At 36.3% G+C, this 72,089-nt stretch overlaps 1 protein-coding gene and 1 pseudogene across 1 annotated transcript; one reads left to right on the top strand and one right to left on the bottom strand.

Moving 5' to 3' along the window:
* Window positions 1-23,692: 23,692 nt before the first annotated feature.
* LOC143635581 (heat shock cognate 70 kDa protein-like) lies at window positions 23,693-28,164 on the bottom strand (annotated as a pseudogene).
* A 2,778-nt stretch (window positions 28,165-30,942) lies between these two features.
* LOC143635580 (uncharacterized) lies at window positions 30,943-31,404 on the top strand. The gene has a single exon (XM_077103375.1). The coding sequence runs from the start codon at window positions 30,943-30,945 to the stop codon at window positions 31,402-31,404; it is 462 nt and encodes a 153-aa protein (XP_076959490.1).
* The last annotated feature ends 40,685 nt before the right edge of the window (window positions 31,405-72,089 follow it).

The following is a 72,089-nucleotide window of genomic DNA, read 5'->3' as shown; positions in this document are numbered from 1 at the left end:
ATAAATAAAATATTGTTTAGACCAATTCAGTATTAATTATACACAAAGAAATCGGTTTTATAATGTAATTCACATTCAACATTTTAATATGAAAATATTTGAGTTTTGAATGTTCATTCATGCTAGTGTAGCATTTTTTTTGTAGGCCACGACGTGATATGACCATAATTTAAGTAGTGGTCCAATAAACAAAAGAAAAGTCCATTGATATGACTAAACAAGCCCATGGACCATGAGAACATTCCTGGAACCGACAACAACATTTATATCAAGGGTTTATGAATTAATTAAAGAGGGGAGCCGGAAAAAAAGAAGAAAGAGACATCAAGGAGCAGATTGTAACGGAAGTCAGAGGGGCCCGCCCCCTTTGATTTGGCTACTATTAAGTTTGAAAGGAGAAAGCTAGCAATTGAAGCAGGTCAACTATTTTATTTTTTTATGATGAACCACAATAATTATTTTACCCTTGTTTCATCAATTATTATGGTTGGCTAAAGTTTTATACTGTCTTGGTTTGGATGAATACTTTTAGACTCGTTTTATTTTTGGTTTTGGATTAGTTATTGATTGGTTCATGCTTTAGTAAAGTTTTTATTCTATTTGGTTGTGATGCATATGCGTATTTGGTATTAATTTATTATCAATTTATAGTTCCATATGTGTCTTTGTGAATGTCTTTCATGTATGGATGCATATTAGGTTGTTTACTACGTGTTTACAACTAGTTTATGGTTTATTGTTAACGTATTCCATAGGAACGATAATTGAGAGTTTAGAGATTCCTTGTATTATGCCACTTGAGAGACTGGGAGGTAATTAAGTGTCGTCTGTTTTGGTCTTTTGCGGGTTTGGGTAGTTACCCTAGATTCCCTTAGATTCTTACAGATCCAAATTATAACCGAATTAAATAAGAATACCCCTTTATGTCTTAGGGTGTTTTGTGATTAGAGAGACCGGGAGGTAATTTAAACTTTTGGTACCTTAGCATAGTTAGGTAAGGTGAGACCGGGAGGTGATCCGAACCATTAAACCGCTGAGTTAACATGATATTTAGGGTTCTTAGGTATTGTTGGTGAGACTGGGAGGAGATCTAGCATACTTTAGTTATTCCTTAAGTGTCATATTTTTAGAATACGGTACCAATCATAAATCAAATTCTGAGATTTTACGAGTTGAATAGTATGATTCCTTGCCTAGGTAGTTGTTTCACCCTATTTGAGTTCAAAACCGATTTGTCCGTGTCTAGTTTTCGGGTCAGTTTTAGTTTTAAGTATTATTTAATTTACAGTTAATAACTAAAAAAACACAAAAATCAATTAAATTTTATTTATTTAAGTTATTAGTCAGAGTCTAATTTAGGTGTCACTAGTGTCATGTGGGTTTGATATCCGGACTTTATTAGGCTTTACTACAGTCGATAGGTACACTTTCCTGTCTAGTGGTCTAGCATTAGGAGATTCTAGGTTTATAAATTTAAAACTATAGTGTCTAGGTTAGGTTAATATTTTTTTAATAGACCGTTTTGCACATCAAGTTTTTGGCGCCGGCTAACTAAATCAACTAGACCAAAGAGATAAACCAACTCCTAATGTCTTGGTCCAACTAAAAGGAGATGAACTATTGAGATAAACAACTCTAACCAATCAAACCCTACGGTGACGTCTACCGCAAACAACCAAAAACACCAAGTAATTAGTCTAACATGCAAACCTAAACCAAACACGAAACTAATTCATGTAAAAATAAAATCACATGTGGTTTAATTAATATAATATTGAACAAACTTAATAGAAATCATAAAATAAAATCATAATAATATGAACTTGACACTAGAAAATCAATTATATGTTCGTTAATCAACCCGAAACAATTGTCAACACATCGTTAATCAACCAAACCTATGTAGTTTTAAAAAGTTTAGCTACTCATATTAATAATAATCTTATATTAATAATAATCTTGAAAACCAAATAAAATATGGCAGCCAACATGAACCAAACAAAAAGTGAAACAAAAGATTAAAATACCAAATTATTGTATTGTCCCTTCGAACAGTGACTCATAAAGAATGAATGAGATATATCTTCTTTTTATCCTTGATGTATGCGCTACTGTGTACTCTATACCTCCCCTAGAGTATTTTTTATGTATTATTATTATTATTATTATTGTTATTGTCAAACCCTTCGTTTTTCTTGATTTTGCGGCTGCTGTGCACACCTCTCTTTGTGACCTTTGACCAAGTAATCAAAGTTCTTTCTTGTCTCCTGATTGCAGACAACAATTGAACCAAAAGAACCGAAAAGTAGTTTTTTTTATGTTTTTTCTTTTTCCTTTTTGATTATGTCCCACACGGCTACAATTATTAGAGATTAGGGTTTTTTTTTGCTATAATATATATAAAACAAGTAAGGCTTTTTCTTAGTGGGCTTGGGTTGGGCTTCAACTTGGTTCTTCAAAATTTAATCAAAAAGGCCCTTTTAGTCTTGCGAAAACTCGGTTCTTTTTCTCTTTAAAACCCGCAACCTACGAAAGATAATAAACTTTGTAAGATCATGTTAAAACAAGCCAAAACAATTATTTATTAGATAGTTAAGTAATAAAAAGATGATAAAATAGTGCGGAAAACGAGTGTGTTTTACAACACATCAGTTGCAGTTATCTAAAAATCCAATGTTCTATAAAAGGACAAAACACATAAATGCTAAGTTGATTTTATAAGAGTGGTAATCAATGCGAGGGAAATGAGGCTGAACATGTTAGCACTGCATGGAATGCATCTGATATGTTAACTAAAGTGGCTTTAAGTTCAAAATTTGATTTGTGTTTGAAGCTGCTAAATATTGGTGATTAACAGCTTGTTTGCTTTATCATGACATAAAGGTGGAGATTGTTGGAGGTGTCATGTGATTGTCAACTCAAGTCATCCGTTGCTAGTTAATACTGCTACATTAAGTTTAGGGGTGTATTCTGTTAACATGTGGATGATAATCAAAGATGGAAAATTTTGTTTACGGCTCTGAAGTGTTTTTGATAACCTGAAATTAGTTCTTCAGGTTCATTTCTTTTCTATTCAATAAACCCTAATCATTTGAAGGTGGTGAAGAAAAACGGAATTGATCCCGGTTGGATCCAAGTCGATGTTTCCCGGTATTTGATATGAACGAACCTACGCCTTCATCTTCTTTATACATCCTTCGGGTTGAGTTACATAGACATCTTCCTTTAACTCGCCATGTAAGATGGCTGATTTTATATCTAGGTGATGTACATGCCATTTTCCTTGTGCTGTCAAGGCTAACACTAGTCGAATTGTTTCCATCCTTGCTAAGGGAGCGAATACTTCATTATAATCTATTCCTTGTTGTACATAATCTTTTTGCAATAAGTCTCACTTTATATTTAGTGATTTTATCCATTTGCGTCTCTTTTAACATTGAATACCCATTTCAAACCTATTTCTTTTTGGTTTGATGGTAGAGAGGTCAGTGTCCATGTCTTGTTTTTCTCTATCAAGTCTATTTCATTCTTCATTGCCTCTTCCCATTGTTCATGTCAAGTAGTTTCTTTGTAATTACTAGGTTCTTCGTCATAGGCTAGTAACAAGTTTTCTTAAAGTAGGATTTCATGAATGTTGAGGTCATTTAAGGATCTAAAACCTCGAACACGTGTGTGATCAAATTTTGCTGATGGTTCTTCAATAGAAGAGTTACTTACTCGAGAAGGCACTTCTACATTTGTTTGATCTATTTTGAAGGTTGAATCATGATTTGCTTCGGAATTATCACGTTCGTTTTCTCATATATGATAAAATATGTCCAAACTGGTCCTTTATCACTTACCTTTTCTAGGTTTGGTTCCCAATTCCAAGATTCATTTTCAACAAACTTCGCATCTCTACTAACAGATATTCTATTTTCGATCAAACAATCTATAAGCTTTTGATATGGGTTTGGTTCCTAGATATACCCTTTTCTTGCTTCCGTCATCAAGTTTCTTGAGATGTGGAATAGGCACCTTCATGTAGTCAATACATCTATAGGTCTTCCTTTCAAGGATTCATATGGTGTTAAGGTTTCCAAAAATATTGTCGGAACACAGTTTAATATATAAAATGCGTTTCGTGCTCCCTCATCCCATAGGTCTTGTGATAACTTCATAGCCTTTAACATGCTTCTTGTCATACTTATAATAGAACGAATTCTCCTTTCTACGATACCATTTTGTTGGGGTGTGTGTTGGGGAATTTGTGCAAATGATTATCTTTGGAATTCTGAGAGTCATGTAAACACTATCAGATCAAAATTATTTGCTGTTACCAAATATTTTGATCGGATGAAACTCAGAATTATGAGAAAGAATCAAGTATGGGTTTGTGTATGTTACGACGAACCAGAGAAGTTACGTATGATCAAGATGGATAACATATTAGGGCTGGGTCAGTTATAACTGCTTAGCAATTATCACAACATCATGTTAGTTACGAAATTTAATATAACTGCTAAATTTCTAATATGATATTAGTGAAGAAACAAATGTTTGAAATAAATAATTTTAGCTCGACCCCACCTAGGGGTGCTGCCCCTTGGACCCCGCCAGGGGCTACCGACCATTGAACCTGCTACCAGGGGCGCTTCCCCCGGACCCCCGCCAAGGGGGCGTAGCCCCATTGGAACCACCATGACTTAGGGACTTTGCCCCTAAGTTCCAATTATAATAAGATCAAATAAGTGTGCACCCTGCACCCCACTTATTTAGATTCATATTAAAACTAACCTGATCAACAAGTTAATCTCCGATTACACTAAAATCACTAACAGTGTATAGGGTGTTGTGAGTTGTCTAAGGATTCCTTCCTCCACACAATATGATGTAAGGGCGTTTGAAGTAATTCACCACCTCGGTCAGTTCTGAATTTCTTAAGTTTATTTCTTGTATTTGTTTCTACTTCTTTTCTGAATTTCTTGAAATATTCATATCCTTGGTCCTTCGTCTTTAGCAAGTATATCCACATATATCTTGAATGATCATCGACCAACAAGAAGGAATACTTGTTACCAGCTAGAGTAGTTGGTGATATTGGTCAACACAAGTCAGCATATACCAATTCTAAGGATTCGCTTGTTTTGGAAGTGGGGATATACTTTGTTTTCCTACAAGGCATGAGTCACATACTTGTGTGGGATGGGTGATTGATGGTAGCCCTCGTGCCATTCCTTTGGTTCTTAGTTTTTTTAATGAGTCAAAGTTAAGGTGACCTAAACGTGCATGCCATAACCATGCTTATGTATTTATTTGAGTTTGTAGACATACAGGAGTTGATATATGTAGCTTGATTTTGTACAATATATTCTTTGATATTTTTACTTTCAATATAAGTTTCTCATTGGAGTTATACATCCAGAGATGCTCATTTTTCATTATGATTTTAAATCTATTTTCAGTTACTTGTCCAAGGCTTAATATGCTACTTTGTACATGTGGGATAAAGTACATGTCAGTTAATTATTTTTTTGTTCGCCATTCTTACATTGAAGTAATACGGCTCCAAATTACTTTACCGCGATTAGCAGTGACCAGTGAATAAGTTTCTTCAGCTTGAGTTGGGTTAAAAGCACAAAATGTATTTGCGACATCACCATCTTCAAATAAAGTATTTTCTATTGTAGCACCATGAATAGCGCATAGCAAAGCAGCGCCCAATACATCGAAAACTCCCATAATATGAAATGGGTTTAATGTCTAGTTATGAAATCCTTGAAAAAAGAGGATAAATCTAAATATAGCTACTACATCAAAACTAGGCGCAAAGAACCAACCAGGCTGACCTAGTGGATAAATCAGGAATACAGAAACAAAAATGACAATTGGACCAGAGAATGCGATTGCATTATAAGGTCGCAGTTGAACAGATCGAGCAAGTTCAAATTGACGTAACATGAAACCTATTTGTCCGAAAGCTTGGTGGAGAGCAACAAAAGTCAATAGACCACCTAATTGACACTAACGAGTAAAATCTCCTTGTGCTTCAGGACCCCATAGTAATAACAAAGAATGTGCTAAACTATTAGCTGGAGTAGAAACTGCGGCAGTTAAGAAATTGCAGCCTTCCAAATAGGAACTAACCATGGGTATACCATGAAGTTACAAAGGTTGTACCCGTGAACCAACCCCCTATGGCGAAATAGGCACAAGGAAAGAGCAATAGGCCAGACCAGCCTACAAAAACGAAACGGTCCCTACGTAACCAGTCATCCATAATATCAAACAAATCCCTTTCGTCTTTGGTCAATTTACCAAGGGCTATAGTCATCATAATCCTCCTATTCAACTACTTCGACCATTTCCGAACACCTCATAGTATTTTCGGGGCGACCAAAGAGTCGATCATTTCTGCATGATTGTTTTCTCGTGCACTACCCCTTACGATGGGTTTCGAAGATAAAAATCTTTTATTGGGCCATAGCTTGTGTAACATCCCGAAATTTCGAGATAATATTAATTATATTACTTAACAATAGAGGGAAAGATTACTCGGGTTATCAGGAAATAAATAATAGAATAGGAGTTGGTATGGGTCGGGCTAGTGTTGGGAAATGTATGTGGGTCTTGGACTTAGATTGCGTAAGATGGGTTAAATGAGAATGGGCCTTGGGTCCGTGGGCTTGAGAGAGATAAATACCCATCCCAAGCCCAAAATATCATTTATTTCCATCTTTCTCCTTACACCCTCAAAACACACACATTCTAACCGATCAAGATTCGGAGCCGAGACCCGAGGTTTTGTTGATAGATCTGCGTTGGTAAGTTAGCCGAGCTCAGTTAAAGAAGGGATTTACAGCTCTCAGAAAAAGAAGCAGTATTCAGGTGAGTTTCTAGCCCCATTTATGTGTTATGTTTTCGGGGCTGTGTGCATACTCGATATGTTTGTTAATACGCTTATCCTAAGAGATAAGTGTATGCCTTATGTGAATGATATGATATATAGGAATGATTGCTTGATGGTACGTGAACGATCTTCGGATATTGCACGTACTGTCAGGTTGTAACACTATGTGTAAGGTAAGTATGATATGTATGTTTATGTGTATGAACATGATAGAGATAATAGAAGAAAGAAATGATAATGTATGGTTACGAAAAGGGTACCGAGCCCTACTAATACTCGAGGTATGATGTATGGTTGTATGGTGACGAAGAGGGAATCGAACCCTTCTAATATTCGAAAACAAGGGACCAGACCCTTATAATATCTGTGATGTTAGGGACCAGACCCTTATAATATCTGTGATGTTAGGGACCAGACCCTTATAATATCTGTGATGTTAGGGACCAGACCCTTATAATATCTGTGATGTTAGGGACCGGACCCTTATAATATCTGTGATGTTAGGGACCGGACCCTTATAATATCTGTGATGTTAGGGACCAGACCCTTATAATATCTGTGATGTTAGGGACCAGACCCTTATAATATCTGTGATGTTAGGGACCAGACCCTTATAATATCTGTGATGTTAGGGACCAGACCCTTATAATATCTGTGATGTTAGGGACCAGACCCTTATAATATCTGTGATGTTAGGGACCAGACCCTTATAATATCTGTGATGTTAGGGACCAGACCCTTATAATATCTGTGATGTTAGGGACCAGACCCTTATAATATCTGTGAGGTTATAGGGCGAAAGGCTCTTTAAAACGTATGAATATATGAATGTATAGAAGTATGAAAGAATAAAAGTATGAATACATGAATGTATAGAAGTATGAAAGAATAAAAGCATGAATACATGAATGTATAGAAGTATGAATGAATAAAAGTATGAATATATGAATGTATAAAAGTATGAAGGTAAGAAAGTATGAAATGCAAGAATGTATTGTATGATTATGTGATTAACTAGAACTCACTCAGCGTAGCTGACTTTTAGTATGCACGCAGGTGAGCTGATTATAGAGTTAGCATGAGGATGGCACATGACATGGATTGAACGGCTGGCATCTGAAGAGAGAAGTAAAGATGTTTTAAATATAAAGTTTTGGTGTTATGGTATCAAGGAAAAGATTTAATGTTTTGTAACAAATGATTGACGTTTTATATTCCGCGAAAAGTTTTAATAAACTCTGATTTGAAGAACTGTGTTTATGAGTAAATCCGACGCTAAAGTAGGGTCACCGGGTTCGGGGCCTTACAAGTTGGTATCAGAGCCAGGTTCGAGAGATTTAAGCATCCTACATGCTTAGACTCGAACAGAAAATGGGATTTAAGTAAGAAAAGAAAGAAGATGCCAGTTCAAGAATGCCATGTGTCGCTCAAGCAAAATCAGTAAAGGTAAGGTGTATGATTAAATGATATATGTTAATGAGAAGGAAAAAGATACGTGAACGATAAGGATAGAAGTAATTGATTGATTGATTTGACTAACTGTTTAAGTAGAACCAGCACAAATAGACTCATAAAGGGAAGTGTATAGGACACGGAAAGCAACGTGATCAGCTAGTCACAGCTGGCCACTGTTATTACCTGTTAGCCTTGCTATCCTTGTACTAAATAGTTCCTTGAGTGATGATGTTTGTGTTTTCCATTTAAGAATACTAATGGCTGGAGCAAGAAGGTTTGTTGGAAAGGGAGGTCACACTGGACGTCCTCTTGGATTACGCGTTGTCCGAAAACCTTCTGAAGAACTAGTTACTACCTCGAGAAAGGAGAAAAGTGAAACTTTGCAAGGACCAAGCAGCGATGAAGGATATCAGCTGGATCCTGCTGTTCGATTTGCCATTTCCTACGCTGTAGCTGCTACAGAGAAGAAATTTCGTACTGACAGGTCTGCTGAAAACCATGCAAGGGCCACTTTGAAGGCAGGAAAGGACAGTGAGAGTGGTGATGATGAAAAGGGAGGAGCGAAAGGAACCAAAAGATCTGTAGATGTCGTGGAGTATGCTGGGAAAAAGATACCAAGGGTCGCGGGAAGGGAAACGTGCAAAGTGTGCGGGAAGATGCACCTAGGTGAATGCAAGGCTGGTCCAAATCAGTGCTACCGATGTGGGAAGAAGGGACACATAACTCGTGATTGCACCGAGGACCAGAAATGTTATAAGTGTGGTAAGTCGGGTCACTTTGCTAGGGATTGTGGGGAAACAAGAACGGTGGGGGGAGAGAAGGAAAAGAAATGGGCTACCTCTACTAAGCGGTCTGGCGTGATGGTGACAACAACTGATGAGAGGAAGGCCAAGGGTGGGAACAAGGATACATGTGAGACATGTGGGCGAGTGCACCAGGGAGAATGCAAGACTGGGACAGACAGGTGCTATCGGTGTGGAAAGAGTGGGCATTATTCTCGAGAATGCCCTGATCGTCCAAAGTGCTTCAAATGCGGGGAAGCTGACCACATGGCTAGGGATTGCAAGGAATCAGGGGCGGGAGAGTGCAGAAAGGGATTAGGTGTTTGTTACAGGTGTGGAAGAGCAGGACATTCCTCTTGGGAATGTAATGATTACCATAGGTGTCACAACTGTGGAGGACGTGGGCACCTAGCAAGGGATTGCAAGACGCCAAAGGGAGAACAGGAAGGAGGAAAGAGTGCCTGAGGTTTAACAGATTCCTCCGCATGCTTGGAAAAGATCATTCAAGAAGGCTAGCTACTAGCCATGACTTTATTTTATGTTATGTTTGACTTATTAATGACTATGCGTGTTATTTTATGTTGAAGTTTAGACTGGTGTTTATTAATTATGATACGAATTGTCTAAATGCATGTTAGTCTTGATAAATTATTGTGTTGTGATAGAGTGTTGACTTAGGTTTTAGCAATAGTATGATATAAGACATAGCATCTTGAAGATCAAAACGAGACTTGGTACATCGAGGGCTTCATGGACAAGCTACCTTAAATAGCTAAAACACATGACCACCATTCGATGGCTGTAAAGTCGGAAGTAGGAAGGGTAACTCAGAAAGCGAAAGCAATTCTATAAAACGTGTATATGTAAGAAGCTTTCCTTTTATAGGGAATAAGTTAGGTTTCGGGGACGAAACCTCTTTAAGGAGGGAAGACTTGTAACATCCCGAAATTTCGAGATAATATTAATTATATTACTTAACAATAGAGGGAAAGATTACTCGGGTTATCAGGAAATAAATAATAGAATAGGAGTTGGTATGGGTCGGGCTAGTGTTGGGAAATGTATGTGGGTCTTGGACTTAGATTGCGTAAGATGGGTTAAATGAGAATGGGCCTTGGGTCCGTGGGCTTGAGAGAGATAAATACCCATCCCAAGCCCAAAATATCATTTATTTCCATCTTTCTCCTTACACCCTCAAAACACACACATTCTAACCGATCAAGATTCGGAGCCGAGACCCGAGGTTTTGTTGATAGATCTGCGTTGGTAAGTTAGCCGAGCTCAGTTAAAGAAGGGATTTACAGCTCTCAGAAAAAGAAGCAGTATTCAGGTGAGTTTCTAGCCCCATTTATGTGTTATGTTTTCGGGGCTGTGTGCATACTCGATATGTTTGTTAATACGCTTATCCTAAGAGATAAGTGTATGCCTTATGTGAATGATATGATATATAGGAATGATTGCTTGATGGTACGTGAACGATCTTCGGATATTGCACGTACTGTCAGGTTGTAACACTATGTGTAAGGTAAGTATGATATGTATGTTTATGTGTATGAACATGATAGAGATAATAGAAGAAAGAAATGATAATGTATGGTTACGAAAAGGGTACCGAGCCCTACTAATACTCGAGGTATGATGTATGGTTGTATGGTGACGAAGAGGGAATCGAACCCTTCTAATATTCGAAAACAAGGGACCAGACCCTTATAATATCTGTGATGTTAGGGACCAGACCCTTATAATATCTGTGATGTTAGGGACCAGACCCTTATAATATCTGTGATGTTAGGGACCAGACCCTTATAATATCTGTGATGTTAGGGACCAGACCCTTATAATATCTGTGATGTTAGGGACCAGACCCTTATAATATCTGTGATGTTAGGGACCAGACCCTTATAATATCTGTGATGTTAGGGACCAGACCCTTATAATATATGTGATGTTAGGGACCAGACCCTTATAATATCTGTGATGTTAGGGACCAGACCCTTATAATATCTGTGATGTTAGGGACCAGACCCTTATAATATCTGTGATGTTAGGGACCAGACCCTTATAATATCTGTGATGTTAGGGACCAGACCCTTATAATATCTGTGATGTTAGGGACCAGACCCTTATAATATCTGTGATGTTAGGGACCAGACCCTTATAATATCTGTGATGTTAGGGACCAGACCCTTATAATATCTGTGATGTTAGGGACCAGACCCTTATAATATCTGTGAGGTTATAGGGCGAAAGGCTCTTTAAAACGTATGAATATATGAATGTATAGAAGTATGAAAGAATAAAAGTATGAATACATGAATGTATAGAAGTATGAAAGAATAAAAGCATGAATACATGAATGTATAGAAGTATGAATGAATAAAAGTATGAATATATGAATGTATAAAAGTATGAAGGTAAGAAAGTATGAAATGCAAGAATGTATTGTATGATTATGTGATTAACTAGAACTCACTCAGCGTAGCTGACTTTTAGTATGCACGCAGGTGAGCTGATTATAGAGTTAGCATGAGGATGGCACATGGCATGGATTGAACGGCTGGCATCTGAAGAGAGAAGTAAAGATGTTTTAAATATAAAGTTTTGGTGTTATGGTATCAAGGAAAAGATTTAATGTTTTGTAACAAATGATTGACGTTTTATATTCCGCGAAAAGTTTTAATAAACTCTGATTTGAAGAACTGTGTTTATGAGTAAATCCAACGCTAAAGTAGGGTCACCGGGTTCGGGGCCTTACAGCTTGACCGCCCAATGAATTCAATTTGATTATTCCTTCTTCTTCTTATTAAGCATCTGAATCATGACTTGTATTCTTATGACTCATGAATCAGATATATTCGTTTTTTGAAAGAACTGTTTAAGGAAAAAAGCAATCCCCTCGTGCACTACCGGTTGATCCTTAGACCCGCCCCCATCTTATTCCATAAAATAAATGGATTCTTAGATTTTGCTCATGAGATTAAGAAAAAGAACTCTCTTTCTATTCTAATTTCTAATTTTTATGTATACTAAGATTACTAAGCTTTTTCTATTTCTTGGTTAGAAAAGAGATAGTTTCCAATTTTTTACTTCACTTCAATACTCAATACAATAATAAGAATAATATGAGACTCGAAACGAGAGTATTTATCCCGCATCCGTATCCATTGTTCATATCTTCATATGCTTGAAACAAAAATATTGGATGCAACGAAATGGAAATTTTTGGTACAACAACCCGCGATCTGATAGCTATAAATTTAAATAGAAATATTATATAGATATAAATGAATCTCGATCTTGTAATCAAAGAAAGATAGTGAAAATTTTCCTTATCTTGTGACTTAGAAGAAATGGTTCTTTGTGATTGAATTGGAAATATTGACAAATTCTTGCGGAGTCCAAAGAAATGAAAAGAAAAAAAAGGGGTCAACTTGTTCCAATTTCATCTCTATTGAATTTGAATATCAGAATAGCGGATATGGTCATAATTCAATGGGTCAGGTCCACCACTTATTTTTCCTTTATTGATTTCTAATCTTTACAATGGATTTCATTGGCCTAATTGAAAATATGAATTTTTGATGATTAAACGGATGACTTATCATGTTTCGTGATAGCTAATATACTATAACTCATTAGATGAGAATATTATACATTATAAAGTAGGCTACTTTTTTATTCATATTAAGAATATCGCTATTCTTCATATGAATACTACGAATGAAAAAACTAAAATAAAGCCCCTTGTCGGGTTTGAACCAAGGGCTTACGCGTTACCATGGGATTACTCTACCACTGAGTTAAAAAAAGGGCTTGGTTCATTAAATTCCTAAGTGGGTCTATACTATTTAACTAAAATATATCTTCTTATATAAGAAGCCCAATTTCACATACAAAAGTGCCTCGACAAAGGTCCATTTATTTATAATAATTGCATTGTAGCGGGTATAGTTTAGTGGTAAAAGTGTGATTCGTTCTATTAACCCCCATAATAGTTAAGGGGTCTTTTGGTTTGATTCATATTCCGATAAAAAACTTTATTTCTTTTAAAGGATTAAATCCTTTACCTTTCAATGAAACATTCAAGAAAAATAGAAATTTTCGGGATTTTTATCCAAGGTTAATTAAAAACTGAAAACTCAGATCATGATATTGCGAAACAAAATGAGAAAATTGGATCAATATGTCCAATTGAATGAATATGAATAAAGAATCCATGGATGAAGATAGACAAGTAGATTTCTAATTTCTAATCGTAACTAAATCTTCAATTTTTGTTTTGATTTGTAGCGAATAAATTGAAGCAAAATAGCTATTAAATAATGTCTTTAGTTTACTACAGACATCGACATCTTTTTTTAGCTTGGTGGAAAGAAAACCCTTTTCTTTAGGACCCTCTCAAATAGAAATAGAGAACGAAGTAACTAGAAAGGTTGTTATAATTGCCTTCTTCTAGAGGGATCATCTAGAAAGCGAGTCGTTTTGATTTAATGAATATATTCAAAGAAAACCTGACATAGATATTATGGGTATCCTTTTTTTTTGTTTGTAAGATGGGTATCGTTTTTTGTAAGTTGGTTCACATCTTAAATATAGCAATTTATCCATTTTCCATAAAGGAGCCGAATGAAACCAACGTTTCATGTTCGGTTTTGAATTAGAGACATTCAAAATGATGAGTCGACGTCGACTATAACCTCTAGCTTTCCAAGCTAACGACGTGGGTTCGATGCCCGCTACCCGCTCTATCTCCTTTTTATATTTAGTCTATATCTTACTATATTTATCTTAAATACTCTAACTCTAATTAATACGTCATTCATGATTAAATATACAATTCAAAAAAATTTATTACAAAAATCCTACTATATTCTTTGCTATATTCATTTTTTCCAAATCAAAGATTAAAAGATCAAAAAAATACCCAAAAATAACAATGAAAGCGTCCATTGTCTAATGGATAGGACAGAGGTCTTCTAAACCTTTAGTATAGGTTCAAATCCTATTGGACGCAATTTTTTTCCAGATCTTTTTTAGATTTCGAGATCAAAAAATCATTTTTGCATGATTTGAATCTGAAACGTTTTACTGAAAAAATGTTTGAAAGGGTAGATCAATTTGTTTAGGTTGCTTGTTTCTAAAGTATAAAACGCTCCCTCTGTTCCAGAATAGCTTCTTTTTAAATGGCTTCCGCTTCCTCGGTAAATGTCTTGGTAATCCTTTCATTGGTTTCAGTAAAGTAGGATAGGTCATGTAATTACTAGCTCCATTATCTAAATACCGCTTCATCTAAGGACATTGTGTCTGAAAAAAGTATTTATTTAAAACTTGTGATGTCTATGTGTAAGTTTTCAAAAAAAATACTATAAATAAAAAGGTGTTTCAGAAACAAAACAACGGGTTTCAGGAGTTCCAATTTTCGGGTTAAATCTTCAAGATGAAAGTCTAGGGTTCTACCGAAGCAAAGGTTCGTAATTTCGCTCTGATTATCTCTGTTTCTGTCATTCGATTCTTGTTCAAAGATTTCTAGATTTTTAAAAATTGATTCAAGTTTTGATGTCAAATCGATCAAGGAACAAATTATAGTTAGTTCAATTCTACAATTAACGATTGAAACAGGGGTTCAATTCTACAATTAACGATGATGTTAATGTGGCTCTGATGCCAATCTAATCTAATAGCAAAGGGTTTAAGATTAATAGAGAATTTTATGTCATGATCAAAAATAAATCATGAATTACAAATTAGGTTTACAAGGCTATTTATAGCCATTGTCTTGGACTGTCAAATGCAGTTAACAACTAATAACTACACAAACATAGGTTAAGGGCCAATAACACAATATATTTACATATTTAAATTAAACTTATCTTAAAACAAAATTATTTCCTCTAATAGAAATATGGTGGGCATTATTTAGTATAGACCCGCCCAAAGTTAGTGGTTGAACTACTTCAAACCGGGATTGAACCACGCACGATCATTGGTATCATATTATATTTGACTGATATTCTGTTATCAATTTGGTCTTGAGCTAGAAAACGACAAAAAGGAACTACCCATTAAAAAACCATGTTAAAAATCTAAATCCTAAGGGTTGGATTTTTAATCAATCACGTAAAACATAATAGATTGTTGTTTCTTCTGTTGATCAGTTCTTCATGTAAGTAATATAAAACATGATAAATATTAAACCTATGAACCTGTTACAGCATGGAGAATAGTAATCGCAACAAAGTATGAGATAGTCGACATGTTTGTCATATTGGTCGAGTTCCCCTTTAGGATGTATAGTTAAGGATGGTGTTAGGGTTCTTGAGAGGAACCCGGTTTTATGAGAGAGGAGGCACAAAAAATTGTTATGTGTGTGTGATTAGGTTATGATGTTAATATTGATCTCTCTATATATACACCCAAGGGGAAACCCTTTATTAGTTAATTATAGGTAATATGGCCATCAACAATTACCAAACTAATATATAATAAGGTATATTTAATATTTTGATCTATTATAATACAAATGATTATAATGGCCATATATAAATATATATTATTATATATTATTCTTACATTCTCCCACTTGGTCGAGTAATCATTTATTATGAGTATTAGATAACCCTGATCAGGAGTTAACACTCATTTTAGCTTTAAATTTAAACTGGAGCAGAGAAATACAGTCATTGAATTGAACATCAGCTCAAGACCCCTATTAATCATACTGCAGTCCATATTTAAAACCTAAGTAGTTATGATCAAAATTTTCAAGTAATCCCGTCAAACGTTTGATTTGTATAATAATTTGTCTATATGTCATTATGCATGCAGAACATATTAAGAGACAAACAAATCAAAACTGATGAGGAAATTTAATAGTTAATCATTCATAGCATGATATGCAGTTGCGCATAGTCATAAATAACCCGTCATTATTATAAGCACTTTCATAATATTTATGGGTGAGACTTTTATTTATCGGATCTTTAAGCATATCATGAATGTATTCGATACGAAAATTTAGATTCCTCAATTCGTTCCTAAACGAATAATTAATTTCATATCAAGATTTAATGCAACACCTCTCAAACTGTTACTGTTTGAGAAAACATGGTAGCTGACTTTATCACAATAAGTCTTCAATATATAATTTATATGAAGTTTAATAAACTTATGAGTCCACTAATAAATGTTCAACAACATTTATTGACAACAATGTTGTAATTAATCAACATATTATGTCGTTATGACTTAGGTTGTTGTTATCAGTTCATTATGACTCCTCCATGAGATAGATTTGTCTACTGACATAAGAATATATCCCGAAAATTACATTTTCTTATCTTTGAATATGATAAAGTTTAGAGTAATCTACCGGTTTGAATTCTCACTTCTTCTTTTAAATTAAGTCTTTCGTTTCTTTTAAAGATATCTTAGTACTCTTTTAGATGCTTCACATTCTAGACATATCTAGTGTGTTGAAATTTTGAGTAATATCTAAACGAGTATAGACTTGAATTTATATAAGGCTTCTACTTAAGGAAGCATAAGGAAATAATCCATGTGTTCCTATTATCCTCTAAAGTAGAGCAATACTGTTTATTACATGTGTAAGGAATATCTCTGAGATCTATAATATCAAAGTATGTGTGAAAATGCTTTGACTCATGTAACATATACTTGTCAGAAGAATACCATCTATATAAGGACAAGTTTGTTTTTAGTTGCTCCCACTCATCTTGAGGTAGATATATTAATCCACTTGTTTTTGATGAAAATACTTGTATAAATATTTCATCATATTTTGATGTTTGCATTAACCCATATAAGGATTTTATTGACTTATAAACTAAATGTTCTTTGACCTTCAGTTTATAACTTTTAGGTTGTTTTATGAACATATAAATATGTAAGCCGGTTGTTAGGGAAAATTGTTTTAATGTTCATCTAATGTAGCTCTTAACTATTGTAAGCTACTAGAACAATAATGATCCTTAAAGAACTCTTTTCTAATATAGGTTAAAATATTCTTTGATAATCCTTGAATATAACCTTTAATAATCAATCGTGCTTCTTATTGTCTCAACGTTTCGTATTGGGATTTAGTTTAGTTATGAACACTCTAAGATGATTCAACCATGTCTCAAAACGTTATCCTGACTTATGGAGTCAATTATGATTAATGCTAATAGTTTAATTATGAGAGGTAGGATCATTAAACTTTCCAACGTCCATTTCAACTTTAGTTAGGGAGCTTGCATAATCATCAAAGTTAGTAGGTTTAAAAACCTAGATGACCTCCTGAGTTGATTATTGGGTTTATTTGAAGTTTCAGTTTTATGAATTAGCTCTTGGTTACGTTGCTATCATTTTCAGGATTCTAAGTGTGTAAGAGTTGGTACATTATGGTGTACAAGAGGTGTAATTGGAGTTAAATTTGGAGTAAAATTTAATAACTCTCTTCCCCCCGCCTCTTGTACTTTTAACAAGTCATTATAAAGACTTTTACTGCTCCCACTGACCTTAGAAACCTTTAGGAAATTTACATGATTATGGTCAATATTTAAAGACCAATAGATTCTAATAGAGAAACAAGTTAATAATATAAATTGTAGTTTCTCTTTGCGAGGATTAATTTATTACGAAATCTAAATATGCCCACCTTTAAGCAAAAATAAAACTTTTGTAAGAGTAGTAGTAGTAAATTCTAAAGAGATAAGTTTTGATAAAATAGTGTTGTGATGGAGCAATGTCTTGTACAAGAGGTGCAATTGAGATAATATCAAGTTTTCACTCCCCCACCTCTTGCAAATCTTGTAAGTTATGATTGAGACAACTTAGGGACATATTTAGAAGAAATCATATTAACTATATATGAATGGATCTCTTTAAGACCATGAATGATAGAAGACAGACTAGATACAAGTAAATAGCTTTTTAAATGATAAAATAATTATGTCTGAATATTCTGTATGAATAAGTTCCACTAATGTAAGTGAAATATAACTTCTGGTGGACCCATACTTATTTCTTAAGCCAAACAATGTTTTGGGCATCTAACACATGATTCAAAATAACTGATAATGAGATTATATGAAAAATCACCCTCATTAACCATGTCATGATTTCTCATGAAATTTGGTTTTAATGGATGAATTTTATATGTCTCATTTTTCTTTTGTTACATTTTTATTTGCATGATAACAAAAGTTGTGAAAATATATAGTATCATCTAGTTGTAGTTTATAAATGTTTCAATCCAAATATTGATAACAAATCATATGAGTGTTTAAGGTAATAATGACTTTATGTTGGCTATGCAAACCTTATAACTGTCATAATGTAGCTTAAGTATTGATACTAAATTCTGATTAATCTCCAGAATATTTAAGGTATCATAAAGCGTAATTTGAAGATAATTTATCATGGTTCTAATAACCTTAACATTTAAATTTGTCATTAACCCTCATGTTAGTTATTTGTTGATTTTTAGGTAAACATATAGAACTAGACTCAACCAATCATGTGTTAATGAGAATATTAGGTTAGCAGAATTAAATATCATTAATATATAACTATCAATTTTAGCCAATTGTTATTTTGAATTACGGATAATCTTGTAATGCATATGCCTAATCTAATGGTATATTTTTGCAATGAGACTTCTCCTTAGAGAACTTAAAGCTGGAAGTAATACTTGTTTTTGTCTATGAACCTTAGAATAATCCTCTTTTAGGTTTTAGTGGTAGTGCGTTGAATAACATCTTATTTTCCAGTACTGGATGCTTCTTTTCTTGTACATATGTTGCTGATCAACACACTTATTTTCCTTTGGTACTTCTAAGTTTATAGTTGATTTTTAAGGCACCAAATTGTACTATTGAAAATTTGAGTATGCAATGTACTAGAATATTGTACTTAATATCATGTGTGAGCCCTTAATTTTATGGGTCATGATTGTACGTTATGATATATTCAATAATACCATCTAACTTTATAGTTAGAATTCTTAAGGAGTGCATGAATCTTGGGAGTTATTTTGATTAGTCTTAGGAAAAACTAAATCTATAATAACTCTAGTGATAACATTTATTTATATAGGTTCTTGATTATCATTATCGTAATAGACATTATGATTGACTCATTCCATTTGTTAGGCTTTAATTTTTCATGGAATAATTGTTATTAGAAAGAGCAGTAGGATAGTCATATAATGTCTTAATGGATAATTAAATTGAGAAGAGCTAAATGTTATTAAAACTCTTTATTAGCCAAAAATCAATTATGTTTTGAGATTAGAGTGGATGATTTGGATGAGATAGCTATTTATAGAAGAAAATTATAGTGAGTAATGTTATGGGATATTAAGATAATACATATTAGAATTTATGATCATTAGATTAATGAAGGATCATTAATGTGAGGATCATTATATTTTATTGAAGATGTGATATGTATATTATTAACATCAAACTAATAGACTATAATTAAAAGTTCTACTTAAACAAAAAATAAATCACCTTTAGGCAGAATTAAATTTTATTTAAGTATATGTGCAAAATAATTGTAACACATCATCTTTGGGCAGAAGTGAGACAATTATTTTAATTATGCACATGCTAGTTTTGCTGAATAAAAATGCAACACAACACCTTTGGGCAGAAGTGAGATATTTATATTATGTTAGGCAAAAACTAACAAAAGCTTTCAGTTAGACTTAAATGATATGGTAAATGTAACTCATCACCTTTGGGCAGAAGTGATACATCAAAAAGTTCATTCAAGTTAAGCCTTTATGTTTTGTAAAATTTTATAATATTTAAGTATCTACAAAACATTTTAATTAGTTAATAGTAAAAACTTTCTAAGTAAATGTCACACCTCAACCTAAGGCGGAAATGTTGGGGCATGATCTGATTGTCACAGCTCACATGGTCGCTATCATGCAACATTATAAGTTTCAATATCTATTTAATTATTTCAAATAAACAATTATTCATTACAATATCTCAAAACAAACACAAATCAAAATCATAAAATTAATTGTCTCATTGAATTTCTTCTAGCATAAGTCCTTAAACGATCTTCTAATTTCAACTACATCATTCGATGACCTGCATATGCGTTGAAAATAAAATAGTTTTGTCAACACGAGGTTGAGTGAGTAAAACACCAGATTTTCATGATTATATAATAATAATAAATAAGAGAGCAGTCTGTGTCAAGTGATAAGCAATTTAACCAAGCATATAAATAAAGCAATCAAACCATAAAGAAAGGGCTAAACCGTTGCCATGCGAATGGGCATTGGTTACCAAAAAAATGAGGTGTCGGTGAAACCATTGTCAATGCGTCGGACGCCAGCCACTACGACGGTCGTATGATCATACTAGACTGAGATTATGTTGGACCTCTCCGAATGCGGAAGCATATAAAGCAAGTAAGCAGATAAACAAGTAAGGTATAAATTGTTAAGCACAAGTGACAACATTTGCAAGTTGAGTAATATATAGTATTAAAATAAGTAGAACGCATATATCCCCAAAACAGTTAAAAATGATTTAAAAGGGGGGAGTGATATACTCACCTGATCGGATGAACAAAAATATAAATGATGGTGATGATGATGTGAGAAAGTAAATCCCTTTGGGATATACCGTCAAGGATTTCCTAGTTAAACAATATTATTTCAAGCGTTAATTATAAATGGTATAACATGATTTAATGAATTAAGATTTCGGTGTGATTTGAGTTATGATTGGGATTACAATATTATAGATTTGAACGATTGATCTCTACGGATTATTTATTATTGTGAAACCATTATTATTAGTTTAATTAAATTAAATATGAGTAGAATAATAATATGATTATTTAAATAATATTTAATTAAATATAATGCAATTATAAATGCGTACATATATAAATATAACTTGTAATATATTAACTAATTTAAGACAACCGTAAAATTATATATATATCTTGGACTATTTAACGAAAATCTAATTTTACAAATACAATTAATACGTTTAAAATACAATTGTTATAATTTTTAAAGAACGATAAAATAAATATAAACAAGTTTATAAGGATGTTCAATGACAAGAAAACACCAATAATGGTGTCGGGTTCAAATAAGATAACGATGATTTATTATTATAAAAATAAACTTAAAATACATACATACATATATATATATATACGTAAACGGAAGATTTTAACGGGATTTGACAAAAAGATATACTCTAAGATGTCGGTATAGTAAAAATAGAGTTTATTTAATAATTTATATTAATTTATCATTTATTAATATTAATTAGAATAATTAACAAAAACTAATAAGAAAAATAAAAACCCTAAAACAACGGGTGGCCGGGTTCGAACCCGCGACCACCATAATCACAACAAACAGAACAACCATCCGTTCTAGCTTGACAGATTGTTATAAACTGGAAACAAAGAAATAAGTATGATAACTAATTTTTAACCCAATTAGATTATAAACCCTAGAATCACAATCGCGTAAACCATTAAACATTAATCAAAATTTGTTTGGGGTTTTTGTTATACACATAAAACCGATCACTAATCCTATAAAATTACATGTAATGATGTTTAATTGATGGAGAACGACCACGGGATACGGCCGGCAAGAAAAGACAGGTTTGAACCCTCTACAGGCTGAAATAACGTAATTGTTTATATGGGTTTGAACGGCGCTGGTTAAGGGATGATATCTGGAAGTATAATTGCATTAATACGAACGATTATATGTATATTGATTTAGGGTTTAGGGCGGTTTAGGTATAATAAGAAATTCGTATAATATTTGATTGTTATTCCTAATTATTTGAGGGAAAATGACGGTGAAATAGGTATAAACGATATTCACGAATCTAATTTTATTTTTAAACGAAGATTAGGGTGCAAGATAACATAAACGGGTAACCGGTTTACGAATTTGGTTCATGGATATGGGTAGGGTTTGGATATTATAACATACTTGCAGTTTAGTCCCTGAGAATTGAAGGTGGATACATAATTGGGTAAAGGTTTAGTTTAGGGTCACATTTGTCATAAATTGAAAGTTATAAATATGTTTTAAATATATAATCAAATATGATATTATAACAATTAATTTAGCTCGATAATTACGATATTTTACTTGATAGAATAACCCAAACATAAAAGCGGGTCAGGTAATATCAACTGGAAAAACCCGAGTTGTTACAGTAAAATTAAGGATTTTGAGAAATAACGTTTTCGGGTAAAATATAGTTTTCGGATGACATGAGTTCTTGTTTAATAAGTTTTCGAGTATTATGGGTTTTTGGGTAAAGTAATGAGTTTTCGGAAAATTAGCGTGTTTGCGGGAAGAAGATTGGAAAACCATTCCAAAAAAAACCCGTATAAGGCGATATAATTTAAAATCCGAGAACTCTAAAATCCAAAAATTAATATTATCCTAATTAAACTGAAAACACAAAAAAAATAATAAAACCAATACAAATAATTCCGTAAACTAGTTGATCCCTAAATAGATTTCGAAAACTACAAGGATAATAACAAGATTTGGTTCAAATCTTTTAAGGATTAACAATTATATCTATTTCCTATTTTAATGAGATTCAAATCTTTTAAGAAAATACCAAAACTTTTAATTAATTCAAGATTTGAAAAATTATATGCCTAAATTAACTTTAACAGATTTTAATTCAGATTTGAACCAAAATATGTTATAATTTAAAAAAAATAATTATGATGAACACAAAGAACATCGTTGAAAATTTTAATTATTAAACATATACAAAAATTGGAATCGAAATCTTTAAACATGATTTTAACATATTTCGAAAATATTAGGGTTTATTAAATATGAATTTTAGCGATTTTAAAAAGTTTCATTTATTGTTTTCGTAATAGATTATGAAAAAGAATCCGAAAAAATTAGGGTTTATCAAGTTTTATTCCATGTATTCTGATTCAATTCCAGATGTAGGGAAAATATGAAAAACTGATTAATCAACATCACTCTGATGCCACATGTTGATCAGTTCTTCATGTAAGTAATATAAAACATGATAAATATTAAACCTAAGAACCTGTTACAGCATGGAGAATAGTAATCGCAGCAGAGTATGAGATAGTCAACATGTTTGTCATCTTGGTCGAGTTCCCCTTTAGGATGTATAGTTAAGGATAGTGTTAGAGTTCTTGAGAGGAACCCGGTTTTATGAGAGAGGAGGCACACAAAATTGTTATGCGTGTGTGATTAGGTTATGATGTTAATATTTATCTCTCTATATATACACCCAAGGGGAAACCCTTTATTAGTTAATTAATGGTAATATGGCTCATTAACAATTACCAAAATAATATATAATAAGGTAAATTTAATATTTTGATCTATTATAATATAAATGATTATAATGACCATATATAAATATATATTATTATATATTATTCATACATCTTCGCCCTTGCTGCATGTTACGACCCATGTAAAATGCAATAGAACCTAACTACCAATGATTTGAAGTCCATATCAATCGATTTTTTAGGTTGTAAAAGAAACACCATTAATTATCTTTTCATTGCTTAATCCTTTTCACCATCTTCTTGATGTCATCCTTAGACGAATGTCCACTCTTAGCTATTGTGATACTTCGTTTGCTACCGGTGGATATCACCTCAGCTGAAACATTGAGAATACCATTAGTATCCATGTCAAAGTGAACCTTAAGCTTTTCTACACCTTTAGGAGTTGCTGGGATGCCATGAAGAGTAAACGTGTCAAGAAAAATGTTTTCTTTGACATATTTTCCTTCACCCTGATACACATCAAATTTTGCAGATACTTGGTAGTCTCTGTGAGTGGTATAAATACGCTCCTTGATGGTGGGTATGGGTGTGTTCCTGGGGATCACATTACTCATTATATGATCTTTCTCATTATCCACTTCAACATTGACTCCGAGAGAAAGAGGAGTCACATCTAATAGCAACAAATCCTGCACCATTTTGTTCCTGTAACCGCTTAAGTTTGCAGCCAACACTGTAGCACCATAAGCCACAGCTTCATCTGCATGAATGTTCTTGCAAAGTGGTTTCCCATCAAAAATTTCATCAGCATTTGTTGAACCTTGGGAGTCCTTGTCGACCCACCAAAAACAACCACTTCATCTGTAACATTCGTCAATTTTCGGACACGAAAACCCGAACCGTTTATCTGTATGCTCTTTATTAAGATCTTTGTCATTAAATAAAAATGATAATATATCATTATTTTATAAACTTTATGAATTTTCTGATTTAAGAATTTTGATTATTTCTTGTAAATTGTTATGTTGGATTAAGTTAACATTGAAGTTGTTATTATTATTATTTTTTTACAGTACTCTTATTTTCTTCAAGGAGTAAATAAAATATAAAAGTTTAAGGGCTAATTTGTAAATCCAAGGGAAGTAGTAAAAGAAAAAAAAGAATAAAACGTTTTAAAAACATATCAGGAAACATCTTCGTTCCACTTTTGCAGCGTCAACCTCGTGTCTTCCGGCGACCTTTTGGCAAGTAATTTAAGTCCGAAATAACAAATTGATTTCACGCGTTGACTCGAAACGATTATCCGATCATTTCGCCCGTATTTTGGAAGTTTCCATTTGTGTCTTCAAACGTCATTTATCGTCGGCGAAAATCACGGTGTTGACAAATATAGAGTACACGTGTTAAAGATGTATATATACCAGCCCTCACACTCGTTTCTAACCACACCATACACGGCATCATTTTTCCCTCGCTGAATCAATCTTTTTGTTACCATATTTATGCGCCGCCACATTAACTTTTCCGATCAATCTTCGCCGCCGACAACATAGGCACTTCGAGGTAAGTAATTAAAGTAATCATCTCGTTTCTTGAATCCAAACAGAAGCCCTATGTTTTTATTTACAATCTGTATCTAACATGAACGAATTTTGAGCATGAAAATAGGTCAGTTCTAGGTTCTTGTACGGATAACCCAAAGTGTTAAAAATGATTAGTTTTGTTCAAAGAAATCAGGAATTCAAGTTCACGTACGGGTTAATCTTCACGTTTTATTAATATATATATATATATATATATATATATATGTGTGTTTTGGAAATCATACGTTGGTGTTCACATTAATTTAAACATTTAAAGTTGATTATTTAATTATTATTTATTCAGTGTTTATAAAATAATAAAGGTTTATATGTGTGATTTTGGGTCCACATATGTTTTACTTAATTAGCCATTTATTTTCTTAAATTGTTGCGTTTTAAGTTAACAAATTTACAACTGTTTATATGAATTACCAACAATTACTAAATGGATTTTATAATTACTTATTTAAATTTGAACTTATTGTTTATATTTATTTTTATATTAATAACCCAACGTCGATTTAGAACTCATAAACCCTCTTTTTATCTTATAACATTAAACATTCTACATAATCTTTTGGGAATTTTCGCCATATTCCATCAACTACATCATTTGCGACCTAGTAATCTATTTTACCAGGTGAGTAATCACATCCCCTTTTTCTTGTTTTTGTTTTGAGGGTACTATGCGTATTAAGCTATTTACTATTATTATATTATCTCATTTAAACACAATTCCCTTATTTGCGTGGTGGTGATATTGCTCGATTAATTATTGATTGTTATATGAGTTATGTGTTTACTGCTTTTATGGTTGGTTGGTATCTCATCATCCTCATCCTCATCCTCATCCTCATCCTCATCCTCATAGTATGATCATACGCCGTCCGAGTAGACATGTCCGTATTCTAGTGGCATGATCGAAAAGACAAATTTAGTTGTTTATATTCATTGTGCTATTCACAAACGCAATGAATTGTTTATTTCTCAATATAATTATTATATTTACACCAAACTGTGAATTACTCTCTCAACATGTGTTGTTGACAAATTATTTTTACGCTTATTGCAGGATGTTATAAGAAGTTATTTAAAGTGAAGACATAGATTTGGACTTTAGGTTAAAAACTATAAAGTTTAAATGTTGTTGTAATTTCTTTTGTTTAAAATGTTTTGTGTACTTTGATATGAATGAAATAAATTAGATATTGACACTTATAATTAATTTAGTGTCTTTGAGCTATGATACAAATTATGTCACGCCCCGGCATGTTCCGCCGTTAGGTTGGGGTGTGACCTGGATCTTGTGCATATTTCCATCTCTCAAACAGTTCTCGACATGCTTAATGCACATGTTGAAGAAGCCAACATTTATCTCCTCGAATTTCGCCCTACTAAATTTCATAGTTAAATCAATTCCCTCGCACAAGCAATCGATTTCAATCGGTGTTTGTACTGTTGATGACAAATCCCTCTTTGCTTTCTCACAAGCAATTTTCAACCTCATCTTTGCTGTTGTACTCTCACTCACGTCCTTCTTTTCTTTCTTTTTAAAGATATCAACACGATGATTCACCATCAACTTGTCAAAATTTTCTCCACCCAGATGAGTATTGCCACCCATAGAGTTAACAATGATGGTACCGGCCTTGCTGATCTAGAGAAGAGACACATCAAAGGTTCCTCCACCCAAATCAAATATCAACACATTCTTCTCATTAGGACTGTTAATTTCAGCACTCTTACCTAGACCATAGGCAATTGCAGCTGATGTCGGCTCATTAGTCAAGCGCATTACATTAAGCCCCGCCAACACACCAACATCCATAGTCGCCTGGTGTTTCTTGTCACTAAAATATGCAGGAACGCTATTGACTACATCAGTAACCGTTGTTCCAAGGAATGCTTCAGCAGCCTCTTTCAAGTTTTTTAGAAGCATGGATGATATGTCTTCTGGTGAAAACTTCTTTTCTACCAACTCGTGTTCAAATACAATGATTGTCTTCTCCGCTGGCCCTTCAATTACCTTAAAACAGGGTCGGCTCAATGTTTTTGGAAGCCTAAAGCCAACTACAATGTTGCGGCCTTATATATTCAAAAACATGTTTGATATATATATATATAAACCCTTTACCTTTACCCGGCTTAGGAACAACAACAAACTAAAATTTTATAGTGTATGAGTTATTTTTAAAGATATATTAATGTTGTGTGTAAAACTATATTTAAAAAAAATAATAATATATTTCTTGCTTTATATGATGCAAATTGTTTAATTAACATTCATAATATAATATCAGTTCAATTTTTTTTTTCGTTTGTGAAGCCAACGTCGTTGTTGCTCCCCTCACCGCCTCCAAACCATACATATATTATTGATTATTTTTTATATTTAGTTAACCTAATGTTGATATATATAATTTTTTTTTTATAAAAATGAAGGCCCTATTTTTAGGGAGACCTCAATCCCTAGCTTGGGTTCTTTATACTATGAAGACGTCCCTGCCTTAAAAGGTCTAGTTTCAATGTCTTTCTTCACTATACCATCACTGAATCTGGTTCCCATTAAACGTTTAACATCTGCACATTATTTGAAAAAAAAACTTGTAAATGTAATACAAATATAAGATTGGCATACGGTGAAAAGTCATTATAGAAGGAACACATGAAGATTCTGTTACCTTGTTGGTTAGGAATGATGATAATAACTGATTCGAGATGGTTAATCTCCCTAGCCTTTTGTAGTAGGTAAACACTTCCAAGAATTAGATGAGAAAGATAGAGACCCTCTTTTGGAGCACCATTTCTAATATTTCATTTATGCTAAAAACAAATACAAAGTAACTATAAATAGCCATACAAACCACTTACCCACTACTTTGCTAATATGACTCTAAATAAACTAACCACCATGAAATATTATACTACCCACTACTAACTCATAGACCAATTACTAATTAACTTAAATAAAGTAATAAACAAATACTAATAATTATATTAATACATACACATGCACGTATCAATACTCCCACCCTCAAAAACGTCCTTGTCCTCAAGGACGATACCAATATGCTTGTCCCATGGCGGGCGCCACTCGACTCTCCCAACGGAATTCGGTGCAGTATCAATACGTCGCCATGGTGGCCTCCATGCATGTCTTCCGGTTGCATTCGGTTCTTTGTTGAATAATGGCAAGGCCCAATTGGTGTGTTGTAAGAGTTGGTGGTTGGTGTGGTTGCGGGTTTAGGTTTAGCCTTCGGTTTCGGTTTAGTGTTGGTAGTAGTGGAAGAGAGTTGTTTTGGTGTCGGTTTGGTGTTTGGTTTGTGGTGCCGATAGGTCCTTTTTTTGGTTTTTGATGGGTGAATTTGGTGTAGGAAGGGTTTTGGAGAAAACGGTTCCGATGGTCGTGTAGGAGGTGGTAGTGGCGGTTCATGGTGTAATAGTGGTGGGCGAGCAATTAGTGGTGGTGGAGGCTCTAAACCTAATTGGCGGTTAAGAAGCATGACTTGTTGTTGGTTCTTCTCGAGAATGGTTCACAAGTTGTCGAGCAAGGACGTGATGTGAGAGTCCATGGTGGAAGGTGAGTAAGCCAATGAAAGCACCAAATGATAGTAACCATTCGAGATGGTTAATCTCCCTAGCCTTTTGTAGTAGGCAAACACTCCAACGAATTAAATGAGAAAGATAGAGACACTCTTTTGGAGCGCCATTTTCAATATTTCATTCATGCTAAAAACAAACACAAAGTAACTAAAAATAGCCATACAAACTACTCACCCACTACTTTGCTAATATCACTCTAAATAAACTAACCACCATGAATATTAAACTACCCACTACTAACTCATAGACCAATTACTAATTAACTTAAATAAAATAATAAACAAATACTAATAATTATATTAATACATGCACATGCACATATCAAATGATCTCCACACGGTTGTGCTTATCAAACCAGGCTGCCACACAAGAATATGTTGTACCAAGATCAATTCTAATTGCTGTTCCTTCAACTCTCTTACCCATCTTCAAAGAACATGTATTTGATGAATGTGTGGATAGAAAAATATGTATATATAAAACTAATATTAAAATATCAAGCTCCCTTCAAATTTCATATTACAATTCTTTTAATTTCTTTTGAAATATTGTAAACTAGAGTTTTGCCTGGCGCGTTGCGCCGGGACAGGTTGATAAAACCCGGGCAATGGTAAAACCCAAGCATTATCGGTTGCAAGGGTTGAGGTGATAAGTCAACGCAAAATTAGTCAGTTTTAGTCATGTGTGTTATTGTACCGGAACTAAAGCCAAAATAAAAACAAAAACATAATAAAATTTGAGGCGGACGAAGTGGCATCAATCGGTAAAACTCGGTCGTTGGTAAAACCCTACTGTTACCAATCTCGGGAGTTGAGGCGGTGATTCTACGCAAATTCGATTGGTTTCTATCACATTCATTACGGTATCGGAACTAAAACAAAAAACAAAATCGGGCATTTGTTCGGTTTTAGCTATGTTTTTACAGTACTGAAACTAAAACAAAACAAAATTGACATTTGGTCGGTTTTCGTTACGTTTGTTACGGAAAAAACTAAAACAAACCAAAATGAACCAATTAGTGTTCGACCGTTTTTCGTTACGTTTGTTACGGAACAAAACTAAAACAAACTTGAAAGGACCAATCGGGTGCCGCAAAGTTGCCCGGTCGAGACTTTTCGACACCAAACTTTACAATTATATTATATAATAATCTTGAGGTTTGCATTTTTAGTTATTATTCCTTTCATTATTCTACTTATTATTGTTCCACTTATAAGTAATTAACACAATATCTTTAGATCTAGAAGAGTTCGGTTACTAGAACCTAGGAGTTGTAGTCTTATGTTTGAGTCATGATTCTTAGAAAACTAATAAGACCACTAGCAACGGTTCATTAACCAACTATCATAATCGAATGTCACGTAGATAATTAAAAAATATATATAATATTATTTGAATTTTCAAATAATCGTGTTTGTTTGATTCTTATTCTGAATCATAGATTGAGTCAGTCAAACTAAAAAACCTAATTTATGTTAGGGACCAAAACCATTATAACGTCCGGGACTTATTCTATATGTTTGTTTGGACAATTGATTTGGGGTTTATCAGTCAAATGACACCAATTGAACTATATTTTTGATTGGGATCTTCTGTTTGACACGTAACAATTTAGAATTCGAATAAGGACCCTGATTTGAATTTGTGAATTAACTTTTGTTATATAAGAGGAAAGAGAGAAAGATAATAATTAAAAGCACCAAACTACCCCTCACGTGCAACATCTACACCAAAGTTGGTAGTTAGAGACGTTATTGTTAGAAAATAAAAATATTTTGGTGGAAAATAATTGGATCAATATCACATCATTTTCTATATTAAGAAGATTGTGGCAACCTTACACTTGATCTTGAAGTCTTAGAGATATTTCCAGCCATGAACAATTGATTGCATTACCTTGTTTAAGTCTCACATACTTTTCCTATTTATTGTATTCTTTTGTCTACTTTGTAAAGAAATAAAAAATAATAAAACAATTCTTCTTCTCTCTAGTTTGCAATTCTTGGTATTTCAATTACAAACATGGTATCAAAGCATGGTATATGATCTTAGGATTAACCTGTTTAAAACCAGTCAACATCTACCCCTCTCAAAACTTATATCAGTCTTGTCAAAACCCTGTTTCAAAATATTTTTTCTAAACCTGTGAGTAATCATCATGATCGAAAACAACAGTGATGAGCTCGCGTTACAAATAACAAACCTTCTCAAGAGCAGCCTCAATGACCAAAATCAAACCTTAAAACTAAATCTCCCCGGTAGCTTAAAAATTAGCCTCAAGCCAAAAAGTCAAAATTACGGCCTATGGGCTTGAATGATTAGAGTAGCCATCGGTGGAAAATCAAAATCTTTGTTGGGTCACTTATCGGTAAACCCGCCACCACCAGACCCAACCGATGAAACATATGAACAATGGGAACAAGACAACTTAATCGTTTTCTATTGGTTAATACAAAATATCGAACCCGCTCTTGCAAGCAACTTAACTGAGTTTCCCACAGCCAAAACCTTATGGGATTCTTTGGTGGTTACCTACAGTAGAAAGAAATATAAATTGCAAACCTTTGATCTTCATGTTAAGGCGAATGGAATCAAGCAGAATGGGTCACCACTAGAGGATTTTTTGATCGTTATGCAGGGTGTTTGGGGTGAAATTGAAAGGCGAGATCTGAAGCCTATGACCTGCACAATTGACATTGCAACCTACAACAAGATCTGGTCAGAACAAAAAATCTTTCAGTTCCTCAATGGCCTTGCCGACAATATGATGCCATAAAAAGGGAAATCCTTCGATGGGACTCGTTACCCTTGGCCAAGGACGCTTACACAGCCGTTCGAAAAGAGATGGCACATCAAGGAATACTAGGAAACCTCACAGATAGCTCATCGTCTCAAAATGGGGTGGTGGCGGTCAACAAGGCTCACGATTCGGAAGGGCAAGGTTTAGGGTTCTTGTCAAAAGGACGGTCGGGTTATATGAGTACTAGTAGTTCATCATCTCGGATTGAAGAAGAACAATAAAGAAGGGGAAAATCTGCTTCTGCAGTAGACAAACCTAAAACCACCGGTAGCAGCACTGCCAACCACCACGCTGCCGAAGGGAGGAATAGTGGATTCGGTGGGATGGTGTCTGCTGGAGATGGAAGCGACGCTGATGTGGTTTGTGAAATGGATGGAGGTAACGGGTTTGAGAACTGATGTGATTTATCTCAAACCCTTCTTTTTCGAAACCTATTTTTTTTAAACCCTGCAATATTAAGGGGGTGTTTGGGATTCCTTATTTTCCCCTCCTTATAACTTATGAAGGATGATTAAATCCTTTTTATGTTTATATAGTGTTTGAGAATCAATAAGTCCTTTTAACTTTCTCCTTATTCATAAGGCTAAAAAATGGGTTTTCCATAAGTAAGGATATGGTAACTTATCTCCTCATAGGTTTAGAATACCCATTCCACCCTTCCATTCCACCCAAACACTTTTTAAAAACAACTTATTCACATATACAATATGTCTCTTTTGGCCATTTTACATCAATAAGTTAAACAAAACATTTTTTAATAAACAACTTATTGACTTATGTTAATCTAAACACTTTTTTGAAAACTCCTTATTAAAAACTCATAAGACCTTTTCAACTTATTACAAAATAGTTTTTTCATAACAAATAAGGAATCCCAAACACAACTTAAAAATGTTAAGTGACCCTAACAGAAATGTTAGATATGATACTGATATATCTAATAACTCAAAATGTATTGAGTTAAATAACTCAAAAAGTAAGTTTTGAAAAGTGGCGAACATAAAAGTGATGAAAAACATATATTTAATAACTCAAAACCTAATATAGTTTTACAAAATAAAACTTCTCGAGACTATAACCAAAAGACTTTATAATGAATCCATAGAAACAAATTTTTTTTTCAAAATTCTATTTTTCTACAAAACAGGCCAATTTTATTTTAATGAACCCATCATAGAAGAAAGCAATCCTTTTAGTCAAGCTAGTATGGTCAAAACTTGTGAACCAATTAGATAAATCATGGATATTTGATTGCGTTGCTATCGAAATCATGACTTTTGAATTATCAACTATGATTTCAAAATCCATACCGAAAATTGACCACATTAAAACCACAAATGTGGAATAGTTCACGTAAAAGGTGGAAGAACTATTGAAATCTCCCCGACTTTAAAACTCTCAAATTGTCTTTATGTTCATTCTTTGTCACACAAATTTTTATCTATAAGTCATGTAACAAATCTTTATGCACCATATATTTTATTTTGTATATTACATGACATCAGGACGAGAACGATTATTGGGCGTGACACTAAACGTCAAGGATCATATTATGTGGGAAGTGACTCAACACGGTACCGTGATGCTTGCTCATGGAACTACATACAGAGAAGCTTGGTTATGGCAGAAGATTGAGACATCCATTTATCTGTTTATATATCTTTTGTTTTCAAAACTATTTCCTTTAAACACAACGTAAAATTGTGAAGCTTGTTTTTTTGGCTAAAAGTCATAGACATACATATATTTCAAATAACACAAAAATTATTTTTCATTTATTCATTCAGATGTATGGGTCCAGCTGAAGTAACTTACTGGGGAGGAAATTTTTTGTTTTTTCTTTCTTTTTGTTGAATGATTGTAATCGTATGACATAGATTTATTTTCTAAAACATAGATCTAAAGTTTTTGATAAATTTATTATTTTTTATGCCATGATACATACACAATTTAAAACCAATATCCATGTTCATCGATCCGATAATAGGGGAGAATTCGTTAACACCTCAATGACACAATTTTGTCAAGAAAAAGGAATAATTCACCAAACGTCATTGTTTTGGTCAAAAATCTACTAAGGATAATGTAGCCAAATTCGTTTGGTGAGGATTAGTGCTAACTTGATAAGAACAGTAATGAATCGAATGCAAACACAAACACAAGGATTTGTTACGGGGAAAAGTCCTTGATCTTTAGAGGATCCCCGGCATAAAAACCTCGGGTGATGAAAATTGTCTATCACCTCTTTATTAATCACAAAATCGGGTTACAAAGGTGGAGATTACGATCAGTATTACAATATTTCTACGTGTGAGTGCTGTGCTAGAGGGAGTTTTCAGAGATGCTAAAGTGTGCGAGAATACAAGTGTCCCTAACTGATCAATAATCTCGTTATAAATAAAAATAATAATTAACAACTAGTCTTTCAAATCCGCCACTCTTACACTAACTCCTTCAACGTTCTTTGACCACGTGCTGGGAGTCTCCAATAGCGAAATATGAGGTGGGCTCATTCATAGAGTCGTTATACCTATCAAACACATCACCATTCAAACACAAATATTAGTAAACATATATTACCGAGGATTCCTGATCCTTCACAACTTGGAACATATCTCAAGGATAATTGATCCATAAGTCACTTAAGAATAATGGATCCTCAGCATAAATTCTATGCCCTAACAATTGCCCCCAAAATGACGGGTGTTTATGCGGTACAGCTGGCATTTTGAAATTTGAAATCCCTGCAAAAGATAGAACGATTAGATTGTCGTCAAGTATCATTATTATTGTTAACCCTTGTGATTAACTTTAGCCGCCTATATATGTGATCATACCAATTCTTTTATAACCACACAAACCAATAGCCAAATAGGTATCCTCTTTCCTTCATCTTTCAATTTCTAGGAATAATATTTACTCTAAAATTATGTCTACTACTTCTTCTTCGTCTTCTTCCTCCGACCACTCCGATCAATCCGAGTTATCGAAAATGCAATCACAACGGCTTATTGCAAATCTGTCACACCCCGGTCGTAATGGCGGAAAACCGAGGCGTGGCGACTAGGTCGTGATTGATTGAGCACAATAGTATAAAAGTCTAAATGCATAAACATAACCAAACTGTCAAATATTACATCATCCAGGTAACATGAAACAAATTGTTTTAATACAAAATATCAAGTTTCCAAACAACTCCTAGCCTAGCCTTCATCTCTCTAAGGCCTCTATCAGCTATTAGCTACTTCCTGCTTCATTTCCTGAAAACATGTAATAAAACGTCAACTACAAAAAGTAGATGAGTGAATTCATAGGTTAACTAATACTGTAGTGATAAGCCCTACACAAGCATACTAGGCTAAGTTGTAGGGGTTTATATATAGGGTGTACCATCGGCTAACCCACCACTCCTACAACTTATCCTACTATGCTTGGTATGCTTATCATCTCAACTGAATCTGCAAGAGTTTCGTATAAAGATTCCAATTATTGTTTCCATGCATGCAGGAGGAAAGGTATCAAGGATATATGTATAAGATACCCAAGAATCATATGTAACCATGCCATGATGAAAAATGATAATGATGCATAATGATCACACAAGACCTGACATCGACCCCACACAAGACCACACTATGCTACTTGATTTCCTTGATGGTAACCCAAATCGATCACTTTGGGTACCATGAGAGAATTCTAAAGCGTACTTTAGTATCTCTTGGATTCCTAATCGATCACTTAGGAGATCCTTTGGATCCTTAATCGAACACTTAAGAGATCCTTCGGATTCTTAATCGAACACTTAAGAACCCCATAGGTCACGTGTATTCTAAATCGATCACTTTAGAATCCCACATCTAGTGACGGCCTGTCTACCAATCGACCACTTGGAGATCAAACCTATGCACTATTGTGACCTATATTGCCACTGTTCACACGATCACAAGACTGACCAATGAATAATGTGTTTTCATGATAAAGTATAACGGGTACATGACTTTGATTTCCAAACGTCCAATGTTCCCTAAACGCTGAGTGATTCCCATATTTACTCCTGAATATTTGATTATGCATACACAACTTCCGAGAAAGTTAAGGTACGCGTAACCTGCCATGATTACTTGTTTTCCCAATGTTCATTGTTTGCAAAAGATTTGTCAAGTGTTTATGATAAGTAATGTTTGAATAAATGTGTTTTGTCAAAACGTGTACATTTACCATGTTTTCACCCCCAATGATTTGAAAGGCTTTAAAAGAAAAATGGGGGCTATGAACTCACCTTGTTGACTAGGTGTGGTTGCTAGGGCGGTCGGGTGCTGTCAAACGTCGATCCTCTAAGTCTAGACAAGGACATAATAAGTTAACAACACAGTTTAAGTCTAAGAGTGTAAGCCTTACACGATCTCGAGCAAAAACTAGGTTTTAAAGACGAAACAGCTTGGTTCTGACCTGATTCGATCGAATAGGAACACATTCGATCGAATCGAAACACATTCGATCGAATAGACACACATTCGATCGAATAAACACACATTCGATCGAATAGAAACACATTCGATCGAATAGACACACATTCGATCGAATAGAAACACATTCGATCGAATAGACACTCATTCGATCGAATAGACAGACGTTCGATCGAATACGAAGCTCATTCGGTCGAATGAGTTGGAGACCATTCGGTTGCTTTCCTATTCGGTCGATTGGACTGGTTCGATCGACTGGTTCGATCGAATGAACTGATTCGATCGACTGGTTCGATCGAATGAGTCTGATTCGACTCCTTCAAGCTGGGCGACGGAGATACCCACGGGTTTTCCAGATTTTCCAGATTTTTGACCCAAAATCGAAGTTTTTGACATGGAAATGCTCGGGATTGAAAGGGGTATCGATTCCTAGTACTTTTAAACACAAAAGCTTGCATTTTGACACCAAAAATGACGGTTTTTGACCAAGAACACACTTGACACAAAAGTCGGAGTTTTTGCTCGATTCGGGGCGGGTTTTGGTTGTAAAAACGTATGATTTTCAAGAAGATCTTACCGACAACAACGATAAACAGATTGGTGGACTCGAATCTTAGATTGGATGACTTTCTCTCACTACTCTCTCTCTAGAAGTGGGAGTGTTTGGGTGGGAAGTGTTGGTGGAAATGAAAGAGATGGTGTAAGAATACTTGATTTTCCGCTTAAATACTCGGGTGACTCGGGTTCGGGTTTAGGCTACTGACGGGTCAAGACTAGTCGAGTTCATAAGTTTTTAAACAAACTAAAACTTTTTCAGCAAAACTTTTATAAACCATTTTCCGAATAATTATTTAAAATCTTTTTTTTTTTTTTAAATAAGAACATTTTATTTTTCAAAAGCATAAAAATTAATATTTTCCAGGCGTAAATGTCGTTTTATAAAATAAACATTTCAAATGATAAAAGCAGATTTCTCCAATGATATGGGTTCCGAACTTATCGTCCAGAACCCCAAAGTGTATAGTTTCCGATGATTCCTTGATTTTTGTCTACCAGTCAAATTCCAGGGCGTTACATCCTCCCCAACTTAGGGGAATTTCGTCCCGAAATTTAGCTTTTTAGTATACTTGATGCATCGATGATTAAGATTACATGATCCCATGATGACCACTATGCGCCACCACTTCTAATATTCGTCTCAGGCACCACCCAAATCAAGCCGAAGGGGCTTATATATAGGGTGTACCAGCGGCTAACCCACCACTCCTTCAACCTTACTTGGGTGTTTCCTTCGACTCCTATTAGATCAATGACACACAGGACGACACACTATTTTCCACTACGAGGCATCATCCTCAAGCTTTACATCAGACATATTCATTTCGGATTGAAGGGGTTTATATATAGGGTGTACCAGCGGCTAACCCACCACTCCTTCAATCTTCCGCGAATATTACCCTCGGTAATTCTTGAATTCAATGTCTCACAGCTGCCACGCTAACTATAAGTCCCTAATTCCAGGTTTCGCTTCAGACATATTCAACTCGTGCCGAAGAGGTTTATATATAGGGTGTACCAGCGGCTAACCCACCACTTCTTCAACCTTTGTCGAATATTTCTCTACACGAACCTTGAGTTCACGACTTCTAGTTACACAATAGCATATTGCTTATACACGTATACACCTGTGACCTTGATGTAATTATATTCCGGACTATAATTACGAGCTCACCTTGTATCAATGTATAAGCTCTATTGTGTGCGGCTAGAAAATTTGACACGACACCACACACATACACCCAACCATGCTCCATGAATGCAAGAATGAATGACAAATTTTTGGCTTAAATAATGTATAAATTTCCCCAAAATTCATATGATTGAGTAGATATGACTTGTGCTCCCAGCATGAGCCCTGAGTAGCCAAATTTGTGGATGCAAATAAAAGAATACTTATAAGCATAATAAGGCAACACGATATTCATTGAATAACACAATTATTTGATACATGCTGCAAATGTTATATTGACTTCTAGACAATAGATTACAAGAATAGAGACTAAGAGAACAGATGAGGGTATTTCTCCTTCATTTGATCTTCGCGTTCCCATGTAAACTCGGGTCCGCGTTTGTTATTCCATCGAACATTCACAAGCGGTATGCGGCTACGCTTGGTCTTCTTGACCTCGCGATCCAAGATTTCGACGGGTTCTTCAACAAAAAGCAGATTGTCGTTAATTCGAACCTCGTCGACGGGAATGAGAAGGGCCTCGTCAACAAGACACTTCTTTAACTGCGAAACATGAAAAACATTGTGAACTCTACCGAGTTCCGGCGGCAGCTCAAGACGATAGGCAACTGGTCCGATCCTTTCAAGGATTTTGAATGGTCCAACATACCTAGGAGCGAACTTTCCCTTCTTCCCGAAACGGACTACGCCCTTCCAGGGGGAAACTTTCAGCAGAACACGGTCACCAACTTGAAACTCGAGTGGCTTGCGTCGTTTGTCTGCGTAGTACTTATGCCGACAACGGGCGTCTTTGAGTCGCTGTTGAATGATAGCGATTTGATCGGTTGTTTCCTGTATTAGTTCCGGGCCGATGATCTGTGAATCCCCGGTCTCGGACCAACACAAGGGTGAGCGACACTTGCGACCGTAAAGAGCTTCAAACGGCGCGCATTTAATAGAAGAGTGGTAACTATTGTTGTAAGAAAATTCTGCCAGCGGCAGATGAGCTTCCCAACTATTACCGAATTCAAGGATACAAGCTCTCAACATGTCCTCTAGGGTTTGTATGGTCCTCTCGCTCTGCCCATCAGTTTCTGGATGATAGGAAGAGCTAAGCTTCACACTTGTCCCAAAGGCCTTTTGCAAAGATTTCCAGAACCTGGAAGAAAAACTGCTGTCGCGATCAGACGTAATGCCCTTAGGCACACCATGACGGGAAACGATCTCACGAATGTATATCCGCGCCAACTTTTCCGTAGTGTAGTCCTCACGAACCGGGATAAAGTGAGCGGATTTAGTTAGAATGTCCACAATAACCCAAATTGAGTCATGACCGCTAGGCGTCCGCGGTAGCTTGGTGATGAAATCCATAGCTAACTCTTCCCACTTCCACTGAGGAATAATAGGTTGCTGAAGCAGCCCAGACGGCCTTCGATGCTCTGTCTTGACTCGCGAACAAGTCAAACATCTCATCACGTATAAAGCGATGTCTTTCTTCATCCCGGGCCACCAATAATGAGGTTTAAGATCTTGATACATTTTGCTGCTGCCGGGATGAATCGAGTATCTGGACTTGTGGGCTTCACTTAGAATAAGCGTTCGAAGAGGCTCAGAGTTTGGGATCCATGCTCGATCAAGAAAATAGAGGATGCCGTCCAACTTGGTTTCGAATTTCTGTTCGGCTCCACACGACAAAACGCCCTTGAGATCTCCATTCACAAGCGCCTGATTCTGAGCTTCGCGAATTAAGGAGGGAAGATTGGATTGAATTCGAATAGAGTGCAGCTGGGTCCTTTCTTTACGACTCAATGCGTCAGCCACCACATTAGCCTTTCCCGGGTGGTAGCGGATTTCACAATCGTAATCGCTGAGAAGTTCGACCCAGCGTCGCTGCCTCATGTTCAACTCTTTCTGATGGAGGATGTGCTGTAAGCTCTTGTGGTCGGTATAGATGACACACTTCGTGCCGTACAGGTAGTGTCTCCAGATTTTTAAGGCAAACACCACAGCACCCAACTCGAGGTCATGCGTGGCGTAGTTCTTTTCGTGCACCTTGAGTTGTCGAGAAGCGTAAGCGATGACCTTCCCTCGTTGCATTAAAACGCAACCGAGGCCTTGATTTGAAGCATCGCAATAAACGGTAAAGTCATCGTCACCTTCCGGAAGCGATAGAATCGGTGCACGGCAAAGTTTATTCTTCAGAGTTTGGAAGGCTTCCTCTTGATCTCGTCCCCACACGAAGGGTTCTCCCTTCTGAGTCAGAGTGGTCAAAGGCAAGGCAATCCTGGAGAAGTTTGAGATAAATCGGCGGTAGTAACCAGCCAATCCAAGAAATGAACGGATTTCGGTAGGTGTTTTAGGCGCTACCCAATTTCTGATGGCTTCTACCTTGGCAGGGTCGACGTGTATGCCGTCGACATTGATAACATGTCCCAAGAATTGAACTTCCTTTAGCCAAAATTCGCACTTGGAGAACTTGGCATATAGTTGTTCCTTCCTGAGAAGCTCCAAAATAAGCCTGAGATGAAGCTCATGATCGGTCCTCGAACGAGAATAAATGAGAATATCGTCTATGAAAACAATGACAAACTGGTCGAGATATGGACGGCAAACGCGATTCATCAGATCCATGAAAATGGCGGGGGCATTGGTCATTCCAAAAGGCATAACCATGAACTCGTAATGACCGTAACGAGTTCGGAACGCAGTTTTCGGGATATCCTCTTCCAGAACACGCAATTGATGGTAACCAGAACGCAGATCGATCTTAGAGAAAAACGTAGCACCCTGAAGCTGATCAAAGAGATCATCAATTCTCGGTAACGGGTACCGGTTTTTGATGGTCAGTTTATTAAGCTCCCGATAGTCAATGCACATACGGAAAGTCCCATCCTTCTTTTTGACGAAGAGTACTGGGGCTCCCCATGGAGACGAGCTAGGGCGAATGAATCCCTTGCCAAGAAGTTCTTGAAGCTGATTCGATAATTCTTGAAGTTCCAGCGGAGCTAGACGATAAGGAGACTTAGCAACAGGGAGAGCACCAGGAATAAGATCGATACGAAATTCCACCTGCCTGCTAGGAGGAAGTCCAGGCAGCTCATCGGGAAAAACATCAGAAAATTCACGCACGACAGGGAAGTCCTGCAGTCTCTTGACTTTGGATTCCTTGAGAGTAACACGGGCTAGAAATGCGGGATACTTCTTTTGAAGGTACCGACTGGCTTTTAAGCAAGAAACGATTCTTAGGCATCCACCCGACCTATCCCCTTGAATGGTTAGAATTTCACCAGAAGACAGAGGGATACGAATAAGTTTCTCGGCGCAGATTACTTCCGCGCGATTGCTAGACAGCCAGTCCATTCCCACAACTAGATCGAAGCTTCCAAGACGAAAAGGTATAAGGTCAATACTGAACGATGTGGTGACAAGAGTAAGGGTGCAATATCGAATGACAGACCTCACTTGTGTGGACTCTCCACTAGCAAGTTCAACAACCAAGGCAGGTTCCAACTCGGAAATTTTTAATTTCAGCAAAGGAACCAATTCGCAAGAGACAAAACTCCTATCAGCTCCTGTATCAAATAGGACAGACACCCAATTGTTGTTAAGAGTAAACGTACCAGTAATAACATCGGGGTTTTGGCGTGCTTCGGCAGCTCCAATGGTGAAGGCCCTCCCGCGAGCCGGAGGAACGCTGGTGACGCGAGGGCATCGATTTCTGTAATGGTCCATCGCGCCACACTCGAAGCAGCCTCGAGCAGGGTTAGGCTGAGGGTTAGCATTCCCCACAGCCAATTGGTTGCCAGGACTCCTGCAGCGCTCCACCAGGTGTCCGAATCGTCCACAATTTGTGCACTTGCGGCACAACTCACTTGTTGGGTGATGATAAGAACATAAGTTGCACTTGGGATGCGGCCCAGTATATTCCTTTCTCGGTCTTCCCTGAACTGTTGCGGCTGAAACGGGGGCCATGGAGTTGATAGGCGTAGCACCAGTGATCGCAGTTAAGTAGGTCGCTTTCCGCTTCCTATTGTTCCCCTTTTTCGCTTTCCCATCGGAAGATTTGCCCTTATCCTGATGCAAAACACCGGACCTGAGCTGTTCCCTGGTCAAACGGGCAGTGAGATCGATCACTGCCTTAAGTGTAGTGGGGTCAACTGCAACCGCAATGCCCCTCATAGAGTCCGGAAGACCGCTGATGTATTGCTCGACAGCGCGTGAAGCTGGGGTAACCATGTGGGGCACCAATAGGGAGAGTTCATGAAATCTCTCCGTGTACTTCATGTGATCGGCGCCCTTCATCGTGTGCGCCCTAAACTCAGCCTCCAATTTCTGGAGTTCGGTTCTCGGAACGAACTCCTGCGTGACTAGCTCAACAAACTCGGCCCAGGGCAAGGCTAAGACCGCGTCTCGCCCCCTGGTTCTAATCTCGATATTCCACCACGTGAGAGCCCGTTTGTGGAACATACTCGCCGCGAATTTGACCCTGAGTTCATCCGGGCAAGAGCACATGTTGAATGAAGCTTCGACTTTCTCGAACCACTGGAGAAGACCAGCAGCTCCCTCGGATCCATTAAAGCTCGTAGGCCCAGTGTTAGTAAAAGCCTTATAGAGCCTGTCGGCCTGAAGAGTAGGATTCGGTTCTGGGGCTTGTGGCGCACCCGAGGTTCCTTCTTGCCTTAGGTTGTTAACCAGACCCGGAAGAACTGCTGCAATTTGCTGCGCTATGATGGCAGCGAGGTCAGCAGGGTCAGCATTGACGGACGAGCGACGAGGAGGCATTCTGAAAAAGAAAAAGAACGCGCAAGAATGATACCGGGAATAAGAATAACAGGATAAGGAATAGCCAAAGAATACATCGCTACGATAGACACAATTAAAGATGCAGCACATAAGCACATAGCAAGCACATAAGTGTGGGCGTGTGATAGTGATGCATGAATTATCTAGAGTTAAGGGTCCTAGGTTATAGTCTAGGTCGGTTTCCTAATTCCCTATAACCATTGGCTCTGATACCAATCTGTCACACCCCGGTCGTAATGGCGGAAAACCGAGGCGTGGCGACTAGGTCGTGATTGATTGAGCACAATAGTATAAAAGTCTAAATGCATAAACATAACCAAACTGTCAAATATTACATCATCCAGGTAACATGAAACAAATTGTTTTAATACAAAATATCAAGTTTCCAAACAACTCCTAGCCTAGCCTTCATCTCTCTAAGGCCTCTATCAGCTATTAGCTACTTCCTGCTTCATTTCCTGAAAACATGTAATAAAACGTCAACTACAAAAAGTAGATGAGTGAATTCATAGGTTAACTAATACTGTAGTGATAAGCCCTACACAAGCATACTAGGCTAAGTTGTAGGGGTTTATATATAGGGTGTACCATCGGCTAACCCACCACTCCTACAACTTATCCTACTATGCTTGGTATGCTTATCATCTCAACTGAATCTGCAAGAGTTTCGTATAAAGATTCCAATTATTGTTTCCATGCATGCAGGAGGAAAGGTATCAAGGATATATGTATAAGATACCCAAGAATCATATGTAACCATGCCATGATGAAAAATGATAATGATGCATAATGATCACACAAGACCTGACATCGACCCCACACAAGACCACACTATGCTACTTGATTTCCTTGATGGTAACCCAAATCGATCACTTTGGGTACCATGAGAGAATTCTAAAGCGTACTTTAGTATCTCTTGGATTCCTAATCGATCACTTAGGAGATCCTTTGGATCCTTAATCGAACACTTAAGAGATCCTTCGGATTCTTAATCGAACACTTAAGAACCCCATAGGTCACGTGTATTCTAAATCGATCACTTTAGAATCCCACATCTAGTGACGGCCTGTCTACCAATCGACCACTTGGAGATCAAACCTATGCACTATTGTGACCTATATTGCCACTGTTCACACGATCACAAGACTGACCAATGAATAATGTGTTTTCATGATAAAGTATAACGGGTACATGACTTTGATTTCCAAACGTCCAATGTTCCCTAAACGCTGAGTGATTCCCATATTTACTCCTGAATATTTGATTATGCATACACAACTTCCGAGAAAGTTAAGGTACGCGTAACCTGCCATGATTACTTGTTTTCCCAATGTTCATTGTTTGCAAAAGATTTGTCAAGTGTTTATGATAAGTAATGTTTGAATAAATGTGTTTTGTCAAAACGTGTACATTTACCATGTTTTCACCCCCAATGATTTGAAAGGCTTTAAAAGAAAAATGGGGGCTATGAACTCACCTTGTTGACTAGGTGTGGTTGCTAGGGCGGTCGGGTGCTGTCAAACGTCGATCCTCTAAGTCTAGACAAGGACATAATAAGTTAACAACACAGTTTAAGTCTAAGAGTGTAAGCCTTACACGATCTCGAGCAAAAACTAGGTTTTAAAGACGAAACAGCTTGGTTCTGACCTGATTCGATCGAATAGGAACACATTCGATCGAATCGAAACACATTCGATCGAATAGACACACATTCGATCGAATAAACACACATTCGATCGAATAGAAACACATTCGATCGAATAGACACACATTCGATCGAATAGAAACACATTCGATCGAATAGACACTCATTCGATCGAATAGACAGACGTTCGATCGAATACGAAGCTCATTCGGTCGAATGAGTTGGAGACCATTCGGTTGCTTTCCTATTCGGTCGATTGGACTGGTTCGATCGACTGGTTCGATCGAATGAACTGATTCGATCGACTGGTTCGATCGAATGAGTCTGATTCGACTCCTTCAAGCTGGGCGACGGAGATACCCACGGGTTTTCCAGATTTTCCAGATTTTTGACCCAAAATCGAAGTTTTTGACATGGAAATGCTCGGGATTGAAAGGGGTATCGATTCCTAGTACTTTTAAACACAAAAGCTTGCATTTTGACACCAAAAATGACGGTTTTTGACCAAGAACACACTTGACACAAAAGTCGGAGTTTTTGCTCGATTCGGGGCGGGTTTTGGTTGTAAAAACGTATGATTTTCAAGAAGATCTTACCGACAACAACGATAAACAGATTGGTGGACTCGAATCTTAGATTGGATGACTTTCTCTCACTACTCTCTCTCTAGAAGTGGGAGTGTTTGGGTGGGAAGTGTTGGTGGAAATGAAAGAGATGGTGTAAGAATACTTGATTTTCCGCTTAAATACTCGGGTGACTCGGGTTCGGGTTTAGGCTACTGACGGGTCAAGACTAGTCGAGTTCATAAGTTTTTAAACAAACTAAAACTTTTTCAGCAAAACTTTTATAAACCATTTTCCGAATAATTATTTAAAATCTTTTTTTTTTTTTAAATAAGAACATTTTATTTTTCAAAAGCATAAAAATTAATATTTTCCAGGCGTAAATGTCGTTTTATAAAATAAACATTTCAAATGATAAAAGCAGATTTCTCCAATGATATGGGTTCCGAACTTATCGTCCAGAACCCCAAAGTGTATAGTTTCCGATGATTCCTTGATTTTTGTCTACCAGTCAAATTCCAGGGCGTTACAAAATCCATCCATGGAGATTTGTAAGTTCACAGATCCTGAGATAGACCAAACCCGGCCTCTGTTTCCGCCAGAAACCCTTTTCCTACCTTTTGACTCCTTAACCAAGTGTGACACCTATTCAAAGATCTGGGTTTGTTTTCCCACTTGTCCTTTTCTTCTCGGCTACACGTATCCATTCCCTTCTTTTACCCAGAGCTTCTTTAATTCCACCGGAATGTCTTACATCCAAGCGATGCCCATGATTTGGAGGGTTTTACGTACTGTTGAAAGAATCATAGAGGAAGAAAAGATCGATTTTAGCGTCCAAGAGTTATCACACTTCTATACCTTAACCACCTATGGCTCGAACAGATTTGTTGAAGTCTAAACCTCGATGACCTACTCCGATTTTCAAAGTAACCCAGAATTGTTCCCTTTGGAGGAATCAATTCTTTTTCGTGAATCGAAGCTCCATCTTGGTGAGGCTGATTTACCTTTAACTTGGGTTAAAAAGGGTAGGATCCTAGATCTTTGAAAGAGAAGCGACTTAGGATAATTGATCCTTCTTTTAACTATTTTTTCTTGTTTATTATTCTTTGCAGTGGAAAACTTCGCTTCTCTGGAAAATTTACCTGGAACAAAAGAGAAAGCAAAAAGGTTTCTTGCCATGGATTCTGGAGTTCATACTTTCCAGGCCAAGTTCATCGAGGCTTTTTGTAAAATTTCTTCAGAATCCACCAGCGACATGTCAAGTAAGGCTTAATCTTATATAATAAACAAAATAAAGTAGAAAACTTATCTGATTTTTGTGTTTCACAGGTGCTTAGAAATCTCACAAGTCTGTCACCAAGTTTTCTCTAGAGGACATTGATAGTCTGATAACTCCTCAAACTGTCAAGAAAGAAGCTTTGAAGGCAGCCACCACCTCTGAACCAAGGACTGCAACTACTAGGGCCAAATCGGCAACTTCAAAGAGGAAAAGATCTTCAGAACCCAAGACTCATTTTGACATGATTACTGCTGTAAGTATCCTTTATCTCGGTATCCCTAATTCGATAATAAAGAATTCTTCCAACTTTGTATAATTGTTTGGCACAGGCTGTGAATGCTTGCAAAGATCATTATGACAAGATTGTGAGCCAAATGAGTAACAACGTTGCTGGAATGGGGAGTGTAGAGTGGCGAAAGACAAAGCTATAGCCCAGCTCACTAGAGATAAGAAGCGTTTGGAGGATTTTCTATCCGCCACAAAAACCCAACATCTTCAAGAGATGAATCAAGCTACTGACGAGGCAAAAATGTGGGCTGCAAGGTCAGTTTTGCAAGCTATGATCAAGATGGCTGTGGAAGCCGGTGATCCTGCCTTTGATAAAGCTGCTTGGGATATGGAGAAATGGAAACATGCTTTGGTGGATCTTGGCAGAGCTGAAGACGAGGAGGAGGTCGAAATGGCTGATGCAAGTGGAGCTGGGATAAGCAGATCCAAGGAGGTGGTCGAGACTGATGATGGGAAGGGAGCGGCAGATGGTGAGAAAGCTGCTTAAACGGGCGATGAAGGATATTAAAGACAAGGCCATGGCCCACTTTTTTTTTATATTGTTGATGTTTTCAGGATATTGGATAATGGTTTGTATTTGAACAATAGTAATCAGGGTAAAGGATCCAGGATCCTTAAGACAGTTATTAGGGGTAGCAAAGGTGGAGGGATCCTCTATTTGTGGGGATGAAGCCTTTGATGCCCCTGCCTTTATTTTCCTGCACTTGGTTGAACTATTAGTAACAACTTACTTTAACCCGGATGGATGGTCCATACTTAAATGGTGAAGTCCGGGTTAACTTTTGGTAATTTCAAGTAAGTTTAATAAATAATATCTTTTGACTGTTTACTTGTAATTTTTTATTTTGAATGTTTTAGTCTTGTTGAAAGTTTTAAGAAATATTCTTGAGTAAAAAGTTTTAGGATAGAATATCCTTGCAAAAAATTACTTAAGGATCTTAAATCCTTGGACTTCATAAAGCTCTAAGCCAAACAAACGTAAATTGACAAGTAGAAATCATACCATAAGGTCTAATTAGACCTAAATTACCATAAGTATTGATCCTTTTTTGCTCCTAAAAACATATATTAAGGTTCCTGAATCCATAAATGTTAATCCTTTTGCAATCCTCATAGTTGAATTTAGAATACGTGATGCAAATAACTTATGATATTAATTGGGATTAAACCCAACAAGTTAGGGATAAGCCCAAATAAACTGGGGACAAGCCCGTGAACTGGGGACAAGCCCAAACTGGGGGCAAGCCCAAATTGTGACATTCGTCAAATTCGGGTCTCGTTTGTATTCGTTTATTATGTAAACCGAGCCGTTTTGTAAATAGAAACTTATGATATAATCAAAATGTTGGTATTTTATGTTACAATGTTGTTTTACACTTGTTGGGTCTTGAAAACATTCTTTTCGATACTTAAAACACGTTAAAATCACTTAAAACGAACTTCTGGGGCCAAAATTGCAAATTTTGAAACTTAGAAATTTCTGGCCATCCACCCCATCGCGCTACATGATGGGGGAGACCACTTGTGGTCGTGTGGCACAACGGCTAGCAGACCAACAGCTGTAGATTGTGTTTTGTTGTTTGTTCTTTTAACCAAAATCCAGTTTTACCCACTAAATCACTTGTTTAACCCATTTAAGCTCATCCTATAAATGCATGGCCCTTTCCCACATTATCCCTGCTCTCACTTCATCTTTACTCTTAAATTCTCGAGTTTTAAGGTTATTTTCATTGTTCTTAGCAGTTTGACTTTTGACCATAATGTTGTATTTTAATTAGTTTGTTTAGTCTTATTAATACTTGAAGCGTATGGCACAACATATATATAATATACACCCCTTGTTACCTTTGTCGGTCACTTTTCCGGTCTCGTTCGGTGAAGTGCCGGGCCTCGTAAGGCAAGGCTACATGTAGGACTTTCATAGTCCTTGATATATATATAATTATATAACTTGTTTATCTTACTAACCATGTTTAACTTCTGCTCATTTTAGTTTTTATATCATTTTTATAAGTTCCATGGTTATGGGTTTGAAGAGACTAGCCTCGGTTTAACCATAAATAGTTCCAAACCGTAAAACGAACTTTGTTTACTAGTTTTGTTAGTTAATTGTTTAAACATGCTTATTGTTGGATTTAAGTTTCTAAAATCATTTTTATTGAGTTCTATGGTTATGGGTTTGTAGAGACTAGCCTCAGTTTAACCGTAAATAGTTCCAAACCGTAAACGAACTTTGTTTCCTAGTTTTGTTAAATAATTGTTTAAACAAGTTTATTGTTAGATCTAAGTTTCTAAAATCATTTTTATAAGTTCTATGGTTATGGGTTTGCAGAATCTAACCTCGGTCTTAACCCGAAACTCGATCCGTACCAAAAATCGAACTTTCTTTTAAAGACTTTATTTTTAACTTTTTGGTTGTAAAACTTAAGTATCAACATTTATAAATTATTATACAATTTCTTTGATATTTGGGCATGTAAGAACCATCCATGAACTTATTGTGAGATGGAAACCAAACCAAACTGAACTAAACCGATTTTCACTCGCTTAAGACACACAAGTATGTTTTTAGCTATCAAGACTTGTATATTTCTTTAATAATACTTTACATACTGATTTTAATTAATTTCTTTAAGTACTTGGGACGTTGAATCCAACTTGATCTTATAAAAAGTTGGACCGACAAAATCGAACACTCGCTTAACGGTCGTTATTAGTTCTAAAACAATAGAACTACATACTTGGTTAAGTCTTCTTAGATTTTATTGAGTTATCTTATAACATATGTTATTTTGAAAAGTTGACTTTGAGTTTGACCGATTACCAAGACCTGAACCAACAACTCGAATACTCATTAAAACCCGTTTTAGTATCTATTTATTATGGGACTTGCATTCTTGCATTTTTACCCACCTTATTACTTAACATAGGTTGAGTAAATATTAAGGTTAGATACTTTAACTTGGTTTCGAGCAAACTTATATTTTAAAAGACTATTAATATAATTTTCTTAAATATTTACATTTTTAAACCTTAAACATTAAATTGTTCGCATTTCATATTATTTATTTTATTTAAAGACTTCCTAGACCAACTTCCTAATACACGATTTTTCTTTCGTTTAGGCCTTGCTCGTTAAATTTCATCTTTCCAGTTACTCGTCTTTTTACCGATCAAGTTTATTACTTTAAATGTGAGTACTTTCATACCCCGTTTTTCACTTTCATTTTAGGGGTGATATTGCATACTTATTCAAACTAAATGTTTTATACTTGAGTCTTAAACCACAAACTTTATTGTATACTTTACTTAAATAAATGCTCGATTTGGTGTTTTATGCTTACATGCTTATGTGTTTACCGCTTTTGGTTGGTTGATTCATAAATCCGTGAACTATCTGATATTCTCTTATAGCACGGTGTCGTTAATGCGTTCTTATTAACGATATCATTCATAAATTCATGAACTATCTGGTATTCTCTTATAGCAGGGTGTCATTAATGTATTTTTATTAACGATCTCATACAAAATCCTAAGCTTTATGGAATTCTTTATAGCAGGTGTCGCTAATGTATTCTTATTAGCGATCTCATTTTCTATCCAAATTATTGCTACTATTTATTGTTTCGTATACAAGTTGTGGCATTTCTTATTATATACATATTTGTTCAAAACTATGAAACTGCTCACCAACCTTTGTGTTGATAAATTCTATTTTTGCAATGTTACAGGTTTAACGTTAGGTGGATTGAGGAGTTTGGAGAAAAACGTTGCCAAGACTATTAGGATATTAACAAAAACGAACAATATATTATTTGTTGTGATTGAGTTTGGTTATTGTATGAACAAGTTATGTGACTTATTATGATTTTATGAATATAAATGAGTTGATTAAATATTGTCACTTTAATAATGTCATGTGTTCATGAGCAATCGTTGCACCCCGGCATGTTCCGCCGCATTTGGTCGGGGTGTGACAGATTGGTATCAGATCCATGACTATAGGATAGGTGGTTAGACGTAACAACCTAGTATAGTTTATGCTTTAGGGTTCTTATATGTGTTGCCTATACGTGTTTACCATACTTGATTGTTCATTACACATATTTATTTGTATGCTTATTTATTTCATCAAATCATAAATATACATATACACACACTCTCATAATAATCTAAGGTATCCTTACCTTACCGCAAAAACATTAGATTTTTATTGTGTTTTATGGATTACAAGCTTAACTTGGATCCCGTTATTTCAAATCCCTTAAAGAATCGGTTCCATAATTTTTGTCGCCACGACCGTAGGGAGTTGAACACTTTGAAACGACCTTTTGACAAAAAGATTTCGAGAATCTAAGGTGATATACTTACCTATGAAGGTTGAATCTAAGTGTTTACTTCTAGGCCAAACGACTTATATTATGTGACACGACAACTTTAAGTAGTCGAATGCGAGCGTTCCGGTCGCCATCCAAATTTTGGTGTTGAAACATAAAAGCCACGGTGGTACGTGGACTAGTGTTTTGGCATCCCGTTGTATCTTGATTTATTACTTTTCATTATCGTTATTTGAGTCAAAAACATAAAAAAGACGCGGTGGTACGTGCACATGTTTAGACTCCAACATGTTATTTTTGTAAAGAGGTTTTAGTGTGGGAATATCAAGTCATGGTTGTTCATGCATGATTTTTCCACCTTTAAATCTTAAGACATTATTTATACATTTAAAGGATTTAAACAAATTTTTTTCCTTTTGTTTTGTCGTATAAATTCTTATCACAAGTTCTCATTTATAAATGTTATTTTTTTATTGTGAACAATTCTTTTATATCTTGATTTTATATGGTAAAATTTCTAAACAAATTTTCTCAATTTGATTTCACGACGATTTTTATTACAAAATTTCGTTCATTGCGATCTCTTCGATATAAGTTAGGAATATATATATATATATATATATTGATCTTTTCATAATGATTTTTAATATGCCATCTATTTTCATTGAGACTATTTATTAACAAAATTCTTATTATATGAATTTCATCATATTATAAAGGTTTTATGATAAATTTTACCTTAAATTTTCAAGTAAATCCTCATTATATAAATTTTAAATTATCCCTAAAGTCCTTGTACAAGATTTCATAAAAAATTTTATAACGATCTTGTCTATTTTTGAACGATCATTTCACAATATTGATTATTTAAACTTCTCACGACGTTCTAATTACACTACATTATATAATACACATGGTAGAATTTTCATTACCTAAATCTATTCTCATAACAACTTTCAACATGCATTTTGGGTTCATTATGAATTTCACCAATAAAATTTGCATCATACGATTTTCCTCGTTTCAAATTTCTTATGGTAGTTTCGCCTTGATATTTTCGAGAAATTCACAAACTTATAGCATGTAATTGCCTTGAAATCCTCATGCAAAACTTCATTGAAATTCTATTTTAAAGACAAAAATCGTTTATGTCGATTTCTCGATTCACAATGCCGGTCATTTTTAACTTACCGTGAGATCTTTCATTATACGATATTAAATAACGAACTTGGTAAAAACTTTCATTACGCAAATTTTTATTCTCAAAACAAACTTTCATCATTCATATTGATACCTCATAACAAATTTCGACATTCAATTCACTTATTTTAATTTCCTCATAAGCAAGGAATTTTGTTTTGACCCTTATAAAATTTATTTTACTTTCTCATGACAATCAACTCTTATTTTTACAATAAACTTCATAATACAAACTTTATTAACTTAATTTCCCATGATATTTTCCACTACTCAATTTTAAGCATTTCAGGAACGATTTACGTTACGCGGGCTTGTTTGATTCAAAATTTCCTCGTAAATTATTTTCAACTCAAGCCGACCCGACGTATTGTAACAACCCTCGTTTTTGTGGGAAAACTTTTAGCAAAAAAATATTGTTGTGATTCACAAGCTTGGATCTCATTATTTTTTTATTTATAAAATATATATGTGTATATGTATATTAACTTGTAATTTAATTATCAAAAGTTTCATGAATGTTTCTGTAAGGCCCCGTTACCGGTGCCTCACTTTGGACGTTGGATTTACTCATAAACACAGTTCTATATATCAGAGTTAATTAAAACTTTGCGCGGAATATAAAACTTCAACCATAACATATTACATAACATTCAATTATTGTCTTAACAAACATGCATAGTCATCTAAAAACAAAATATAGTCTTTAAAATATCATAACATTTCTTTGAGATGCCAGTATCTTCATTTCCATTCCATGTGTCCTCATCAAGCGAGCTGTCTCATTCTACTCACCCACGTGCATATTAAAAGTCAGCTACGCTGAGTGATTCTAGTTAATCAAATAACTTACTTTATGCACACATATACGTGCCCGAAGGTACGCATTACATACTTAACCTTTTCATCATTCTTCCATATACATTCATAACTAACCTTACATTATAAAGAGCATTTCGCTCTACATACCTCAGATAGTCCGGTACCCTCCATCCGCGGATATTATTAGGGACCGGTCACCCTCCTTCATCGGATATTATTAGTGTCCGGTACCCTCCATCCTCGGATATTATTCGGGTCCGGTACCCTCCATCCTCGGATATTATTACGGTCTGGTCACCCTTCCTTCCGTACCATCACACCATACCTTTCTATACATATATAATAATGAGTTTCATACATACATACATACATACATACATACATACATACATACATACATAAATACATACATACATTCATCATATACAACAATCATATCATCAAACTATCACCTGGTGGTACATGTAATATCCGAAGATCATTCACGCACCGTCAAGGATTTATTCATACAGTAATCATACGAGGCATACACTTACCACTTAGGGTAAGTGTATTAACTAATCATATTGAGTATGCACACAGCCCCGAAAACATAATAAGGAATGGGGCTAGATTCTCACCTGAATGTGGTTACGTTCACCGTTAATGGTTATTCCTTTCTTTAGATGTGCGCGAAAAACTGTATAACAATTGCACGTATCGATTAAATATCACTACCCCTATTATGTTTCGAGTTTAATTATAACCCTCGACGAACGGGGGTCCGAGGGGAGCGCCCCTGGCAGGGAGGTTCTAGGGGCGGCAGCCCCTAGCGGGGTCCAAGGGACAGAGCCCCTGGCTGTGGTTAATAAATTCCAAGGGTTATTATGTAATTAAATCAATCTTTTCTAAGTCCAGGGACCTTTCTGTCATTATTTAAACTTAATTCGTTATCCAGTTCGTTATCCGATTCTTTAATGAATTAGCTCATTCGTTATTTCTAAACGAATTGATCTTAATAATGAATTGGCTTTTTATAACGAACTGGCTTCCTATAACGAACTGGCTTTCTATAACGAACTGGAGTTCATTCGTCAGTTCTCCGGTTAACAAATTATTTAATGAATGGCTTAACGAACTGCTTCTAATCCGTTATCTCTTCTTAACGAATGGGCGTAACGAATTACTTGTTAATTCGTTATGTCTCCGTACAGGTTTAGGCCAGAGACATTCTCTGACGTTATCTAACATTCTCTACTGTTCCGGCGCCGCCGTTGCCGGAAAAACGAGATCTCGCCGGAAAAGCGAGATCATGCTTGTTTCACCACCATTTTCACCGTTTTTCATCTCGTTCGATCCAGATCTGAGCTACGGTGACCCCTAGGCTCATCTTTTGATCGGTTTATACCCGATTCCATCCGAATCTTGTGACTTTAATGGTTTAGGGTGTCGGCTCGTCGTTTTGCGACTGGATCTAGCGGGTTTGGATCCATACAATATCATACTACCATTACCTCGGGTCGGGATTCGATTCTTCTTCTTGTTTTCGGCTAAAGAAAGAAAGAAATGGAGAGATAGCTTAAGTGTGTATTTTGGGTGGTGTATGGAATATGTGAAAATGAAAGGATTATGGAGTAATTATGGATTATATATGATGGGTCATGGGCTTAAGCCCATGGTCTTTATTTCTTCCTACCTTTTTAATCCAAGTCCATAACTCATGTCTATTTAACCCAGCACTAGCCCGACTCATAATAACTCATATCTTATTTTATTAATCGAAACGAGAAAAGGGGATGTTACAAGTATTCCCTCTATAAATTAGTTTCATCCCCGAAACCTAACTATTACTAAAACAGATCCAGATAAAACTTGCGCATCTCTTCTTCAACTTCCCAAGTGGCATCCGATCCCTTGCGATGCTTCCATATCACTTTCACTACGGATATAACCTTATGACGAAGTTGATTTTACTTGCGGTCAACTATCGTGATTGGTTGCTCAATGTAGTTCAACTGTTCATCAACCTCAATGTCCCTTAATAGCACATGAGACGTTCCAACTGCTAGAACTTTCCTCAGATGAGAAACATGGAAGGTTGAATGAATTCCTTCTAACTCTTCTGGTAACTCTGGCTTATAAGCCACTTCACCCACACGATCAATAATTTTAAATGGTCCATTGTACCTCAGACTCAACTTCCCTCTCTTTCTAAAACAAATAATTCTTTTCGAATGAGAAACTTTGAGCATCACGTTGTCACCAACGTTAAACTCAATCGGTCATCGCCGATTATCAGCATATGTCTTTTGACAGTCTTGTACAGCTTTCATTCTTGCCTTGATATGATCGAACTTTGAAGAAGTCTCTTGCACAACTTCTAAACTTCCCATCTCTTTCTGACCAATCTCTCCCTAACATACCGGGGTTCTACATCGTCTACCGTAAAGCATCTCAAACGGTGGCATACCAATACTTGAATGGTAGCTGTAGTTATATGAGAACTCTACCAGATGCTGATGATCATCCAAACTTCCTCCAAAGCCTAAAACACAAGAACGCAACATATCCTCAAGGGTTTGGATCGTCCTTTCAGACTGTCCATTTGTTTGAGGATGATACGCCGTACTGATGTTCAATTTCGTTCCCATAGCTTCATGGAACTTCTTCCAGAATCTAGAAGTAAAGCGAGTGTCTATCAGACACGATCGATAATGATACTCCATGATTAGATACAACCTCTTTGATGAACAAACTTGCAAACGTTTCTGACGAGATAGCCTCTTGTATAGGAAGAAAGTGAGCACTTTTGGTCAAACGGTCCACTATCACCCAAATGGTATCATGATGCTTAGCTGTACGAGGTAGCTTAGTTATGAAATCCATGGCGATGTGTTCCCATTTCCATTCTGGTATCTCCAGTGGCTGCATCTTTCCATAAGGCTTCTGATTCTCGGCTTTGACTTGTAAACAAGTTAAACACTTACTTGCATAATCTACTACATCATTCTTCATCTCTGGCCACCAATAATCCTTCTTCAAGTCTTGGTACATATTAGTGGCTCCTGGATGAAATGAATAACTTGACTTATGAGCTTCATCTAAGATTCGACCTCTGAGATCTCCATGCCGTGGAATTGCAGTCCAACCTAGTCTTAACACCATGACTGTTTTCCATCAACTCGTCTTGCTGCCCAAAAATCCTTTCTTTCTTCACTAGCCCTTCATCTAGCAGCACTTTTGACTGCACTTTGATGATTTCTTCAAATATGTTTGAACTCATGATAAACTGGTACGACTTCACTATTGCAATGACTTCCTTATTCTTACGACTTAGCGCATCAGCGACCACATTAGCTTTACCAGGATAGTACATTATTTCACAATCATAGTCTTTTATCAACTCTAACCATCTTCTCTGTCTCATGTTCAGCTCTTTCTGCTCAAAGAGGTACTTCAAACTCTCCGTATAAATAGTACACTTAGTACCGTATAAGTAGTGTCTCCAACTCTTAAGAGCATGCACTACTGATGCTAGCTCTAAATCATGCGTCGGATAAGTACTTTCGTGAACTTTCAACTGTCTGGACGCATAAGCTATCACTTTTCCTCGTTGCATCAACACGCAACCCAACCCACGATGCGAGGCATCTGTACAAACAACCAAATCCTTATCACCATAGGGTAGAGTAAGGATTGGAGCTTGTGTGAGTCTTTTCTTTCAATTCCTCAAAAGCTTCTTCCTGAAACTTACCCCAACTAAATACTACTGTCTTTCGGGTAATTCCGGTCAATGGTGCGGCTATCTTGTAGAAGCCTTCGATGAATCTCCTATAATAGCCAGCCAACTCTAAGAAGCTACATATATCACTCGGGTTCTATGGAGTCTTCCAATTTACTATCGCCTCTATCTTAGCTGGGTCCACGGTAATCCCTTCAGGATTGATCACGTGACCTAGAAACTGCACTTCACGCAACAAAAATGCACACTTCGAAAACTTAGCATACAGCTTCTCTTCCTTCAAAACTTCTAATACTTCTCTTAAATGCTCGGCATGATCAGACTCGCTCTTTGAACAAATCAGTATATCATCGATGAAAACGATGACTTACTTATCCAACATCGGCCGACACACCCTATTCATCATGTCCATAAATGTTGCAGGAGCATTCGTTAGACCTAATAACATCACGAGGAACTAGTAGTGTCCATGCCGCGTCCAAAACACTGTTTTAGGGATGTTTGCCTCTTTCACCTTTAGCTGAAGATAGCCTGATCTGAGATCTATCCGTGAGAACCAACTTGAACCTTGCTGTTGTTCAATCCTTGGCAAAGGATACCTATTCTTCACCGTAAGCTTGTTCAACTCGCGATAGTCTTATAAAATGGTGCGCCTCACGGGGAAACACTTGGTCTTATAAAACATTTATCGAGGAGTTCTTGTAGTTGGGACATCAATTCTTTCATCTCGGATGACGCTAAACGGTAGGGCGCTTTTGCGATGGGTTGGGCTCCTGGAACTAAATCTATCTGGAATTCTATCTCTCGCTCCAGTGGAAACCCCAGAAGATCCTCAGGGAATATTTCTGGGTAGTCACACATGATAGGAACATCTTTCATTTCTTTCGTCTTGGCCGCAGCGTTGACAACATACGCCAGGTAGGCACCACACCCTCGCCTTAATAAACCCTCGGCATTTATCATTGAAATGAGATTAAGCCCAAAACTTTCCTTATCACCATAAATCGTCACCGCACTACCATCCAAGGACTTTAACCTTATTATCCTACTCTTACACACTATCTGAGCATCAAACTCGGATAGCCAATCCATTCCTAAAACCACATCGAACCCTCCTAAGGTCATAACATACAAGGTAATAGGAACTCATGTCTCTCTAACTTTATCTTATAGTCCTTAACCATTTTCATTATTTTAACCGAAGCGTCACTAGCGGTTTCTACTATAAAAGTTTCAAACACTCGGAAATATTTCATCTTAGCATACTTACTAAACGGTGTGTCTACGAAAATTTTGTTTGCACATGCATCGAATAATACGGACGCAGAATACCATTTATTAGAAACGTACCTGTCACAGCATCGGGGATTTGCTTGGCTTGCTCCTGGGTCAGCATGTAGGATCTGGTCCTTGGCCTAGCTTGTTCAGTATCCTTCTTCCCACTTCCTCCAGCTTCACTCTCGGTGCACTCCCTTGCCATATGACCCGTCTTACCTCATTTGCATAGTGTCTCACCTTCCCAGACTTATAACAGGCATTCATCCCAAGCCTGCACTCTCCACCGTGAGCTTTTCTACACTTGTGACACACATCCGAACCAGTACCCCACTTGCACTCGCCACCGTGCACCTTTCCACATGTATTTCATGTCTTTCTCTCCCACACCTTCTCCTTCTTTTCCTTAGGGTTCCATAACTGTGTACCTGGTCGCTTGACATGAGCGACCCATTTCTTATCCTTCTTCTTTGCCGCCACCATATCGCCTGCCGCCAAGTTGTCGTAAACCATTTCTGCGAGTCCCACAGCAGGATCAAAGGTAGCAGGTCTACTAGCCTTGACCAAGACGCGAACATTTTGTGGCAGCCCCCTGACGTAACACATGATTCTCTTGGCTTCAGTGTTCACCATGTTAGACACCAATCTAGACATGCGGTTGAATTCAGTGGTATACTCTCGGTGTGCCTTATTTTCCGCTTTCAAGTTCAGAAACTTCATATCTGCCCTTTCAACCTCAGTAAGCACAAAATCGCTTCATCACCAATTCCTTCAGGTCATCCCACCTCATAGCCGGAATTTATTCTCGAGTCTTCCTTTGCTCTATCGACTCCTACCAGTACATAGCTTCATTTCCGAACGACTGGGTAGCATAACCCACTGCTTGGTCAGGTTGGCACTCGCTAATTTGGATAAACTTGTCCATATTGGTTATCCATTGGAGAGTAGAGATTGCGTCTCCCAAACCAGTCAACTTTAGTGGGTCGTAACCTTTAAACGACTTGTAGTTACACCCACCTCGGCCCCTCTTTCTGTCATCAACTTTCACAGATCGAACTTCACTTGAATCACCCTTCTCTCTCTCATCATCTTTCTTACCATTATCTCCTGACCTCTCAGCAGTCCTTGCATGACTTCTAGCAGACCTTTAAGGTTGTAGGTTTTTAACTGCAACAGCTACAGCTTGAGTAATGGAGGCTTGAACAGCAGGGTAAAGTTGAAACCCATCATTGTTGCTTGGATTCCGCCCAGCTGCATTTCCTTCTTACCTTGTGTTAGCAGCTGATTCTACCGAAGGTTCTCGGACCATACGTGGCCTACTATGACGTCAAGTACGACCTCATTGACCGACGACCTTTCTTGCTCCAGCCATTCGTATTCTATAAGTAATCACAAATGTCGTCACTTAAGGAACCATTTAGTACAAGGATAGTTAGGCTAACAGGTAATAACAGTGGCCAGCTGTGATTAGCAGATCACGTTACTTTCCGTGTCCTATACATTTCCCTTTATGAGTCTATTTGGGTTGGTTCTACTCTAAAACAGTTAATCAATCAACAATCAAGTAATCCTATCCCTAACATACACATATCCTTTCCTTAGCAGTTAAGCTAACATTAACATCCATTATTTAACCATACACCTTACCTTTACTGAGCTTGCTTTAGTGACACATGACTTATCTTGAACTGACATCTTCTTTCTTTTTCCTCTAAATCCCATTCTATGTTCGAGTCTAAGCATGTAGGATGCTTAAATCTCTCAAACTATGCTCTGATACCAACTTGTAAGGCCCGGTTACCGGTGCCTCACTTTGAGCGTTGGATTTACTCATAAACACAGTTCTATATCAGAGTTAATTAAAAATTTGCGTGGAATATAAAACTTCAACCATAACATATTACATAACATTCAATTCTTTTCTTAATAAACATGCATAGTCATCTAAAAAAAACATAGTCTTTAAAATATCATAATATTTCCTTGAGATGCCAGTATTTTCATTTACATGCCATGTGTCCTCATCAAGCGAGCTGTCTCATTCTACTCACCTGCGTGCGTACTAAAAGTCAGCTACGCTGAGTGAGTTTAGTTAATCAAATAACTTACTTTACGCACACATATACGTACCCGGGGGTACGCATTACATACTTAACCTTTTCATCATTCTTCCATATACATTCATAACTAACCTTACATTATAAAGAGCATTTCGCCCAACATACCTCAGATATTATTAGGGTCTGGTACCCTCCATCCTCGGCTATTATTAGGGTCCGGTCACCCTTCTTCCTCAAATATTATTAGGGTCCGGTACCCTCCATCCTCGGATATTATTAGGGTCCGGTACCCTTCATCCTCAGATATTATTAAGTTCCGGTACCCTCCATCCTCGGATATTATTAGGGTCTGGTCACCCTTCCTTCCATACCATCGAGCCATACCTTTCTATACATATATAATAATGAGTTTCATACATATATACATCATTCATTCATCATATACAACAATCATATCATCAAACTATCACCTGGAGGTACATGCAATATCTGAAGATCATTCACGCACCGTCAAGCATTCATTCATACAGTAATCATATGAGGCATACACTTACCACTTAGGGTAGGTGTATTAACTAATCACATCGAGTATGCACGCAGCCTTGAAAACATAATAAGGAACAGGGCTAGAAACTCACCTGCATACGGTTACATTTACCGTTAATGGTTATTCATTTCTTTAGCTGTGCACGATTAACTGTATAACAATTACATATATCGATTAACTATCACTACCCCTATTGCGTTTCTAGTTTAATTATAACCCTCGACGAACAGGGGTCCGGGGGCAGCACCCCTTGCAGCAGGGTTTTAGGGGCATCAGCCTCTAGCTGGTTCCAAGGGGCAGAGCCCCTGGCTGGGTTTAATAAAGTCCATTAGAAAAACGTTTTATGGTGACTTTCATTAATAAATTCCAAGGGTTATTATGTAATTAAATCAATCTTTTCTAAGTCCACCCTTCTGTCATTATTTAAACTTAATTCGTTATCCAGTTCGTTATCCGATTCTTTAACAAATTAGCTCCTTCGTTATTTCTTAACGAATTGATCTTAATAACGAATTGGATTTCTATAACGAACTGGTTTCCTATAACGAACTGGCTTTCTATAATGAACTGTAGTTCGTTCATCATTTCTCAGGTTAATGAATTACTTAATGAATGGCTTAACGAACTGCTTCTAATCTGTTATCTCTTCTTAACGAATGGGCGTAAAGAATTACTTGTTAATTCGTTATGTCTCAGTAACGACCTAGGGTTAGGTCAGAGACATTCTATGACGTTATCTGACATTCTCAACTGTTCTAGCACCGCCGTTGCTGGAAAAACGGGATCTCGCCCAAAAAGCGAGATCTCGCTTGTTTTTCACCGTTTTTCGTTCCGTTCAATCCAGATCTGAGCTAGGGTGACCCCTAAGCTCATCTTTTGACCAGTAATATACCCGATTCCATCCGAATCTCTTGACTTTAACGGTTTAGGGTGTCGGCTCGTCGTTTTGCGACTAGATCTAGCGGGTTTGGATCCACACAATATCATACTATCATTACCTCGGGTCAGGATTCGATTCTTCTTCTTGTTTTCGGCTAAAGAAAGAAAGAAAGTAAGGGAGAGGGAGCTTAAGTGTGTGTTTTGGGTGGTGTATGGAATATGTGAAAATGATAGGATTATGGAGTAATTATGGTTTATATATGATGGGTAATGGGCTTAAGCCCATGGTCTTTATTTCTTCCTTCCTTTTTAATCCAAGTCCATAACCCATGTCTATTTAACCCAACACTAGCCCGACTCATAATAACTCATATTTTATTTTAATAATCGAAACTAGAAAACGGGATGTTACAGTTTCAATCATTAATTATAAATTATGATATTCTTAATTTAAAAGTTGTTATTAGCCAAAAATTTCCCTAAACGCAACCACAAGCTTCCAAACACTCGTATTCCATCTCAGACTACCACCTTAAATCAAACCATCCCTCCACTTCAAAAGTTTTTCCCACAAAATCAAATCTTTCCCCGAGATGAACGAAACCAAACATGCCAACGTTATACCTTCACCTACTCGAACCCCATGCTAATCCAAGATGTACAAAATCAACCCAACAAAAAGCCCTAAATACCGACAGTTTTACCTACCAACTCACCATCCTAATACTTCAAAGACACCGACAAACACACCCACAAATGCCTTGAACGTATACGAACCAAAGTTTACTCAAGTATGACTCAATCCTTCGACCCATGTTATGTCAAATCACAAACCATGTCGCCACACCGCTCCTATCAAACCATAGGGTTTGATATAAAAAATTAGCAACCCCAAATACTCCTTGCAAAATGCACGCATAAACCAAATTCCAACCCAAACTAGCCAAGATCGAATTATCCAACCCATCAAGTTAACCCGAACTCATATAAGAAAACCTCATCCAAATAGCCCAACCACTACTCACACAAGTCATCTAAGCCTAACCCACTCAAACAACCTAAACTCAACAAACCCCATCGATCCAACTCAAGAAAACTCAACTACGCGAGCCAACCAAAACACACTCACTTTTCACCAAATTTCCAAACCATTCACCATTCGAAGCCTAAAACCCTCCATACACACGCGAGTTTCATTTTTTCCTTAAATTGTTTTATATATATGTATATATATACAAATAGTATATTTATAACAACATCATGTGTTCAAATAATCACTTTTAGATTATAAACTCTTTCAAGAATAATGATTTACGTACTATGCTCATTTTTATATATTATCCTGGTAGAGTATAAGATTGTCATGACAACAAAATTCTATTATGAGGATTTGTTTTCAAAGGTTATTAAACGATTATATGTGTGATTTAAAGATTTTAAATATTGTCACCTAAGGTGATAAATCTCATAATGACTTTATAACTACGACGTTTCATTTTGAATGTTGAATTCGAGACTTATTCAATAATATATTACCGCTTTCATCATTTTGCATAAGCTCAATGATCATGGCTTTACAAACTCTTTTTGGGAAGCATTCATAAAGGTTTCATACACTAGAATATTGTAACATGAATTTTGTTCAATAACGACTGATGTGAATAAAAAATTCTTATTATCGCAAGCATCATTTCTTTCATGATTTATTATTATCACAACAGCTTCATGTATGCAAATTCCTTTAACAATTTGGCTTGCAAGATCTACATTTGATAATGATTTCAATGTTTCTTTAGCTACGCGTTACCGCGATGCCTTGTTAATATATACACTTTCTTGAAAATGATGAAACCGCTTTACTTAAAGACTTCATTTTCAATTTCATTCTATTATTTTCAAAAGAGTATATGATACGTGACTTACATATTTCATCGTTTATTCGAGTCTCACTAATTTTTACGATTTCTTTTCAATTGATGAGATGTCTTGATGGTAATATTATGCACATGAGATTTCATTTTTTGTTTTGATTATTCATGACCGAATTCAAGTTATTCAATAACAATTTGTGTAATACTTATAAAACCTCAGTTTCACTAACGAAATTTCGTTTATATTTTAAGCGATATTTTCATGACTATGTTATTCATGTTTGAGTATTACGCTTTTCAAGCAAGACACGATTTTCTGCATTATTCTACATCATTTCATTTAATCTATTAAGCGGCCTACGTGTGGCTGTCCGCAAGTTTTGGCGCTATTAGAAACCGTTACTATAATGAAGATTATGTAAATGGTTTCACAATAGTGGCCGCATTCACATTTTATCACATTTCATTGATTTTTTTGGTTTGTTAATCAAAATTATATTTATTTTATGTTTGATACACGTATGTGCCACCCCAAGGAACTCACCTGGTTCTCATGATTTTCACGCAATCATATCCTCAATTGCTTATAACCTCAAGTTTGCTCACTTATGAAACTCATCGTACGATGTTATTGTTAATGATATCGTTGTTTATCCCAACCGTATGTACTCACTTATTGGATTTTTCTCATTTTTCACTTATCGGATTTGTCATTTTTCACTCTCCGGATTCTCCTTTTTAATTTATGGGATTTCTCATTTCCATTTATCGGAGTTCTAATTATCAAAATTCCACTCATCGGATTTTATACTAATTTAGTGTCCTGACGTACAACCATGGATTTTAATTATTTATTTATTCTTTCACATTGATGACATTTGACTTCAAATCTCATTTCGTAATTGTTAACCCTGAATTTTATTTATTCGATCGTCTTTACTTATTTAAACTGAATTGATATTTTCACCTTGGTTTATATTTTAAGATTTTAGTTGTTTCAATTATTTATCCCATTTCCTACTTATTTAAAAGTCAACCCCAAAAATTTTTCAACTGCTAGTATTGGGTTATCAATGTTTGTAAAATTCAACAAATTTATGTACGTTTCAAATGTTAAAAGTTTCGAAATTAATATGCCTCTTAAACCATACGATGGAACGAACCATGTGGACCATACGACGATCGAAATAATTAGAGGTGCACACTTAATTATCAAAATCCCCGTATGGAAGCCATAGTAAGTGCGGTTGTGTGCAATGACTCAAACCCGAGAATGACAGAGGAAAAACGATGGAAGTGCAAATCATGATAAGGGCATGGTGGACACGCCGCCGGTACATCCTATATATAAGTGCCTTTATTATGTTTCTCATTTGTAGCGTTTTTCAAATCATGCAAGGATTTGACGTTATTCTATTGCTTAAAATTTTTCATGCAATAGTTTTATTAAAAAGTGACATCCGTTAGTAATTACCTTCTTTGAGTTTATTTTAATTCCGGGACGAAATTTCCAAAAAGTTGGGGATACTGTGGCATTCGTTAAATTCGGGTCTCGTTTGTATTCATTTTGTATTCGTTTATTATGTAAACCAATCCGTTTTGTAAACCGAAACTTATGATATAATCAAATGTTGGTTATTATGTTACAATATTGTTTTACACTTGTTGGGTCTTGAAAACATTCTTTTCGGTCCATAAAACGCGTTAAAATCATTTAAAACGAACTTCGGGGGCCAAAACTGCAAAATTTAAAACTTTGAAATTTCTAGCCATCCACCCCATCGCGCTACGCGATGGGGGACCATCTCCTTCGCCTTGCACAAGAATTCGAAGTGTCGAATTCGCGTAAGTCCGAGTGGATTCAACTTGGATATATGTATCCCATAAGTGCTGATCACCTTCATCAGGAACTTGGTTATCAGAAACCGAAGATTCCCATGGGTGAAGTAATTGTTGTACACGGCCATCTTGCCAGCAGGAGGCCGGCTAGCAACAGATCCGGCAATAGGGAACTCTGGCTCCCATTCCGGTAGAATCCCATATGTATGGATTTATCTTTCATAGTCGATTTTATTCCAATTAATTTCCATGGTGTCAATTTCCGGTGACAACGACATTTAATCACAAGTCTTTGGATCAACGGTAAAAGGAAAACAGCGAGCAATCTTGAAAGAAGTCTAAAAATCGGAAGTTTTGAGGGAAAAGATGAAGGAAAAATTCAAAATCAAAAGGTGATAGAACTTCTAAAGAAGAATAACATCTCCTATTTATACCCATCGCAATTAATCCGATGGGATACAAACAGTAAAGAGAGAAAGACGTCGTCCACTCAGAGGACGCCACGTCATGCGGGGAACTAAAAAAGCGAAAAAGTTGTATAGTCGGGTACAGTGACAGCCGACACATACGTCAGATCACCTATTCATGCACCTACAAGTTGTCAAATTGTCCTTTCATGATTATCCACACCACATGACAGAAAAAGATATTTTTGCCAAAATTCAAAATTCAAAAGACCCTAAATTTATCTTAAGTCCAAAATTTCACCTGCATAAAAATTCACGCGGAAGAAACAATTGACTGGGGGACTTATAGAGGTAGGGTACCAAAAAGAACCAAATACCCTTAAATACCACCCACGGGTCAGAGGACAACTCCTTGTTTATCACCCGCGGAACAAATGGATCACCCGCATAACCTACTCAAAGAGAAAAGGTGATTGTCCTAGAAGACTGCACGCGGAAAGATCCAGGCGCCCTTATGAGCCATTCACAATAAAGTATTATCACTCGCAAAGACGAACAGAAGGTGACGTCATAGGACAGCTGTAATTAACTAAATGCCTTCTAGAAGATTTACCAAAACCTTTCCTTGGAGGATACATGATCCATCAGCCAGTGAGTGGAGGACAGTTGGCCAGGTTGTTATAACCGTGCACATGGCCAAGGATATCGCGTCCTATCATAGAAAGACACGTGTACAGTTTGTTATAACCATGCACATGAGACGTATAACTCAACCTATTATATGATGACATATGTCCAGGGGGTTACGAAGCATCTTTTAGAATGGGACAGCTGGCCCAATCACATTCCCACACTCTTCGGCTATAAATACTTTCACAATATACATGAGGTATTCATTCACTCCCAATTATCTACTCTAATACTTAAGTACTTTCTCTCTATCAGAACTGTACTTATTCTCACACCGGAGGGTGGTTACGGAAAGACCCTCCCTCTTGTCCTTACAGTAACGAGCTCACGGTGTCTGTTTTGCAAGTTCCTGTCATTGGACTTTGGGAAGTTGGGCTCGTATCATTTTTTGTTGTTGTATCCTACCCTGTGGACACATTGAATCTAGGACACGTTTAGGGAAGTAGATCCGTGTTTGGGTTATTTTGGCCAAGTTCGGTTTTTGTTTGGGTTAGTTCATGTAAGTTTGTTTGGTTTTTGTTTGCGTTAGTTCAGGTTTTAGTTTGTTTGTATTTTCTAACTTGTATTTATTTATTTTTTAGATTTAGCAAGACTCGAAAATGGCTAAACTAATTGAGCTTGGCGATTTGATTATGAGATTCGGAAGCAGCCTCTCTATCCCTATGGGATAGAGGTAAGGCTGTCTACATCTTACCCTCCTCAGACCCTACCATAGCATTGCTATTGGTGGGATATACTGAGTACGATGATGATGATGATATGATGATGATTTGATTATGAGATTAATGTTTAAACATTTAATAGATTGTTTGTAAGGGACAAATGATTCGGAAACCCAAGGACTCAATAAATACATAATTTCCAATCCTAGCTAGAAAAGGAGGGAAACAGATACTCAATTTAAAGTGAGTAAACATAATTCTATACTCGATCTCATAGATACATATAGAATTATGCGGAAAGACGTATTCGATGAAAGTCGTATGTACAGCTTGGAGGGAGATCTTCCATATCTTTCGAGATCCACTCTACAATATGGGGTAAAAAAACCAAAATAAATGATTTTTGCCCTTATAAAAAGAAAACTGATTCTTGAACCCCTTTCACGATCATGTCACTTCGAGGTACTGCAGAAGAAAAAACTACAAAATCCGATCCAATTTATTGTAATCAATTAGTTAACATGTTGGTTAACTGCATTCCGAAACATGGAAAAAAATCATTGGCTTATCAAATTATCTATCGAGTCGTGAAAAAGATTCAACAAAAGACACAAACAAATCCACTATCTATTTTACGTCAAGCAATACATGGAGTAACTCCGGGTATAGTAGTAAAAGCAAGACGTCATACACAATTTTTGATTTATGTATTTTGATAATATTAGGTTATTTAAATCTGTAAAATTTGTAGTTTGGTATACAAATTTGGATTTTGATTTCGTTGGATAAATTGTATCTTGATGTTGCTGGATTGTTTTTAATTTTGGATAAGTTGAATTATTAGCTATAAAGCTGAATAATAAGCTGATTTGGTGTTAATGTAAAACCGCTGTAAACATTGGAGCTAGACAAACTGTTGTATATATTGGATCTGGAAAAACCGTTGTATATGCTGGAGCTGAAAACCGCTTCAAACAGCACAGCTGTAAAAATCTTGAAACCGCTTCAAAAATAAAATCGATGTGTAAGTGTTGTTTTATTCCAAATACAGTGAGGCTATCTACAGTGGTGAAGCTGCTTTTTACACAGCAAAATATCGTTGTTAATAGGCTCTTTTTGTACTAATGTACCCAAATGTACGGAATTGATTACTCAGATAAATTCTCTTCAGTAGCCAAGATTCACACTATCCGAGTTCTTTTCTCTATTACCGCAAATGAGGGACGACCTCTTCTTCAATTTGAGATAGAGAATGCCTTTCTACATGGAGATTTAAAGGATGAAGTTTATATGGACGATCCTCCTGGATACACCAAAAAATTTCAAGACAAAGGATGTATGTCGTTCAAAAAAATCTCTCTACTGGATTAAACAATCTCCTCTAGCTTGGTTCGGCAAATTTACTCTTGCAATGAAGAGATATGGGTTTCGACAAAGCAACTCCGATCATACATTGTTTCTTAAGTAGAGACATAAACATTTTACTTTTTTAATTATATATGCAGATGACAAGATCATTACAGGGAACATCGAGTAAGAAATGAAGGATTTAAAGACAAATTTGTTCAAAGAATTCGAGATGAAGGACTTGGGTGTAAGAATCAATATTCTCTCTTGATTATCTCAATCATTATACAGGGTATAAATAATACAAGATGGAGAGTGATTACAGGAAGTAACTAAGGCAATATAATCATTCCTAATGAATATAAACATCCTCATAAATACAAAGATGCACCAATAATATTGACAGCTATTTATTGGTTACCACTCCCCAATAGTTTGAGCCAAAAGTTGACGAAGGCATAAACTGGACTGAAAACGTTGGAAGAAATGTTTCGGTGGACCCTTGTGAATTTTGTAAAGTTATCTGTTAAAACCATATAATATTTGTAGCTGGCGTGGCTCAAAATAGGTGAAGTCCACAAATTACAATGTAAAATGGTAAACGGTAATAAAGTCCGATTAATCGAATTAGAAAATGGTAACTGTTTATGCTTGGATAACTGAAAAGAATGACAAACAAATAGAAATTGTAATTTATTACAAGAAATAAAATTATGAGAACGAAGGAACTCCATAATAGGTTGTCCCGGGTGTCCAAGACGGTTGTGCCAAAACGAGGAGTCTTTATTCAAAACAAGACAAGCGGTGGCGGTGGAAGCATCAGTGGTGAGTGGATAGAGATCACTTGAGCTACTGTGATGACTTAGGATCGTGCCATCCTTGAAATCCTTCAAAGAGAAACCAAAAGGATCAAATTCAATAGATGTATAATTGTCAATATTGAACTTTCGCACAAATATGAGATTTTTAATGATACTGGGATTAAACAAGACCGATTTTAGGAATAATGGTTTCGACGGTGTAAGTATGGTGGAAATTCCCGATCCGAGGACTGGAATTTTATTGCCATTTCCAACAAATATTGACTCTATTGGTGAATACAGGGAAAAAGTAAAGAGTTTACCTTAACCATTTGTTATGTGACAGGAGGCGCCCGTGTCAAAATGCCATGGATCAATCACATCCACAGAGTCCATAGAAAGAGCCTGGACTGCATCGGCTAGATGATTGGGCTGAAGTGTGTCAACTTCAGTGAGATTGGCTTGGGCCTGTTGTTTATTAAAGGCCTGTTGGACAGCAGGTGTATAATTGGGTCGATAAGAGGCAGGCCTTTGCTGCCAAGGTTGTGCCCACCCTCGTGGTGGGTATGGACAAGGTGGAGCCCAATAGTGTGGAGGGGCCCAGTAAGGATATGAAGGGTGTGGGGGTTGGGCTAGGTAGTGGTGGGAATGATTTTGACTTGGAGCACGCCGGTGGTTTCTGTTATTCTGGTTATTATCATGGCAAGACCAGCGGAACAACGAGGTTGGGTGTCGCGATTTGGTGGTTGGGGTGCAAGAGCGGCTGCCACAACTGGGGTCGGTGACATGGTTTTGCGAGCCGCAATTCTTCTAGCCTTAGATTGGAGTTGTTCGATAGGATTATCCCATAGGGGAAGAGAATGGTTGAGAGTAGACCCGATAACATCGTACTCTCAAGGAAAACCTTGAACCAAATATATGATCCGTTGGGTATTTTTGACTGGGCAATCAACATCCGCTAGTTGATCCGCGAGTTCACGGACTCGTTGGCAATATGCTTCAATAGATGGCAAGGAGGCAAGAGTCAAATTGGTAAGTTAATGTTGAAGCGCCGCGGCCCGAGAACCCTTGTTGTTGAGGAACATATTTTCTACCCGCTTCCATGCCTCGTAGGCGGTAGATTGATCAACCAAAACTTGATCGAATAGTTTGTCCGAAAGTGTTCCGTAGATCCATTGCAAGACAATAGCGTCAATCTTTTTCCAAGCAGGGTACTCGGTGGATGTGACGTCAGGGGCTGGTGAACCGTCGATGTGTTGGAGCACATCGAACCTTGTTGCATGGAGCTTACATAGTTTCACCCATGAATGGTATGATAGTTTTTCGCCATCGAAGGTACGGATTCATTGTTGGATATTCGTGAAGGTATAGGCAGGATGTAGGGAAGTCGGTTTTGGGTCTTGTTTGTCGGCCATGAGGGTGACTGGCGAAGGGTAGTGGTTTAAGAAGAATGAACAAGAAGGCAATGGTATGATACCATTTAAGAATCAATATTCTCTCTTGATTATCTCAATCATTATACAAGGTATAAATAATACAAGATGGAGAGTGATCACAGGAAGTAACTAAGGCAATACAATCAATCCTAATGAATATAAACATCCTAATAAATACAAAGATACGCCAATAATATTGACAGCTAATTATTGGTTAACATTGGGAAGACAGAAGTAATTTCTTGGAATTGAAGAACTAAGGTCCGACTAGGTAATTTTATATATTAGAAGAAATATATTCTTGATCTTCTAGCTGAGACATGAATGATTTCAAGCCCATCGACACCCCAATAGAAGTTAACCAAAAACTACATATGGAAGAAGAGAAAATTTTAGCAGACAAAGGGAGATACCAAAGCTTAATTGATATATCTCTCGCATACTCGTCCAGATATTGCAAATGCGGTTGGGGTGGTCAGTATTTTATGTATCAACCACAAGTTACTCACATGAGAATTATTAGATATCTCAAAGGAACAACAGGTTACGGAGTCCCTTTTCAACCAAACAAACATTTAAAGATCCAGCTATATACAGATGCAGACTTGGTAGGAGATGAAGATGATCGAATATCAATCAAACAAACTCTACTTGGAGGAAACTTAGTTATATAGAGAAGAAAAAACAGAAAGTGGTAGCATTATCTAGTGCCGAAGCTATATTATGTGGAATTGAACGGGGCTGATAGAAGTACCATGGATATGAAGAATTTAAACTGAGATCATTTCACCATATTGAAGCCAGTAGGATCATATGCGATAACAAAGCTTCAATACTTATCTCAAAAAATCCTATCCAACACGATTGAACAAAGCAAAAGATGTTGATAGAAAATTCATCAAAGAAAAACTTGAAACATGGATTATAGAGTTACCTTTCGTTCGATCAGAAGACCAGTAGTATTAACAAATGCCGTCAATGGAAGAATATTCAACAATTTTCTCGTCAAGTTGAATATCGGAGATCCAACTACTCAACTTCTGGGAGTGTTAGAAAATAAAATATGTTGGTGAAAAATAATTGGACCAATATCACATCATTTCCTATATTAAGAAGATTGTGCCAACCTTACACCTGATCTTGAAGTCGTGAGAGAGAATTTCTAGCCATGAACAATTGATTATATTACCTTGTTGAATTCTCACCTAGTTTTCCTATTTATTGTATCTTTTTGTCTTCTTTGTAAAGCAATCAAAAATAATAAACGATTCTCCTTCTCTCTCATTAGAAATTCTTAGTATTTCAATTAAAAACAGTTGTATGCAACTTTTAGACATTAAGTACCATGCATAAACTTTGACTCAAGCCGTACGACCATTTGTGGAATTTTCTTCCAAATCAATCATATGACCATTCGCATAATTAAATTTAAGTCTATTTGTGTCATGCACGTGTGCTTAAAACACAACTTATATTTAATTTAGCTAGAGGGAAACCCTCGTATTGTGGCGTGAAGGCATCCAAGATTTGGTAGCAAAGGTTTACTTTGTTACTCGCGGAGGTGACAACATCTTTATTTACATAAATGCATAATTAAGTCAAAGGGTAAAGATAAAATACAAAGAACAACAGAAATGAGAAGGGTGAGAAGTATTCCAGTCCATTGATCTTAGATTTAAATGACTAAGATTAATTTAATAAATAAAAATTGATGGAAATGGCATGAAAGTAATAACCCATCTTTGTTGACTTTCTCTCTCCACATGCAAGACACATGTTAATTCCCTCATCATTTTAAAATGTCCATAACTTTTTCATGCGATATTATTTTTTTAAAAAAAATTCACCATAATAATAAGCGTTTTTTTATTTTTAATATGAGTATCATATTGTTATATAAAAATAAAAAAATGGGCTTTTTTAATTGTGTTTTTTTGTTGTTCATCATGTCTTTTAGTTGAGTTTTCATATGAATTGTATTATAGATTTTGATCATTA

This window comes from Bidens hawaiensis, unplaced genomic scaffold, assembly GCF_021521415.1.
Source record: "Bidens hawaiensis isolate Kalapana, Puna unplaced genomic scaffold, B.hawaiensis_p1.1 tig00007607_1, whole genome shotgun sequence".
NCBI lineage: Eukaryota > Viridiplantae > Streptophyta > Magnoliopsida > Asterales > Asteraceae > Bidens > Bidens hawaiensis.
This window is presented reverse-complemented; position numbering and strand designations above follow the sequence as displayed.

Excerpts from the sequence above, each read along its gene's own strand:
- LOC143635580 (XM_077103375.1), top strand. The coding sequence starts at position 30,943 with ATGATTAGAGTAGCCATCGGTGGAAAATCAAAATCTTTGTTGGGTCAC.